This window comes from Dreissena polymorpha, chromosome 1, assembly GCF_020536995.1.
Source record: "Dreissena polymorpha isolate Duluth1 chromosome 1, UMN_Dpol_1.0, whole genome shotgun sequence".
Taxonomy (NCBI): Eukaryota; Metazoa; Mollusca; class Bivalvia; order Myida; family Dreissenidae; genus Dreissena; species Dreissena polymorpha.
In genome coordinates this window covers 122,293,260-122,365,348 of record NC_068355.1, presented here as the reverse complement: position 1 = coordinate 122,365,348, position 72,089 = coordinate 122,293,260, and the positions used below count along the sequence as shown (strand labels likewise).

The window sequence follows — 72,089 nt, the reverse complement described above, 5'->3', positions numbered from 1 at the left end:
ATCCCACCCCTTCCTCCTGCGTCGTTATGATTTTCAGTGTATTTTTTACTGTCATTTTACTGTGTTGTTATTTCAATGTACATTTATTACTTGGACTTTGTTGTTCGTCCAACTTTATGGGACAATTTTGCCCATTTTTGATGGTTTATTTCCATTATTGCTTTATTATATAACAATCAATAAATGCCGGTTGGCGTTTCTGGGCCAGCCCTTTTCAATCCACTCATTTGTTGTAGTGTTCTTATGTCCCACAAATGAACAAGGAATTTTGGAGAGCGAAAATATAAAAATTGCTATCAAATGAATAAATTTTGATACCAGAGCTCAGTGAACCATGAAGCAATAAGTCCGAGTCAATGGACAGGGACGGAATGATACTTATTGACTGGTTCATGCACGTGAAAAACGCCGTTTCAAAAGGACCAAATATAAAATGGGCCTTTTTGATAATCTGAGCCTAGCCGGCGACAAGTTAATTGACCTGCACCAGAAAATCCATGAACTCGTGGCAGTTTACCGAATCTTTGGTTATTGCATTAAGTACTGTAAACACGTTGTCACCAATATGTGTTCATTATTTCTGCAATTCATCAACGCGATCTTCATTACTGACGGATTTATATATGAACATTAAGATACTTCAAATATGTAGCCTATAGCATTAGTCCAACTAATTACGTTAAAAGTCCCCTTTCGCCTTTGATATTTACATCCAATATTCTGACATTTTTAATTTTTACTATTAATACTTTTAACAAGTGTTAAACTCATTTTACTGAGAAAAATAAAAATGTCAATCGACGAATAGGCTTCCCGTGCCAGAAAAGTGAGCCGATCGAGAGGCTTTCCGCGCCACAACGAAAGCGAAAGTAGACATTTTTTAAGTAAAATTGATGAACATTTGTATAGAGCGTACACTATGGTACATTGAACGTAAAGATTTGATCATAAAGATAATATCATGGACATAAGATATTTGACATATTACTGAAAAGCTATGTTAAAAAGTCATCAAAGTGGCATGTATGCACGATTGTTTAACCACCCATGTCATCATTCCATCTTCGATAGAGTTTGTGATAAGTGTTTGGACCTGCAAAATACTGTGAACCTGTAGCAGGATATATGCTTCAACTCATGGACCACCTCTTTTTATGCACAAATGTGTTTACGGGTTTTAATTTAAGATTTTCTTATCTTTTTTGTGAATTACGATCATCCATTTTTATCCCCAAGCTTTTTGAACAGCGTTGGGATATTGTGGTTATCTCCGCCGTCTGTCCGTCTGTCCGTCCGTCCGTCCTGGCCACTATCTCCCCCTACACTATAAGCACTAGAACCTTGAAACTTACACACGTGGTAGCTATGAGCATATGTGCGACCCTGCACTATTTGAAATTTTGATCTGACCCCTGGGTCAAAAGTTATGGGGGTTGGGGTGGGACCGGGTCAGAGATTTGCACTCATGTTTGAGGTTATTTTACATTAGCTTCTTCATTTCTACATCCGATTTAGTTCAAATCGATACTGAACCTCTCTTATGACAATACGATCAATCTCAACTATGCATGGCCCCATTACCAACCATGGGGCGCCCCGCCCACAAAGACCACACCCACCCAAAATTGCCTTTTACTTTAACTTCTTTATTTCTACACCGATTCACTTCAAATTGATACTGAACTTCTCTTTTGACAATACGGTCAATCTCAACTGTGCATGGCCCCATTACCAACCCTGGGGCGACCCGCCCACATAGGCCACACCCACCCAAAATTGCCTTTTACTATAACTTCTTCATTTCTACACCGATTAACTTCTAATTGATACTGAACTTCTCTTATGATAGTACGGTCAATCTCAACTGTGCATGGCCCCATTACCAACCCTGGGGCGACCCGCCCACATAGGCCACACCCACCAACAATTGCCTTTTACTATAATTTCTTCATTTCTACACCGATTCACTTCTTATTGATACTTAACTTCTCTTATGACAATACGGTCAATCTCAACTATGCATGGCCCCATTACCAGTCCTGGGGCGCCCCGCCCACATAGGTCACACCCACCCAAAATTGCCTTTTACTATAACTTCTTCATTTCTACACCGATTCACTTCTAATTGATACTGAACTTCTCTTATGACAGTACGGTCAATCTCAACTATGCATGGTCCCATTACCAACCCTGGGGCGCCCCGCCCACATAGGCCACACCCACCCAAAATTGCCTTTTACTATAACTTCTTCATTTCTACACCGATTCACTTCTAATTGATACTGAACTTCTCTTATGACAGTACGGTCAATCTCAACTATGCATGGTCCCATTACCAACCCTGGGGCGCCCCGCCCACATAGGCCACACCCACCCAAAATTGCCTTTTACTATAACTTCTTCATTTCTACACCGATAACAGAGACGCAGCGAAGAATGAACAGAGAGGCAGCATTTTGACAGAAAGGCCAACGATATGTATCTACGCCGTGATATAACATATACTGTAGTAACCGTCGTTAGAATTGTCGAGAAGTTTGTAGTTGATTGCTTAAACTTGAATAGACCAGCTTGCAGCGATATACTAGTACCTGCGAATATACTACTACTACTGCAAATTCATTCGGAAACATATTTCACTTCCATAGGGGTTACATGGTACTAGACCTAGGGTCCGGAGAAGTGCTATGGCGCGACCTTGTACTGAGGTTGCCGACACTTCCGCTCGTTGGCACCGACGGAAGTTTCTGGGGTACAGACGGGGGAAACCTCATGCTCTACAGTGCCGACGGCACACCACTGCTTCCGGAAATGCATCTCGATCCCAACATGCGACCTCTGTTCGGGTAGATGATTTGTTGTGCAGTTGTGGCCTTGTTATGTGTCTGGGTTCCTTTTAACTTAAGCAGTCAATTTCCTCTTATTTAATCTCTTAAAAGTACGATTGTGTGAAAGTTTGGGCATAAATAAAAATAATATTATGCAATTTATATAAATATAGTTGTAAATATTCAAAAAAAAAATACATATACATTTACATATACACTATTTTAGGAACATATTTAATTATGTATCAATTTTTCGGTTAATCCGGCATTGTTTGATAATCTTAGAGAGATTTGTACGCCAAGGATGTAGTTTTTATGAAACAGATAAATAAATGCGTGTAATATTGTCGATGCATGCAGGTACTATTTTAAAGTAAATATTCGAATTGATAGTCTAAATAACTTCTGTCGGATTTAGGATGCAGTTCGTTGATGTCGGGTATGGCGCCGTTTTATTAGTCTCACAACAGACCGGCGAACTGATCACCACTTTTACCGGTATGTCTTCTACGTAAGCGTTGTCATTGAAAACTAACTTGGGGAGTCCACTGTATTGAAATGTTATTATGAAATGTCTCACATTAATTAGGCTTCCTGAAACTGTATATACTATTTGTATGTTGCATATGCATGTTCTGTGAGGGTGTTCATGCGTTCGTATGTGTATATTACTATATTTATGAGGTCTATTCATTTCGCGCCTCATGCCTCATTATGTAATGACTTGTAGTTCGACCCAGCAATCCTACCAACTTTACTTTCAAGGTCTAGAATAACGAAAGTTTGCATTTTTTAAGTGTAGCTGCAATCTACTGAAAGACATTAAATTGGATATGCTCTAAAACTCTGGGAAATAAGCCGGACTACCCGAAGAAAGCCTCACCTGTCCGGTATATAGACCTCATACCAACCTTGTATGCCCCAGGACTCGGGATTGAACCCGGAGCGCCTATGTGAGAAGCGAGTGTACCAACTGCTGCGCTACAGGGCTACCTGCACTGTTGTCATTCAAATCGTTATATAGTTATATATATATTTCTTACGCGTAGATGGTTTACCCCTTGCCAACATGTTTCTGAACGACACCGTCCAGGGCGTGAGTGGCAAGTCTCCTGCCTGTCGCACCCGCGGTAACCAGTAAAAACCGGATTTATGTTCTGACCGAGTTCGCACCAGACGAAAAACAGGTCGTGGAGTTAATGATGTATTGTATCACATTGAAAAAAATGCTTACCTTACTAGTCTACCATTTTTAATCAGTGAGACTTTTCAGTGCTAACAGAAATGTACATGTACAAATTTTAATACCGTGGGTTTAACTATGCATATTCCTTATCTCATATTATTAAAATGTATATCGCAGGCGTTTTGTACCGTAAAGCACATGATTTATCGAACACATGTTAAATACATTAGATCTTGTTCAAAACGCTCTTTTAAAAAACACAATCAGTTATACGTATTACTCATACCATAACACTCAATAAAATGTCAATATAGATCTATCTGTCTACATTTTATAATTTCATAATTTCTCAGTAATTATTGTGCGTATGGTCCACTTATGCCTAACATACATGTTGTCAATGAAAAACTATCAACGTTTTGTGATTACAACATTATCGGTAAGTATGTTGAACATCTGCCTAAAGTAAGACCCTATATAATGCTGAATCGGTTACACAGAGCGTATTCGTTCTAATTGCATACTTGTTATAGTCCTGAGTATTATTCCTTTTACCGTCTGTCCTTTCAGAGAGACGACGTCAGTATTCTCGGCCTCCAGCGTCTTTACGCCATCGACACCTCCACGTCTGTCGGCGAGAGAATGAAAATTGTTTGGCACGCGAACTTCGAGAATGAATTACCGTCTTCCGGTGTGTTGGATGCCTCACTACGATTCGGTTCGGAATCATATGCGCGGAGACTAACATCAAAACTTCGCGACCCGTCCGTTCCAAAGCCGTCCATTCTTTGGAACGCTGGAAGGGAAACCATTTACGTGGCTTTGCCTCCTCCGATGCTACCGGGGTCAAGGTTACAGGGAGGAGATCGTTTGTTTGCGATTCAAGATACGGGGAAAGATGGGTCGATGGTGTTTCAAGCCCAAATAAACGTGAAAAATATGCTTATGTACGACGGAAGTGCCGATCGCAACCCGAGAAACGCAGTCCCACAGCTATGGGTCTCAGCTCCCGATGGTCGACTGCTAGCCATTGATAAAACTGGTGTCATAGCTCACGTACTAGATATGCCGGCGATTTTAAAGACAAACTTTACCAGTAACTTCTAAAATCACCACCGCTCGAGGGCGCGGAGTTGACGAAGATTTTCTGTTGTTCGGTATAAACGTTCAACAACCGACGGCAGCATTTGAAAGTCTTCTGTCCAGTTACGGCGTTGAAGTCTTTGGCGAAACTCCTGCTAATTACGTTATCGGTGTAGACACCCCGGAGAACATAAAGGGTATGCCCCTTGCCTGGATACTGCCTACACCTGAGGATACTGTAGTGTTTGGACAAATTATAGGAATTAAAGGAGACGGTAGTAGTATACCAGATCAGCTTATCGTTTACTCACAAATTGAACACAAGTTTGCAAAAATATTCTCAATTATTGCTCAGAAATAAACGTTTTGAAGATTATTATTTGCAGACCATAAATAATATAAGTTTTGATGGCAATGTCAAACAAGTGTAATGAAATGCAGAGAAAGCAAATCGCGACTAAATATATTGTGTTTTGAGTTTGCAATAATCTTGCAATACATACAGTATACGTTCCAAATAATTTAGATGGCATACAAATTAAAGTAATATGCATCAACTAAGTGGTGTTACTTCTGAATGCTAAGACGTGCGTCAAGAAAATATCAAAGCGCTGAAGGCACTGCAGTTTGTTCGCTTTTTTAGTATTTTGTAATCAGAGTCACAGAATTTCCGCATGTTGTTGTAAACCCAATATCTGTATCCAAAACCAAAGTGCGTTCGATTTTGCTCAACTCCAGAGTCCGATAAAGTATCGCATATATTTATAGAGAAACGAAACGCATCATCGTTATTCTCATAATTTGACATAATATTTATTCAAATCACCATCATCATTATTACTATCAGCATCACACACACCCTCGTCATGTCAAATCTTCATCATCGGCGTCATAACTAACATCAGCATAATCAGTGACAATTTTCTTTGCGAGCATAAAATGCTGACATTTTGATCGTATTTTCTCGCTTTTATCAATGTGTTGGCTTAGCGTCAATTCAATGCAAACTTCTGGGTTTTAGCTTATACGAGGGCTGTTCTACAATATAAAACACACATTACAAAGCTCACTTATGAGGTGCATACTTGTTACAAAATTGCAACTAACATATTAGTAAGCAGCTCATGTTGGTGGTAGCGATGTGATGTTTGAAAAACGTTCACTTTAATGTAAGCAGTCAATGCGGATATAATTGATCGGCGCTCGCAAAAATACTCTACACAATTCAGTATTGGTAAATATTACATAATATTGAAATAGCACTTACAACACCACATTCATGTACTCCTACTTTTTGAAAAAAAGAGTTTTTTTTGCAAAGGGCATGTGCAAATGTAGTTAATATTTCATACGGAAGCAGTCGATGCCAATACAGTTAAACTTGGTGCGTCCGCAGAATGGGCGGCACAGATAAACATCATTCAGTTCTGGTCGTTTCCAAAACGACGAACACCTAATATGTTAAAGTGATATTATGGGCATTTTTCACTGTTGAATTGAGCTGAAAAGAATTAACATGTCAAAAGAGTTAGCTAAAATGTGGTTACTGACCAATTATCTGCAACTCATCTTGCTACCAGTTGTTTATAAAAATATATTTTATATTCGATTTTTTACGTGACTCACCCAGTCATATAAGCCGAAATGATCCGTAAAACAAAATTGTGTCTTTGTGTCGTATGAACAAATCTGCAATAAAACTAAATTTGGGTTCACATCGTACATGCATGACAAGTTGTCCAACGAAAGTACGGATGATATTCAAATGCATTATTTTTCTCTTTCCGGGATATTGTTTAGTATGTTGATGCTACATTAACAAATATAAGTGTAAACACCAAAAATAAACAACGGTTGCGATAGACACCTATATACTGTTAGATGCCCATAATATCACTTTAATTGATTTAAATATTTAACGGTATAAACGAGTGCAAAGGGCACTTGGAAAATTGAATTAATAAATTTAAATAAGTATGAACTAATACAAACAGACTAAATTCCATATTTAGCGTTGATTATCATCGTCAAATGCTTATTCCTTTAATCGCTAGTGTTGTCTAACTATTGTCAGTTTAGACAAATAGAAGATACATGTTAAAAACAAACAACTTAATTCCAAGATTTTTAGTTCAAATTATGGATGCCACATGTTGATGATTTCAAATATAATGGGATTTTCTGACTGTCACGTAATACAAGTAAAAATAAATCAGACAGAAATCTTTAATATAGATCACGAGTATTATTATTGAATTGTGTAAAAATTATCTTTAAACAGGATTATTATGTATGATTTAATGAAAACTATAATCAGGCGTAAATTACGGTCATATCAGTTTGCTTATGTGCCTCCGCACCTCAGTGGATAAGGCGCTTGCGTTGAAATCCAGAGATCCCGCGTTCGATCCCGAGTCGGGGCACATACATGCCAGTTATGTTTCAGCGGAATGCTGACTGACAAATAAAGGCATAGACCGGCATTAGGACGTTAACAAAATAAAAATAAACGATCTATTAAAAGAAAAACACGGAAGAAAATTACTCGAGTTATGAATGGGTTATCAATATTAATTGACAGCTCACCTTTTGAAACAGAAAGTTTTACGCCTTAGTACTTACTTTGAAAATACTTTCCGAAACTTACATACATTTAACATTTTACGAAAAGTATGTTTAAATTGCGGTGCGTAGTATTTTACAATAATAATCTTTCCATGATTTAGTAATAACAACTGCTGTTTTATGAACATAATTTACGGAGGTGTGTCACGTAATAAAAGTAAAAATAAATCACACATAATCTGTAATATAGATCACGAGTATTATTGTTAAATTGTGTAAAAATTATCTTTAAACAGGATTATTATGTATGATTGAATGAAAACTATAATCAGGCGTAAATTAAATTATTTTTCTCATGAAAACCTTAGTTTCTTGGGATTATGCGTCGAACCGCTTGTCATAGTAAACAGTCCATATTTACCAAATAAAGTTACATTAATTATTTCTTATTATTTAAAACAGCACCTTAATGGGAAGTCCAACACCAGTAACCTATCCTCAAGAGCATGGATATATTTTGATTGCTGTCAACATATATACCTTTTAGAATACTTAATAAGAACAAAGACAGGTTAGTTGCATACCCAAGTTCCAATGCAAATAGCATATTGCATTATTGCATGTTATCAGTACTGTATGTTATTTATGAACAAGCGCGGTTTCTGTACGAGCAAAATACTAAACAGCTGTTTTCGAATTAAATACTATGAAATTATAAAAAAGAAATGAAAAGATTGTGATAAAAACATCAGGTCATTATAACCGAATGTAAAAATATACACTTAGGTGTGAACACCTCAACTTGGTAGACTTGTATTTCAAAAGAGTGCGGTGTCTTGCAAGAAATATCCAAACGATGTTCATGTTGTTGCTCATAACGCAGTATATGAAACGTGTGCAAGAAAATTAATACGGTTGCAATATCAGACCGATGTTATATTGCTTATTTAAAATTGGTATATTTGCAGATGCCCTGTGCGCAGTTATATTAAAAAAAACAATAATCATGGAAAATTTGTTATAGTTGTGCACAGATCAAACAGCATTGATCTAGTAATAATCTCAATAAGTAAAATGCCTGGCCAACCTATCTTCTATACGATAATGTGATTCACGGCTCATTGTTAAGATAATTGAAAGAAGATACATTACTAAGCTATGCTTGTTGAATGCAAAAGGCATTTAAAGTTCTCTCACCACTATAAACACACACATTTTGTGAATAATTATAGTTATTTATGAGCGACATTGCATACAATTTACCTTAAGCAATGATGAAAGACAATCATTAGTCTTGAATGTCTATGTAATAAATCAAAACTGATAGCCGCAGGTTAACATAAATTGTCCGCGATTGTGAAATGTGACCTTTATTTTATTGATTAGGGGAATTGCGATATCAATTATATTGATATATAACAGTTTTATAGCTGTATTGATATATAACAGTTTTATAGCTGTATTGATATATAACAGTTTTATAGCTGTATTGATATATAACAGTTTTATAGCTGTATTATATTGCTATATAACAGTTTTATAGCTGTATTATATTGCTATATAACAGTTTTATAGCTGTATTTTTCTCTATATTGTAGGCGTTCGTCTCGTTTCACTATAAAACACTGTTAAAGCATTGTGATATCAACATGTAAACTACATATACAGACGATGTTTTAAAAGTATGTGTAGGAAAAGAGTGCGTTTTAGTTTAAATGTTTCTCGACAATTGCATTAAAATAGTACATGCAACTCGGCCGTTATTCACGGGCGACACCTTTTTTGGCGATGCATTAGGAAATGGCGCTTAGAACCAGATGTTTTGAAATTTCAAGGATAATTCTGCAGGGTGTATACATTGTATATGTTTTAAACATATTTTGCATTACTTTAAACATCGAGCCATGTAGTGCGATTAAGCGAAGATAAATTCATCAACAAATGTAAAGAAACATCCAATCACAATCCATTTGGAAACACTAGGGCATTAATAAATTGTGCCATGGTGGAGTTGCCTGTGTTTTGTGTCATATTTCTTCTTCACGTGTCATTATATTATGTTTTTGATTGATAAAGCTATTTTCCTCTATTGAAAAATCGATTTATAGCGGTGGCGAGAAAAACAAAAAAATACGGAAGCCTGTTCCAGCCATAAAATCTTGTGTTATTTAACTTTCGCTAGAAAAAAATTGACAAAACTAACTCTAAATTATTATAATTAAAAGTGTGAGGGTTTTTGTATTATATGTATACACGTTTTGTCTCATTTCAGAATGTCCAGTGACAAGGAACTGTGAATAATTTGCAACATATGTATAGACGATGCAAAAAAGCAGCAAAGCTTACAGAGAAATTGTGCAGTTCGATAAACGGAGCAAGAAAAAACAAAGTAATATCATATTTGACAGACCCGGTCAGTTTGTTCATGTGGAATGTAGAAAATTGTATTGTAATCAAAATATAATTTCCGAGGATGAATATTAGAAGAACCAACAATCTGAATGTAGGGCATCAAGATCCAAACTTGATTCATTTTTTTTTTAAAGAACACTGCTTGTTTCGTTTTGCCGGCAAAATGTATTAAGAAAAAGAGCGGTCATGCTGTATTGGCTGTTCGGACTCTGGACTTTTAGAGGACATTTCAAGACATCTGTGAAACAAACAAAGGTGAATTGGCTGCTGCCTTTCATTCACGTTTGGAAATTGTATCTGACTTGCCAGCTGCAGATGCCGTGTACCGTCAAATGTGCAATATCAATTTCAGAACCAAAAAAGAGCAAGAGATCCTCAGGAAGACCAAGAGTCGCTGATGCAGGAGACGCACGAAAACAGTTGACTTTTTAAATGGAAATGGGGATAAACAAATAACTCTTAACCTTATAAAGAGAAAAATGAAACTTTTTGAAAGCAGCAGCAAAGCTTTTCAGTAATGATTTAAAAACTTCTTATACAGACAAAACTATTTTGTGTATCCAAATCCAGATGTGATTTAATCTGTTGGTATGAATACACAGTTTATGCAACAAAGAATTGTTCATTTTTTACAAGATTTATTTAGCGCAAAGGATTGTTAAAATATAAAAGTATGTTCACTAGGACACGCTATCATGCAGGCAGCCCGTCAAAGGTCGGTTCTTTGCTCTTTGCATTTAGGACTAAGTGTTCAGTTGCTCTATCATTCTGCTTCAAATTATCTACCGGTAATTGATATTTTGAATAGTGAGTGCTTCTGTTTTCTTAATCAGAAGTTCGAAGCACATGCTGCAAATGCTAATAACACAGATATAAACAGTTTCCTAACGGACATGCATATACAGTATGTTGCAGACAATGTATATCATAGTCTTAGAACACTTGATGGTAATAATACCTTTCATGGTATGGGTCTGGTAGCATGCGTTACCCTGGGTAAACTATGGTTATACACCTATCAAACAGATCGCAGTCTCAACTGAGGAACATATTGCTGCCGGAAAATTTATGTTTATCCTACAGCTAAATGATTTTATAGAACAAATACGACTCATAAAGAAAAGATAAGGTTTTCTCCACGGTTATTTTAAGATCAGGTTTCTTCCACACTTATTTTAAGAACATTACGTAGGGACTAGTTTTTTTGGCCTTTCACCCTGATTGCGTCATTTAGGTCATTGGGTACGCAGTCGTTTAACGAGTTTACGAGTGTGTGTGTTTACGGTGGATTATTATAATATTATGAATGTGAAAAACACAGTGTTTGGATATAAAACTGGAATGAAACTGGTGAGACTGCATTTTCGATTTAGTTAAAATGTCGAGTGTACTCGAATAACGCGATGTTTTGTTGAACAATTGATGGATTAAATAGAAAAGTGTCAGTGAATTGTTCTTTAACTTTTCGAAGGAAATCGATGTCGAATTAAAATGGTAATTTCTTTGATGGTTTAGTCGTTCCTTTGTCAGTCGATCAAAGAATGTCTATCCACAAAGAATTGCGTGCTTACATCCAGTGCTTTAAAATAGAAAAGATGGATGGCGATGAAGAAATTTGTCTAGAATTTTAACTCGTCATGGAAGCAAATTAAACATTACGAAAATAAACATGGACGTGGTTATTATACAACTTCGGTGAGTATGTATAAAGTGTGTAAATAGAAGAGTTGTTTAAAGACTGAAATTAACAATATCGGCGGGAATTAATGCTGAATCATGCCTCACGTAGCCACGGTATGTGTCTACACATTTTGTAAATTTCAAAATGGCGGGAGCCATGTTTGTTTGTTTGTTTTTTTACAGTGGTGAAACAAGAATTGTAGTTTGAACACAACCGTCTGTATTCCAATTGAGTGTGTTACATTTGGCACGCTTATAAAATTTGAATCGAGGCGTATAGCGATATTTTGTCTCGTTACTTTTCTTTTGCGTGGAATTCTTTAGGACTATTTCGATTTCTGTAAACAGAAAAGATCACAATAAATATTACTCCGCAATGTAAGATTCAGTTAATTTAATATGTTTTTGCTTTTATTTTAGGAATAAATTAAATAAAATAATATTGTAGGATAAATAGAATACTATGTTAGTGTGATTGTGTACTTAAATTTATCTCACTCGTGTCAGAAATGCTTACAAGGCTCGGCAAGCCTCGCCAGGTAAACCTTACTTCACTCGTGGGATAAATTTAAGGACACAATCACACTAACATAGTATTCTCTATTTATTTTTACAGGTAAAAAACCACCTGTTACATGTACATTCGCAGATTTGACAACATTAAAGGTGACTGACACTGGTTCTAAGATTATGTTTCGTTCAAAAATACCGGTACTTGACCGCTGTTAGTAGCAGGTTTAATGCAAATGGTGAGAAAGGGAGATTTTCCTTAAACAATTTTCTGGTGTATTTTTACCAATGATAGACATGGACCCAGGTGATATGTTATGTATTTACACTACATTATCCTTTGTCAGCAAGCATGCATGCGAGAATGAACAACCTGCTATCGTTACCTTAGATCAGCGATTGAATTGAAAAGCGGTCCAACTAATATGCAATGAAACAAGTCTCCTCAAAGGTATTCTCGTGTGATTTGGTGGTTTTTATTGTATTATGACTGACCTTGGTTGTATCGGTAAGCTTATGTCAGGCTCAAATTGAAATTAGTTATTGGAGACAGTATTCTGCTTGTAATGAACTTGTTGATTTGTACGAGAAGCTTGTTTCTGGTCAAATTGACTTTAATCCGTCTACAGCAAAAGTTTTTTTTTACATGAAATGTACACATCCTTCCAAAAATATAAACTAGCAATTTAAAAAAATCCAAAAGCTGCACTTTGGCTAAAATATTTTGAAATGGTAAACCTTTTAAGAACACACATTTAGCACAGCAGATGTATGAGTGGATTCGTTAGGAATCAACACTTGACCCAGCATATTTGTGTTAGGCTAAAGTACAGGACAATCTCGTTCCTATTAAGACCGATATCCAGGTTGCTCCTGAAAACTTTTCAACATAACCTTGTGTGAATGTAAGCAGAATTATGACTCGAAAAGGTGCACATGTATGCAAACTGGACTCCAATGCTCCACTGCTTGCGGTGAATGTAAGGGTACAAGTTGTTCGAACAGCACACAATTCATAAACTCGGATTCGGAATAGTTTTCTTAACTACATAACTAAAGAATTGGTACTTTTTTTAAAACTCAGGATCAGTTTTGAAGAAAACATGCCAAAGAATTGGGTCATTTTCAAGAATGACCAAAAAGGCATTTACAATTTCTCCGACGACTTTCGTTTGGATCTATAGTGTTTAAAGTCTGTATTATATAATGGTTGACCAGATATTCTTGTTAACGCTTTTGTGCTGTGTTCTTGTAAATAATGTATTATGTGCATGTTGCAATGTGTTCTTGTATATATATTTGTCATTTAATATAGAGTTGTACACTTTAAAATAGTATGATACCTTTCAAACGGATAATACATCCAGGAATGTAACAATATTCCAAGTTAGACTGCATGAACTGCACTGACTTGTAAATTAAACGGACGGAGGTTTTATTTTGGGAAATTGGGTATCTCATTTCTATCCACCTCCAAATAAGTTAAACTTGAAAACAAATGATCTTAAATTACAAAGTCTTGTTTTTATTACATTTTTTACAAATATTTTTGTCACTGGATTTATCGTATATGTCCCTGAAAACAATAATGACTTAAAGCAGACAATCAAAGTGTTGTTATAAAATGAGAAATTACTTACAATAAGTCAATAATCCTTTTGTAACAATGTTTTCGGATGCTATATGGACAAAAGAATTAAAGTTCATGCCCACACAAGGCAGATATTTGCTTTTTTGTAATTGAATAAATCGTCTGCCAAAATTTGCAGCAGGTTATAATGAGTTAAAGCAATGATTTAATATATATTTATACAAGTAGTTTCTCCCCAAAAAAACGTGGCCTTGACCGTGATCTTTGACCTAGTGACCTGAAAATCAATAGGGGTCATCAGCCAGTCATGTTCAATGTACCTATGAAGTTTCATGATCCTAGGCCTAAGCGTTCTTGAGTTATCATCCGGAAACCATTTGGTGGACGGACCGACAGACGGATCGACATGTGCAAAACAATATACCCCCTTTTCTTCGAAGGGGGGCATAATAAGCAAAATATAGTAAAAACATACGATTACTTGTCAACACCATAGAGATTCATTTGGAAAAATAAAACTTATTTAATAAAAAAAAGACATTGCTGTTTACGTTCACCGGGCATTGTCTTATTTGTAGATACTGAAATACCCCACCCACTTTTTAACTATTTTTTGGTCATTAACTAATAATTTGACAATTTTAAGTTTGCTTAATAAACTTAAAAATACATAATTATTGTTTAGTTTATTAATGCAAAACATAGGACACCTACAATTCCAGATTTGAAAAACAAAAAAACAAACAGACCAAGCACAATCATCAACAATGTGATAGAGTATATATTTTTTTTTCTCCCATACAGACACTTACTACAACTGATTTGTTTTTTAGTTTTCCCCGCATTAGATTCTTCTAGACTTTTGATATGTTTTAGAGTGAGGGTTGAAGTATCAAAATCAGTCATCATACTTTCTGCTGCAATTTGTTGGAGGTTAAGCCTATTTTTTGGCTAGATTGACTGGACTAAAATGCCAGAAATCGATTGCGCTCAACATAAACTTGTTGCTACATGCATAAACACATTGGCCTTTTGCGGATCTAATAGACAATTTTGCATTTTTCCAAAAGAGATGGAGCCAGTACCAAGGAGATGGCGCTAAGGGCAAGAGGTTGCGCCAATGCACAAGTTCAGCTGTTTTATTGTTCGTTTAAACGGCCATGTGTAAGCGATAATTAAATTTTACACTAATGTGACGTATTTTCCATATATTGATTTTTATGTTACTGTTTCATAAAACCGAATAATATATATAAAAAATGTAAGTACAAACAATATTTGCAAATATCGTTGATATCAAAATCAGTAAATTTCATATATCATCGAACACATGTGATTGCCGTCACTTAACTACAAATTGCTTATAGATCGACCGCCGGTGATTGGGTTAGCAAACAGTCGTTCTGATTTATTATTCAAAAGCAATCGTATTGGTTGCCCGACGATGTGAACATTCAACCAATGAATTCCCGTGATATTAAAATAGTAACTAGGCGATGTTAGCCTTTATTTAAATTACCATCATTTAGTCATCGTAATAAAAATTATATTTTTAGATATAATGCATACCTTTCGGCGATGTTTTTGTTTTCACGAGGGCGATAGCACGAGTTTTTTTATAGCACACATTCGAACGACAAACGATTGGTAAGTGTCAACAACCAACTTTATGCCTTACATTATGTCGATTATACCAAGAATTTAATAAATTTGTCTTTACGATTAAGAACTGTAATAATCTAAAATTTGCCCTTGGTTCGCGAAAATCACATGCGTATAAAATGATCCATTGAGACGCTTGCTTCATAAATATCGAATGAAAAAGCGAAATGACTTTATAGGTATTATTTACCTAAGTAAAACTATTTTAATCAAACGTAAACATTATTTGTACACTCAAATATAACAACTGCACATCCAATGCGGTTTTCCCGCCTTGAATAATAAACAAAATAGTTAATGTTATAACGCGCATTTAATTAAACGCATTTCTGTGAACAATTCCTTGGAATTTAAGGAGCTACTTGCATTTCATTAAGCTCCTCTTATGGTTTGTTACAGAATCTCAATCCCCAACTAATTTAACTTCTTTGTCTATAGAAAACAAACCGCGGGTCTTGGTAGAATCAAAGAAATATAAAAAGCGATATACCTTTACTATTAAATGCGCGACCTCAACAATATTCATGAAATCGAATTTGTTGGAATCGAACATGCTGTAAGCGCCGCAAAAACGGACTATATCTCTGTACTTAATTAGTCAGGTCAATATACACTTTGACCCCCAAATAATTGCTACAAAAGGCATTTTCACTGATCTTGGTAGGGTAGCACGTACTTTATAATATTAAGAGACTGTATCACATAAATGGTTGCATAGGTTCCTCTTAGAAGCCGGGACACATTTCATTTAGTTTATCATTATGTACATGAGGGGACATACTTTTCAATTTTAGATTTTCCTTTTTATTAATATATGGAATCCGTATATTCTTTTCATTAACGTTGTGCATTCTGGGCACTCATACACAACTGACTGATTAAAGTGCTGAACAAATTCACTATCACAGTGCTCATCATCATCGGTGTACCTAGAAGTAAATCCAGATTTAAATCCTCGTCATCCTATAACACAAAATCCGTCGAAGACATAGTGAAGAAACACAGAAAAGTGACTAAATAACTTGATCGATATGCTAAAAATCGGAGAATGGCACAGTATACGGGTCTGATGGTAATGTTATTTATAATTGGTAAAATTGTGCATTGAATTTAGCGGTAATTAAAGAGATCAAAGACCATATACAGCCGATTATATACAGATCATATACAGACCGAGATTAGATTCTCTCAATAAGAAAGAAAAATTCAGAGCTTTATTCAAATTATACTACAGGTAAATGGCATTCCGATTAATCAAATTTAAACACTGCAATAAAAATGAAAAAAAAATCTAATTAAAACAACCTATTATTAGTTTTTTTGTTGTAAGATTCTGATCGCTCCTTTATCTTATTACAAAGGCCATCTTTATATACCGGAAATCTTTTTTTTTCAAACTGGAGCCGGATAAAATCGCTTAATAAAACAATGCGGCATGTGATTACTTGTTCCCTACCAGTGAAACCGGAGGGGACTTTTTGTTTGCGCTCTGTCCGTCAGTCAGTCTGTCACACATGTCATGCGATAACTTTGAAAGTTCTTCATATTTTTTCATGAAACTTGAAACATGGATAGATGGTAAAAGGGAGATTATGCACGTCATTTCATTTTGTTCCTTAAGAATTGTGATTGCTATGGCAACGAATAAAAAATAAAAATTGACAATGGTGGAGTTTCACCGGTAGGGGACCATATTGCTTGGCAATCTCTTGTTTTAATTGACACATTACAATTGAGTGATAATACTGCATACTTTCTCATTTCAATAATACATGACAGTATATTTGTTTCATATAAAAAACTGGAATGCAAAAGCGTGTTTTAGAAATGTTGATAAGTATGTTAACTACCGTTGCAACCAACAAACAGTTGCGCGCTTAGACTTGTCTCGCGAAAACCACTCGACATGCGAGAGTTTGCCGATATTTGGCAAGCTGCCTATCTCTGTTATTTGTCTCTGATAAAACTAATTACTGCTGTTTTTTTCATCCTTTCCATTTGTCTTTTATGTACGTCCGTCTAATAAAGTGCATATTAAGGGATTACCTATGTCATGTTGAGGGTCAGGTAGCTTCCGGTCTTTGTCCGGACTATAACTCTTTAACTATAACACCTATTCACATGAAACTCCATATATAAATAGATCTCATTGCTGAGAAGTTTAGTGTACAAGAATTATAGCTATAGCCCCTGAATTACTATATTTATCTCGCTTTTTTATTGTCCGGGTCATAACGTTATTACATTAAGGCCTTATGACATCAAACTTCGAACAATTATAGACTGTGGTGTTAAGAAGTGCAGCGCAAAACAATCATGACTCGATAACTCTGGCTTGCATATTTCACAATTATACGCATTTGTTGGTTTCACCTTTTTTTTGGTTTCCTGTTTTCTTGAAATTAAAAGTTCATGATTGAAATTAAGTTTTTCTTTTATTTAGAAAGAAAATCATGCTGCTGATAAGGTTATATCAAACATGTTTCAGTTTTGTTTGGTATTTTGTATTTTATACACAATAATGAAAATTGATCAAAGTCCTTGAGGTAAAATGTCTTTTTGTTTACAGAAAATAAAACAGCACAGGCACTAACGTCTGGGATATCATATCCTCATCAAAAACCCCACCCCAGTAAATAACTGAAACTGCAAATATAACTCAAATGTATTTCAACATCATCGATTCTATTGGAGAAGTGGTATTGTGTCCCATAATTGAAAATGCTTGTATTGGTTATGTTGTAAAGTACTGTAGCCATTACAGTATATTTCAACAAGACTCCCTCATTTCTCTGATAATAACGCCACAAGTGCACGGTGTTGTTAAAGATAAAAAACGAACAACTACAGTAACAAAACAATGAACCTAACACACTGCCCTATTCAGGCATTTTGTGTAAAAACTTGTGGAATGTAACCGGTACACTAAGGTACGACATTGCACCGAACATGGTTCCAAGCAAAGTTTCGAGCAAAATACTTCCAAAACTGTTACACGGGAATAAACAACAAAAGAAATACAAGTCCGAATGACAATAAGTATGTTTCCAATGTTATTGTCTTTCTGAATTGTATTTATCATCACAGTAATGGATAAAATCAACGTTTGAATTATCAAAAGGTAAATGTAATATATTTTCGAGACAAGTCACTTTATACGGTGAGTCTTTCAAAATGACTGAACGTTTTAAATTCATATTTACAGAAATATCGATATGTGGGTCTAATCTCTTACCAAAAAGATATTTTATTTAACATAAAGTTTGGTACTGATTTAATAAAATTCAATAATTATAAATTGATTTTGAAACCTTAAAAAGAAAACATAAATTATTTAATTAAGTTTGGTGTCTTTATACAATGGAATATATTGCAATGGGTATTAAATGTTCATTGAAGTCTGATATCCCCCACCCCATCATTCTCCCACGGGAGTTCTTTGTAAATGGACCGGGTGCCCCCGTCAAACTCCTATTGGATTTCATTGAAAATGGGAGTTTGACGGGGTCCCTCTCCAAACCTCCTACGGGGGACCCGTCAAACCTCCCACGGGTGTTTTATGGAAATGGGAGTTTGGCGGGAGCCCCTGTCAAAATCCCACGGGAAAGAAAATATACAAAAAATTTATTTTCTTATTTAAGTTCAAATTTCTTACAATTATGACTAAAGCATGTGTATTTGTAAACATTGAAACAGTAAACAAAGCATAATGTTTAAATTATATTTTTTGTAAACTATAGGAATAATTCTCCCGTCTAAAAAAAACACCCGTGGGAATAATTGCAATTCTTAACGGGAGAGCCAAAACACCGTTGGGATCCCACGGGGGATGGCAACTTTATGATTATCATCAAAAAACTCTAATTTCCAAAACATTTTAACTCTTTTTTTCAATTATATGTATGTACTCAATTCCCCCTACAAATATGCAAAATTTCATTACAATTGTTCAATAAATAAAAAAATAAGTTTGCAAATAATCTGGATTTGCAAACTTAATCTGGATACTGTTTATTGCTGACATTCTTGAAAAATTATTTGTGTAATATCAATGAAAAAAGGGCATTTCTTATCAAGTATTTTTAGGTTGTCGGTTTTTTTGAAATTTCAATCAGATATAAAAAGGAACAAGCAAATTCGTTGAATTGATATCCCCCGCCAAATAATTTTTATTCTATCATGGGTGCAGAACTAAAAAAGGTGTATGCGAAGCGTTGTGCCTTTTCTCAATTATGTTTTTAATTCATTTGTAGCTGTGATGAGTTTGCAGCAGAACATAAAATGCCTATACCATTTTTTTCATGAATCAATTAACATTAAAACGATTGTGACAAAAGTAGAAATTGCTTGTTATGACATAGAGAAATATTACGTTTTTCTGAGATATAACCCGGAAACGGTACAACATACAAATATAACAAACGGAAAAAACTCTTAACTAAGTTTAAGGAGGGTTTTGGTTCTTAAGCATTGTATTTCTCCTCATTCAGATCTATACACCCATGAAGTTTCATAAAGAAATATTAAATAGTTTCCAAGATATAGCCCTCAAAACATAAAACATAACAATATTACGAAGGACAATAACTCTAAAATAAGAAAGAGAAGGGTTGTGGTTCTTTAAGATTGCACAAATCCTCATTAAGATCTGTAAGATCATGAAGTATTATAATGAAATCTAATACAGTCTCTTAGATTTCGCCCTGAACAGTTTGTGACAGGAGGACAGGAAAAAAATTACAAAGGGCAATAACTCTAAATTTAGAAGGAGGAGAGTTGGGATTCATGCACATTTCACTTCTCCTTATTGATATATATCAACCCACCAAGTTTCATGTTGAAATCTTATATAGTTTCTGAAATTTGCCCTAAAAAGTTACAACATTAAAAAACAAACAAGGACAATCACTCTTAATAAAGGAAGAGAAGGGTTGTGGTTCTTATGCAGTGCACTTTGCCTCATTGAGATCTAAACACCTATCAAGTTTCAAGTTAACCCATTACCAAACAATAGCGAGATTTTACGGGTTGTTGCAGACGAATCTAGAAATAATTTTGATAAAATGAGAAATTGCTCGTGATTAGCAATTTCTCTGTTTATCACAATAATTTCTACCCTATCGCACCAATTTCTTAATATTCCATTTCAATTGTAATTGTCTCCTGCTATCTCTGTCAATTTGGGATGGTCTAAAATGTGTCGTTTGGTAAAGAGTTAATATCTTATATAGTTTCTGAGGTATAGCCGTGAGAAGTTTGTGACAGACGGACAAGAAAAAATAACAAAGAGCAATAACTCTTAACTAAGAATCAGGAGAGTTGTGGTTCTTGCACATTTCACTTTTCCTTAATGAGATCTAATAACCGACCAAGTTTCATGTTGAAATCTTATATAGTTTCTGAGATAAAGCCCTAATAACTTACATTAAAAATTACAAAGGGCAATAACTCTAAATAAAGGTAGAGAAGGGTCGTGGTTCTTGTGTTGTGTACTTCACCTCATTGAGATCTAAACACCTATCAAGTTTCAAGTTAATATCTTATAGTTTCTGAGTTATAGCTGTAAAAGTTTTGTCACAGACGGACAAGAAAAATTAACAAAGGGCAATAACTCTTAAATAAGAAACTGGAGAGTTGTGGTTCTTGCACATTTCACTTCTCCTCATTTAGATCTATTTACCCACCAAGTTTCATGTTGATATCTTATATAGTCTCTGAGATATAGCCCTAAAAAGTCACGACACTTAAACACAACAAAGGTCAATAACTCTTCATACAAGTAGAGAAGGGTTGTGGTTCTTGTGTAGTGCACTTCTCCTAATTAAGATCTAAACACCTATCAAGTTTCAAGTTAATATATTATATAGTTTTTGAGTTATAGCCCTTAATAGTTTGTGACACACGGACGGACAATGCCAATTCTATATCCCTCCACCTCTGGCGGGGGATAAAAAGGAATATTTATCCAATTTACTATCCTTGATATATACTTACATCTTTAAAAGTGTGTTGTGTTTCTTTTGCTGCACACTTCTAACACACAAAACTGTCACTAGAGCCACTATCTGTATAAAACTAAAGTGGAGTCACTCTTATATCCTATTCCACTTATCACTGTTTGATTTGTTTTCACGATCACAATTACTCTAATCACATATAATCACGATTACATTCCACTCCTATAATGTTTATTTCAGAATCACAATTATGTGTAATTTGAAATCACTAGATACATATGTCACTGTTTATATGCCACTTCTGTTTTGTTATAATAATTACCTGTAAGCAAAACAAAATGTGTTATGATAGAAATATAAGGGGCATAAATGTCCCAAAACCAAGTTTTCAAAAGCAGTTTGAAAAATAATTTGATCAAGCAATCACAACCATGACCCTAGTAGCCAAGTGTAGTGGTCAATTTTCTTGCATACCAAATATCTAAGACATTGGTCAGTATATAAAGGCTCTTTGAAGAAAAGTAGAAATATCTATGTGATAAATCTTAAGCCATACTTACCTTGATCTTGATTTAATTAGAAATCCCATGCAATCTGGGCTTAGGTAGTTGATGTCAATGATTTTTAAAAAATTCCATCAAAATCTTTTAAGAAATAAAGGAGGAGTTGAGCCTGGAAGAAATTATTCAAAATCAATTGATTTCAGCCTCAGTAATCTTGAGGAGTTGCGCTATGAGGAAATTGTTCAATCCCACCAATCTGCCACCACCTACCGCCAAAATTCACTTATCTAATTACCAGAGCTTTCCTTCAGAAAACTTGGTTTAAAATGTTTCAATGGATTGTTATACAACAATGCATATGTACAAAACAATAATATATATATGTAATCAGCACGGTTTGTTCCCGTTGGAGACCCTATCACGAAAGTATGATGAAGTAAATAATGCACCAATTACATTATATTTAACAAGATGTAATATATCTCTGGTATTCGCATCATCACAATAGCAAATACCTATCATAAGTTTAAGCCAAATCATAAGAAGGGCTGTTTGTAAAACATGCATGTCCCCAATATGGGCTGTCAGTTGTAGTGGCAGCCATTGTGTGAATACGTTTTTGTCACTGTGACATTGACCTATTGACCTGAAAATCAATAGGGGTAATTTGCCAGTCATGATGAATGTACCTATGAAGTTTCATGATCCTTGGCCTAATTATTATTGAGTTATCATCAGGAAACCATTTTACTGCTTCGAGTCACTGAGACCTTGACCTTTTACCTAGTTACCTGAAAATTAATAGGGGTCATCTGCCAGTCATGATCAATGTACCTATGAAGTTTCATAATCCTAGGTGTAAGCATTCTTGAGTTATCATCCGGAAACCATTTTACTATTTTGAGTCACTGTGACCTTGACCTTTGACCTAGTGACGTGAAAATCAATAGGGGCATTTGCCAGTCATGATCAATATACCTATGAAGTTTCATGATCCTAGACCTAAACGTTCTTGAGTTATCATCCGGAAACCATCTCGTGGACGGACGGACGGACGGACCGACGGACGGACGGACCGACCGACATGTGCAAAACAATATTTCCCCTCTTCTTCGAAGGGGGGCATTATTATGGATGAAAAAAGAAGCATATTATAGATATAATTCAAACTTACATTTCTGGCTACCCGTTTTCTTAATTGATCTTCCAATCGCTTTTGACTGCTTGATTTTTTCTTTAAAAAAGGCACGCTCTGTCACTGTGATTTACCTGGAATTTATTAAATTCCAATTTTTTTATTAGCAATCAATAAAGTACAAATGTAAAAAGATATTGTCTTATTAATAATGGTGGCATTATAAGGACATTAAAATATATATGTAGTGTGTGTGCAGAGGTTAACATTACATGTCCTCAAAGTAGCCATGTCATATACATGTACATGTGTATACTGTGTGTGCATACGCTGCCAAGACAAGCACATACTTTCTTATGAATGTGAGTAACAGAATTTAGGTTGAATATATTAACAAATGACATAAAATAACTTTACATCATCAAAATATGATCATCTTATAAGTATTACTAAACATAGTTCAAATTGAAGATTGTAAGCAATGACATAACTAAAAACAAAATGCCATGCATTATCAAACTATGATAATGCTTAACAATAGAAAGTATGTGATAAGCAATAAAAGTCCCCTTCCAGATAAGGGCTTTTGAGCTGCATAATGAGATATTTGGCCTTCGGATGGTATATAATGACTATATAATGATGTCATCAACAGACGTCTAAACAGTGTTAAACATGAACAGGTAAGTACCCTGAATTGCTGTATCACCACGCTGAATTGCTGTATCCATGGAACTTGTAAATGTTATTTAAAAAGAAAAAAGTACATGTTTTTTGACAAACATTATATTTTATAAATATGTTAAAATCTCAAAATGCCCAAATTTTGTTGAAAAGCAAGAAATCACATATTTTGGATCATATGACATTGAACCATTGAATTTTGAGGATAATCTCTATAATGTCAACTGTCATTAGTATAAGTTTCAAGAAAGAAAAGTATGTGCTTTAAAGTTATCCAAAGATTAAGGTAAAAGTGTAACACAATCAACTGACGCAGGACAAACTATAAGTCACCTCCGGTACAACTGGTAGGGGACTAATCATTTATTATCAAAGACATTAAGCTACTGCTTCTTTACAGTTAATAACACAAATGCAAACGATTTTTAGTAAATATATGATGATTGTTCTTCTACATGATGTTGTCAATAGTCATTATTGGAAGTATATAATTATTTATTTGTATCGTCCTCTTCGTTATCGTCAACATCAGATGGATCACTAGCTGTAGTAGTATCTACAATCTTAGCCTTCTTTGGAACTGCAATCTTGACCTTCTTTGGCACTGGCTCTGCTGCAGCTCTGTTCTCGCCCTCCTTTGTAAGCTCTTTCTCAGTTGACTTCTTTACGGCAGCCTTCATTTTTATCTTTAATGGGTGTTTGCCATTTGGTGTAGACGAGGCTGTTAGTTCTTCTTCTTGGAAGAGGTCATCACCAAACATTTCATCCACAGTCCTTTTACTTGTATTCAGCTCGTTTTTCGTCTCTTCGAGCTGTAGCTCCATCATTTGCATACTTTGCTGGGCTATAAGGACTTCTTGTTTGACGCCTGGAGATCTATGCGTAACCCTCTTATCTTGCAGTGGCAGTCCTCTAAGCTCTGACTGATCTTCCCAGCCTCAGTTACAATGTTACTTGTCTTTATCGTAATATCGTCATTTAATGTGTTCAACATTTGAATCTTATCATTCGTCATGCCACTGACAGATATTGTCGTCATGAGACCAGTCATTTGCAGACCAATATTCCTAAGATTTAACAATCCTGCTTTATGTTATTCATGATCTGAAAATAAATGGCAACCCATACTATAGGAAATCATGCAACAGAGTAGGTTTTAGCCAATGTGCCTTCCTAAGATCTTGACAATCCTGCTTTATCTTATTCATGATCTGAAAAAAAATGGCAACCCATACTATAGGAAATCATGCAACATAGTAGGTTTTAGCCAATTTGCCCACAGGTTCTGTGGATATGTGCATTAGTCTTTGAAAGCAAGAGGAGAAAGAAAAGGAATTAATATGACTAAAGTTGATACTACACAAAGGGAAGGAATTAATATGACTCACATTGATACTACACAAAAACTAAATAGAAACTTTACCACAGACTCCATTCACAAAGTTAATGCAATTTAAGATAAGCATGACATTCAGCCACTGCAGAAAATGCACACTCTATACTGTTGTAAAAACATGAAGAAAAAGTCCAAATACATGTAAAGCACTATGATGGTCATATATATATATGAATGTTCAAAAATTGAAAAGAAATATGTAGATAATGGATGCATATACCAAACCTTTAAGAAAATTATACAATTCATTAGTGTTAGAGATTGTTATAAGAGGTATGCCATGATACAATCCAGCTTTCAGCAACAAATTACCCTTGCAGAGTTGGAGTCAACAGCCGGCAGCTATACAAGTAAAAAAAACACCATTATGAAAAACATAAGCTTTGTTAAAATATTGCTGCTGGCTGTTAGCTTCTGTGATTGAAGCCCGGGTGTACATTGTCCAGGGTAATCATGGAACTTAGGCTGGAATGGAGATCCCTGGAATTTGAAACAGTTTCCAGGGTTTTCCAGGGTTTTGTTCTTGAAATGTCCATGAAATGTGGACTTTTTTCCAGCATTTGCCAGCTTTGGATGGAAAAGCATAAACAAAGGAATGGAAATCGCTGGATTTAGGCTGGCTAACCATGGGCAATATTTCCAGATAACATGGAAAGTGGAACATAGAATTTTTTAAGCATGGAAAATACTTTAACATTTTCAGCTGACCCTGGAAAAAACTTAGACTTTTTAAGAGGAGAAAATAACTTATACAAATGCACATTTTATTCAAAGGTAATCACAGTTTAACAATTTGCACAACATATGAATAAAACATAAAACAATTTGCATAAGTTATTACCTTAAAAAATTATAAATAATACACGGAAAGCAATATTTAAAAAATATCATTCAAAATAATGCTGCTAAGTTCTTTCTTATATTCTAAAAAATACCTTGAAATACATGTAAAGTTTTATTATGAACTAAAATTTGCTTAAAATCTGATCACACAATTGCAATATTAGACTTAACCTTACTGTGTACCAAATGTCATTTTATTACAATAAGATCCCTTTGTTATGATAGTTTACCTTACAACACTTAAAGTACATGTAAATCTACTACATGTATGTATTTAACATAATTATCTTTGAATTTTGGGTCTTAGAGTAAACTTGATCAATTAAGGGCTGTATGCATGTTGAAAATTGTCCAGTAAATGTAAACCTGTTTATCAGTAGTGTTTTGTTGTAAGATTTCAATTTGGTCCCTCTAATCTTTGTTTTCCCCCAGTAATAAACAAAGAATTCATGGGTAATTTGATGCTACAAACACTGATAGGACCGACTCTGGTTCAGAGTGAGTCAGAAATTTTGAAAATAATCGCGGTGTTTGCCAGACTTGTTACTGACTGGCTTGAAAATTTGAAATGTAGTCTTAAAGCAATGTTTGGATTTTTTCATTTGAAGTTTTGATAATATGATGAAATAACGTACTTTGATGAACATTCTGAATAATTTGGTAAACTGTAGAAATCAACATTCTGTGTGTAAACAAGCTGAAAAGAGTGATTCAGTGAGTTATGATGGACCTTTTTTCAATGCTCCGAACTACTGAACATGTTTGTGTCTTTATTTACTGTATTGTTCTCTTATAATGCTGTGTTTATTATAATAATATTGTTGTACAGTAATATCTGTTTTGGCAGGTGGTTAACATTTAAAATGAATGCTCAAGCCAGTTTGCTTTGCAGTATTTTCACATTACATAAAATACATAATGCAGTCAAAGTTGTATGTGTGTATCTTACAAAACAAACATGGCTGTAATGATTAATTGCTTAAAAATACAGCGACCTAATAAAATGGCAATATGACAATACTTAAATTAATTTATTGATAACAAAAACTCTGCCACTTAATGTTAAGCATTTTTCAGATATAAGATAGCTATGGCAGATTCTCTTATGTTATATTGCAATTTTAAGGGAAAAACACAATTTGAAACACAAATACATAAACATACAAATGAAAAAGTGTAAATGTTGTGTACAGTGAATTATAATGGCTGGGTTTTATGGTTATTGTCATCTCAATTTTTTTTAGCTATTTCTGGTCATGATACTAAACAGATTGCTTTCCTTCATATTTAATGAGTACTTTTATATTTTAATTTTGAGGGTTGAACTCTTGCCCCAAGGCAAAATTTACGTTGAACAGAAGATCCTAAGGAATGTGTGCACATCAAATGCCAAAAATGGAGCAAAAGGGAGATGTTACCTCATGATGTATGGACTTTTAGACAAGGTACCCTGCACAAGTTAGCCAGCTCAAGGGGAACAGGAGTGGGAAAACCGCACCCTGGTGATGAGCAAATACCTGTCCTTGGCCGACAATCTGGATTTGTTGAGAGGTAAATGTATACAGGGTATTGCATTAATTGAGTATATGTTTTAAAAGTATTACCAGAAAATGCGTAGTCAAGGTGATTGTTAAAAATAGTTTGAAATGGAAAAGTTCAAAATAGAAATGTTTCTCACTTTTTCGAACCTATTGTGTAGTAAATATGCATACACTTTAAGTATATATGGTATTTAAAAGAAGGTTTGTAACTATAAAAAATAATTTTTATGCACCTGAAGGAGGGCATATAGTATTCGGACTGTCCGTTCGTCTGTCTTTCTGTCACACTTTGCATTTAGGTGTCGCGTTTAGGTTTCGAAAAATGCTCATTACTTCTATATCACTTCAGATAGCAACTTGATATTTGGCATGCATTTGTATCTTATGGAGCTGCACATTCTGACAAACACATATCTTGTTATTTTTTATTCCGCTCACTTTCCAGCCATATTAAGGAAAATAGTTACTGGCTTTTATTTCATACTAATATTCTCTCTATAATCTCACCTTTACTTGGTGCGAAATTTCTAAGCGGGATGACCTTATAATTAGGGCTACATTAAGAAAATTTGCGGAGAATAAAGTCGAGATATAAAGCGAATTTAAATACAAAATAAATGCTAATCACCTTTTAACTGATTATTGCTGGAAAGTAAGCGTCATTTAAAATATAAACAAAAGTAATAAAAGGTATAAAACGGCGAAAAAAATAACGGTCTCGGTATGCACATCGCCATATTGACTATCACGTTATTACCCCATCTGGTTACTGAATCAAAGTGGATACTGAGTTATTGTTACAGTCGTGATTAGATCTTTTAGATAGTAATATGATTTTTTTTCTGAATAGTTTTTTTCTTTTTGGAAGTAGATCAAAAAGCCACTTGTAAACTTTCAGAGTAATAAATTTCAGTTTATGCCAACAAACTACTTGTTTAATACTTTAAATCATAAATGTTAACTGAAATGAACAACTTTCAAGTAGACAAAATTTGAATAGATTATATACTGCTTTGTGTAGTGATCAATAAGAAATATCTTAAGTAGACTTTATAATGAATGAGAGTTATTATAAAGAAATTCCATCTCATGATTGCTGCGCAGTGACTTTAAAAGATGAATGTTAAAACTATTATGCTTTTTCTTTCAGAGATCATGCAGAAGCAGCGCAAGGTCAAATCTGTGCAAGTGCGAGAGAAGATCCGCGGCCTACTGAAACCCAGCAAATTAAATAAACAGTTTTAATAAATGATGGGAGTTCTATACTAAAAACAGTACCCTGGTGCTCATATGTACATATTGTGACATAATAGCTTAAAATAACTTCTGTGTCAAAACATATTTTAAGAATTTCCATTTATCATTGTTTCTTTTGTTTCTTGGCATATAGTTTTTAGCTCGGTTGTTTTCGGAGATAACCCGAGGTATTGTCATAGCCAGCACAACGTGTCGTGTCGTCCGCTGTAGGCGTCCTGCTAAAACCTTAACATTGGATCTAAAATCAAAGTGCTTCCAGGTCAAAGGTCAAGGTCACTGTGACCTCTAAAAAATATTCTGACAAGCTTTCATTTATTCTCAAAACTGCACCCGCAGCCGAGCTTTGGCACCCGTTATGCAGTGCTCTTGTTACAAGGTTTGTGACTGTACATTATTTGTATTTTTATGGCTTTGAATACACTTTTTTAGGGCACTATACTGTTATTTTGCTTCTTTGTATTGTTTAACTAAAGACAGGCGTGTTCTTCTATGTAATGGCAAGTTTTTTTAAATAATGGACCTAGAAGATTTGTATGCATGTATTCATTTTTGTAGACCAGGAATTTATTTTTCCTTTCCAGTGACCATGGTATAAGCTGATCAATTTTCCATGTTATACCTGGCAACCATGGAATATTAAACATGGAAAACCCTTGAATATTTTCCAGGGTTTTCCAGCCAGCATGGAAAAAATACCGTCCGAATACTCCATGTAATCTGGAAAACCATGGATTTTTTTTCCAGGGTTTTCCAGATTACATGCTGCCTGGAAAACCCTGGAAAAAATCCATGGTTTTCCAGATTACATGGAGTATTTGGACGTTATTTTTTTCAATGCTAGCTGGAATACCCATTGAAAATGTTCCAGGGTTTTAACTTGCAGGCTGGAAATTGTTCCAGGCTATTTCCGCTTACCATGGACAATTGTCCACCGTTTCTTTTTAAATATTGACGCTGAAAAAGGCTGGAAACTTAGTCCGAATACTCCAGCCTCATATTTTCCATGGATTTCCATGGAAAAGCCTGGACAATGTACGCCCGGGAAACCTGTGAAAGCTACAATGTCTTGAAAGATAACTGCATGAAAAAGGATTTTGAAACTGATAAATGTTAAAAATAGGGCAAAATTGTATAAGTCACATCCATAAAGAGTATAACCCAATCCCCCAGCCACCCCCCCCCCCCTAAAAAAAAAAGCTTAATGTAAGGTGAAAGAAACCAGAATATCACAAGTACTGAATGTTAAATAAATGTTTATGTCATTAAATTGTACACAGTATTTAAAAAAATAATCATCTGAAAGTGCCAATGCCGTTATCTTTCACAGTATCCATGTAGTTATAGAAGCATATGCATGCATGAATATGAGTATATTTGTACAAGTATTGACACGATTAGAACTTACCTGCGACTAAAAAGTAGTGCAGACGTCAAATATCCAAAGTCTTTAAGATGAATGGCAATATCTACAGCATGTATTATTCAAAGAAAATACCCGTAAATAAAATGCCGACTGTAAATTTCCACAAAATTTTGCAAACTTTAAATTTGCAAAGTAGTCAAGATGAATGGCAATAAATACGTTATGTATTATGCAAATAAAATATCCGGAAATAAAATGCCGACTGTAAATTTCCTAAATAACTAAATAAAGTACCTGGAAATAAAATGCAGACTGTAAATTTCCTCGCATCATTTCGGTGAAGATGAAAAATATTTGAATTAGATAACGGACACTAAGCTGAATGTTAAAACATACTAAGTGTCCCCATGACCTAGTTTTTGACCCGACAAGGCCCATGTTCGAACTTGGCCATAAGATCATGTAGATAAAACTTGTGACCAAGTTTGGTGAAGATCGGATGAAAAGTATTTGAATTAGAGAGCGGAAACCATATTCAATGTTTAAAACGCACTAAGTAACCCCGTGACCTAGTTTTTGACCCTAAGCTGAATGTTAAAACATACTAAGTGCCCCCATGACCTAGTTTTTGACCCGACAAGGCCCATGTTCGAACTTGGCCTTAAGATCATCTAGATAAAACTTGTGACAAAGTTTTGTGAAGATCGAATGAAAAGTATTTGAATTAGAGAGCGGAAACCATTCTCAATGTTTAAAACGCACTAAGTGACCCCCTGACCTAGTTTTTGACCCGGCAAGGCCCATGTTCTAACTTGACCTTAAGATCATCTAGATAAAACTTGTGACCAAGTTTGGTGAAGATCAAAAGCAAACTACTTCAATTAGAGAGCGGAAATCATTCTGAATGTTTAAAACGCACTAAGTGACCCCGTGACCTAGTTTTTGACCCAGCAAGGTCCATGTTCAAACTCGGCCTTAAGATCATCTAGATAAAACTTCTGACCAAGTTTGGTGAAGAACGGATGAAAACTACTTGAATTAGAGAGCGGACACCATGCTGAATGTTAAAAAACGCACTAAGTTACCCAATGACCTAGTTTTTGACCCGGCATGACCCATATTCAAACTAGACCTAGACCTCATCTAGATACAACTTCTGACTAAGTTTGGTAAAGATCGGATGAAAAAAACTTTAAATAGAGAGCGGACAATATAACAAGCTTGTTCCGCCCGCCTTCCCGCCAGCCAGCCCGCCCGCATTCGCAAATCTAATAACCAGTTTTTTCCTTCGGAAAACCTGGTTAAAAACCTTTGATCTCCCACATAACTTTACTGCAATGCTAAGAATCACATGCAAATGGCCTAATTAATTGTCCAATCAACTCAATTCTCAATAAAGTTAATGTCCTTGATAATATAACAGATGCATGATTTTTTTTAATGATTTGAAAAACTCTATTTTGTAAATAAGGAAAAACTGCTCAAAAACTGCTCCTTTAGAGTAAGATTTTCAAAATTTTCCAAATCATGGACTTTATCACACACAAAAATGATGAATTTTCATTTTTTTCTCAAACTCAAGGGGAGATAATTCTGGACATATAACTCCGATATTGCTTATTTTCAATAGGGTTTGACTAATGATTTGGATAAAGATACTGTGCAAGTTGGGAAAAGATTGGATGAAAACTGTGGACTTTATTGCGTAAACAAGCCTTATTTCACAATTTTCTCAAATTCAAGGAGAGATAATTATGGACTTTTTACTCTGATGTAACCCATTTTCAATAGGGTTCGAGTCCTCATTAATATAAAGACATTGAACAAGTTTGAAAAGAATCGGATGAAAACTGTGGACTTTATCGCGTAAACAAGAAAAAGTCTATCGCACGCACGCACGCACGGACGGACGACGGAAACCAGGCCATGCCATAAGCTCTTCAAGCCTTCGGCTAGCAGAGCTTATAACAAAAATAATAGTCAATAGTTATGCACTTGCGGTCATTGTATTAGCGGTTATTTAAAGACCATGTTGGATTTCTCTGTTACGTAATATACTTACATAATTTGTTATTAGCTTAATGTGTTATTTGTCCCCCAAAACCTAAGTTTAGACACCTAAATCATGATATTTGAGTGGATACTCACATACTTATTATCATTAATAGGTTTTAGAGGCCATCTTGGGCGCCATCTTGAAAAAAACCCACACTTTTCTGGTGGTCTGATATTGGTAAACGTTTGATAGGTTATAAAGGACATTCTACCCTACCAGGATCAGTTAAAATACCTTTTGTAGCAATTATTTGGGGGTTGAGTGGTATATTTTTATATATTGACCCGACTAAATATGAACGGCCGCGTTTAAACGTCAAACAGACGTAAACAGTAACCATGAAGAAACAGTAGTCAGTGAGAAATGTTACGTACTATTGATATTAAAAATGTAGTATGTATAGTATATTGGGTTCATAAACCCGTTCTTTTAAAGGATTGAGCGACTTTTCATGTGACGTACATGTTTGACTATCAAATCGCGAAATCATTAGATACTAACATATTCTAGATTTGATATATAGCAACCAATGCCACTCCAGAAACTCTATAAGGAGAGCTAGTCGTGTTCTAACAGGTAACCAGCTATAACATCTCAGTAAACGTATTTGTTAGTGTTACTGACCCCTCAATATACCATAATGTAATACCCTGTATTACTGTTTATCCACATAATATACATATCCGAAATATATACACTTAAGACTGCCTTACCTGTTTAACTTTAATAATGCAAATTTGTATTGTTGTTATCTAGTTTAACAAACCTTATCATATGTTTGTTAAATCCAGTTAATGCTTTCTCCGTTATTGAATCACCATTACTTGTAATTTGAATCTACAGCTTTGAATTGAACGCGGGTTGAATGTTACAATACGTCCGCCATTTGCAATGTCGATGGTTATGACGTAGCAATTTAATTCTACTCGGATAATTTATATCTAATCGAGGAAATGTGTTTACTCAATGTTTATGTGTAGTATTATGACTTGTTAACTGTTTTATTGTTACAATGTTACTTATACAGCTAGTAGTCCTTTCAGATATTAAAGTAACATTACTACTCAAAATTAACGAAAATTTCGTACACTATTTCGTAAAATAAACTTAATCAATTAAAAATCAGTGTTCCTTATGGCAATTGCCGAAATTTCAACGCCAGATGTGGTCTGGTAAAATAGACTATTCTAGATACAAAATGCTCGTTGTTTTTCCATTTTAATTTCCCGCACCGATATCTATTCATACGACACATGAACACTAACATGGTGTTCGTGTGTCATATGAATATATATATTCGCAGGAAATAAAAGTGATATTATGGGCATCTAGCAGTTTATAGAAGTCTATCACAACCGTTGTTTATTTTTGGTGTTTTCACTTCATATACACTTATTTTTGTTAATGCAGCATAAACATACTAAAACAATATCCCGGAAAGAGAAAAATAATGCATTTGAATATAAACCGTACTTTCGTTTGACAACTGATCATGCATGTACGATTTGAACCTAACTTTAGTTTTAGTGCAGATTCCTGCATACGACACAAAGACACAATTTTTTAACGGATCATTTCGGCTTAGAGGACTGGGTGAGTCACGTAAGAATATCGAATATAAAACACATTTTAATAAACAACTGGTAGCAAGGTGAGTTGCAGATATTTGGTCAGTAACCACTTTTTAACTTACTCTTTTGACCTATTAATTCGTTTCAGCTCAATTCAACCGTGAAAAATGCACATAATATCACTTTAAAATGGAATTAATTGTGTCACAAATATATAAAAACGAGCATTTTGTATCTACACAAATCTACGTAATCACACCACATCTAGCGTTGAAATTGTGGCTATCGCTATAAGGAACACTGAGTTTTAGCTGTTAATTTTATTTTACGAAATACTTTACAAAATTGTCTTTGATTTAGAGCGTTTTGGAGACTTTAATGCTGGTTGGGAACTACCTAAAGTATTTTCGCGCAATGCTTTCGCATTACTTTCACTGTGTTTAAGACGAAATATTATCATTATGCTTGAGAAATGTTGCAAAAGAATTGTATAGTGATTATATTTTCTGATCTTTTAATTGATGTGATGCGTCCTTGGATTACTTGCAATGCTATTTATGCAAATGTTGTTAATGATGATAAAACCATTTTACGCAGTTTAATACATTAATGAAAGTCATTCGTTACTTGTCTCGTCACTTGAGTCACAAGAACCGTTTTTAAAGATGTCGAAAGGCAACAACGAAGTTATAAACTAAAATATACGACTCACTTATGCTATCCTATGTTAAATAAGTCTACATATGTACTTCATAGAACTTATGTTGTGAATCTTCATTGAATTAAACTGTTAACTAAAGAGTGACGACTGGTTACATCGCCTTATTCCATCTTAACTGCTGTCCAAGTAGTAAAATATCATACTTGTTGTGCAACTAACTACACATAGTGCTGTTTATATGAATCTGCCCTAATGAATAAATACAGCTACAGAAACCATCCTGACTTCTTTTTTTTAATGCGTTGAGTTGAACAAAGTTCTGAATACGCGCAGGTCATAAAATGCAACGTCATCGGTGCCGCTCGGCGTACAATAATCAACGTAACAGTTATATTATGTAGATCATATTTTATCGATTATAAACATTTCAAATCTTAAACAAATTATGTTTCTTTACTCTTGTTTTGTATCCCCAATTCAGTGGCTAGTATATGACGGTTCTACATCTCTACATTCTAAAATAATAGTACAATTTAATCAAAACTGATTTTAGTTTAAATTTATTGTCTCTATAACGCTCAAAATCAACGAAAATTGCGTTAAGTATTTCGTAAAATAAAGTTAACACCTTAACAATCAGTGTTTTTATAGCAATAACCAAAATTTCAACGCTATTGTGGTATGATTACATAGATTTTTGTAGATACAAAATGCTCGTTTTTATTTATTTATGGCCACAATTAATTCCCGCGAATATATATATTCATACGACACACGAACACCATTTTAAGTGTTCATGTGTCGAATCAATAGATATGCAAAACAATAATAAAAAACGAGCATTTTGTATCTACAAACATCAATTTTACCAGACCACATCTGACGTTGAAATTTCGGCAATTGCCATAAGGAACACTGTTTTTTAATTTTATTTTACGAACAATTGTACGAAATTTTCGTTGATTTTGAATAGTTATGTTACTTTAATATTCCTTCATACACATAATTGTATTTAGAGGTATTAAAATTGGTTTTCTTTTACATTTTGACCAATTATATCAAAATCAACTTCTCATATAACTTGTGAAAATGATAAAGAAACATATGGTATATCCAAAATGAATACAAACTACTCACGTTCGAACCGATCTGTCGTATTTTATAGGTATTGTATATTAATGATTTAAACACCTGATTTACCTTAAGCAATAATGCAACATTAATATACATGTCTGTCTTTACAAATAACCCACGTTCTAAAACCATGATCCTTCATTTTACTAAGTTGCATCGTTTGTTAGGTTTTGTTTTCTTTAGATCTGATGACTCTTAATTGTACATTAAAATCAATCCGTTTGATAGTTATATGGATTGATTACCATGCGAACATGTGCATACAAGTAGCAGAAGTTTGTTTGGCATGCGTATGAGTGCAAACAAATGCATTTGCGTGTATATCCGTAATTATAATTCCGGCTTCCACAAAATTACTGGCGGATCCTAGGAAGAATGAACCACTTAAACTTTCGGGCTGTAAATAAACGGACATATAAAAGTGACACAACCTATGTTAACACTTTGTTAAGCTCGCGTATTTATCACTGAAATAAGATATACACAACTTTGATCGCACCTTCCCACCCGTGCCAGCTCTAACGTATAGTTCTAGTGTCAAAGTTACCCAATCCTCTGATATACTCGTAAATACATTCGTTGTGTATGGTTTTTTTTTGCAACCGATATTTTATTCTTGGATATGTCTAAAATATATAAAGATAAATAACCTTTGCACAAAGAACAATATTATATTTAATTTTATTTACTTTGTACAATCAATCTCAACAATAATGAATTTTAACAAATATGTCTTAATTATTACTTTAGATTCAACATTTTGTAATAAATAAAACGTTTTGTTATATGTTCCCGCAGGCGTTCAAGTAAATGTTTTCCAGGTGAGAAAAGCATTTGTATTGTGAAGCTGTGGAGAGATTTGTATATTGTTGTCTTTGATTTCTCATACAAATAAACTTACTCGAATATACAATGCGACTCGCCCCTTGATCCGATGTTATAAAACCGTCGCTCAATAAATGCTTGATCTCTTTGTACATTGGACTGTAGGACATATATTTTATTCCTTTTTTGCAACATAACGTGTTAACACACAATCAAAAAGACAGAAAACTAATTTTTTAAGATATAATGAATACTTCTTATGTACATTTTAATCTTATAAAATATAAAACTAAGAAAATGTTATCGATTTATATTGCAACATGTTGGGTGCCTAGTGTTACATGCATTGTCTGGAGTTATAAAAACTTAAGGCAGATTTAACACAATATATTTGTTTAATTGTGTGACACGTGTCCAATCGTCATTTGACACAGATACCACATTAATAGTAACCCGTAATTAACGATGGTAATAAGTTCATCTTTAAATAGTATTGTCGAATGTTGAATGTTGATTGCAAAACATTGTGTTCTTATGGTTTATATACAAGAATTTGACAAAAAAGTACAAACATGAAACACAAATGAGGATGATGAAAATAATGAAACAAAGATGAGTTAAATTTAACAAAAAAGGAGAAAAGTATAATAAAAAATGAAAACAAGCAAAAACAACTGTTTGGCTTTTTATATATCTTTAAAGTTTTTTAAATTCATTGTTTTTTTAATTAATACATATTTTTTTGTCATTTATTTTTTATAGATTGGCAGTATATATATATATATAGGTTACTGACAAAAAATTACAAACATGAAAAAATATATGGATGATAAAACAAACATGAAACAAAGATGAACATTAACAAAGATACATGAAGATGATCAAACATGTTTTTTTTTTTATTTTAGCGATTTTTTTTCCCAATTTGTGCAAACTATATTTTTGGTTTACATTTAAATGTGTTTTTTTTTTAATAAATAAATTCCATATTCATTTCAAATTTGTGTCAAACTGAAAAAGTTATTAATTGTAGATTTGATGCTAATAAAATTTCTGTGAAATTTAAAGTCGAAGTTGTTGTTCGCGCGGCCTTGTATTACGTTCAAAGTTTAATCTTTCAAAACGGAACATATAAAGCATAACACATTTCCATTTGGTTATATGAATGCGTCGAATACGTTCTCCTTCAATGAGGAAGATACAACACGTAAGGTATTGTTGAATGATAAAGCTGTAAAATATAAACTCATATGATTAAATATCGTACATAAAACGAATAATTATGCAACCAAATTAAAACCATTGAGCACGTATAATGAGGCTCCAAAAGGCACAAAAACAGAAAGTGCCCAGTCATTGAATATGTTGGCAGTGTTTTTGTACATCCATTCGTGTCCTATGTCCTCATAACAAACTCGGATTATGTAATTTCCGTCGCTATTTTGCAGTCGCCGAAATTTGCCGTTCCCGAGTGTTATATTTACATTTTTCAAATAAACGTGATACTCGAAATACACGTATTCCCCGTCGAAGAAATCAACCTGATTGCAGAAATATGACTTAGTAATGATCAGAGATGGTGATCGTATCGTATGTACTTCAGACAAAATTATCATCTTTTCAACAAACATGTAGTTTTTCACTTCCTCTTGATAAAGCACAGAGAAATAGGTCGTATTGTTGTACGACCCACTGACAGTGATGAAGTCATTAAATGATGGTGTTAGGTTAACGAATACATTACCAACCTTTAACTGCCAGATATTGTCTAGAGCTTGTCGTACGGAGGCAAGTATATGTTCAATGTATTCCTCATGTGTATTTTTGTACAAACGTGCGACGAAATACTTGATCTCGATTGAGCTTGCATTGTTCACTACTTTGAAAAATTCAAGTGTCCATTCGTTTAATCCGTGTCGCAAAAGTTCGTGTCCCTTTACACGATCCAATAACCCAATCATATCCTTAGATATTTCGAGGTTAGTTGGTTCCAGTTTAATTAAAACTGAACATGTATCTCCGAAGAAAATAGGAGGAAAATGACATTTGTTGTTCATACTAAGCTGACCTTCGGGGCACACAAGTGGGCGACAGACATCCTGTAAAAAGTCGTCTTTCAAGATTAAATAATGATTTACCGGTTAAAACAATTTGAAAATCAATACACTTTCGTGCACGATATTGCTCAGAATATAAATACTATTAATTTGATTTTATTATTAAATACCAAACTATGGCTCAACAAAATAATTGATTTTGCCATCTTCATAACATATTCATAATTTAAAACGTGCATTTAATATAAGAAAAGCATGAGTTTATATTGAAATGAAAACAATGGCATTACTTAATCGCTTTGGTCAAGCGTTTCTGAGAAAGGGGAAAACGCTTATTTCTTACCTTTCGGATTCTGTCACATACCATTTCTTCCCCCTCATCTTCAGTCACTGAATAATCTGGGACGTATGATAGAAGAATTGTCTCGAGATTTCCCGGATTAACGCGGCCGCCAACTTCGTTATTATGGGAAATGCATAAATCAGTTATGTTGGTGGTTTTGTAGATGAGTCCATTGTTACAAAGGAAACAGTAAACGTTTCGAAAAACAGAGCGGAACTGGAAAGAATAAGGGGCGAATGTTGCATTAAAGCGACGACACTGTTCCTCAAGATTTTGAAAGGTATCAATATCCGTTGAAGTATATAATTTCGTGCATTCTTGAATTATTTCCGAGCTGCAAAATTCAGATGACAAATCAATGCCTTCAGGTGCTTGAAAATAAAGAATACAATAGCTGTTTCGACCTGCAAGAAGTTTCTCAATTTCTAATGGTTTAGTATCCGCACGTACACGCGGGGGGCAATGAACAGCAAGTGCCCACGGAACGACGTGAAGTTCATGATGGCAGCGGGCACAAAATTGGTTATAATAGATAACACCCGTGTTGTAAGACAAATGTGGAAAGAGATTACCCCACCTGGCTGCCTTTATAATGCGACAAGTATCATTGGCTCCTGGACATTTGTCTATCATAAAATATCTCCCGATCTGTATATTTGTAGATTTTTCAATGTTGATAGGCGCAACACAAGATGTCTCACCCTTCTCTTCTATTCTGTAATGATCGTCCTCGTAGAAACAGCAATTCCTCTTTAGACCACAGTCCGAATCGCACGAGCATGACCGGCAACAAGGTTCAAGGCCTAGGGAAACGTTGATAGTCTTCTTGTTATGACCACAGAAAGAACTGTATGGACACAATTCAGTAAGGCTTGAGGGAAAATCATAGGATACAGTGACCCCAATGATACAGATACACTGTAATAGAGCTGATAATACTTTTATCTGCATGCTTCTAATAAATGATAAACACCCTGAAACAGTAAGGAATTTATATAAGTATATATATATATGTATATATAAATATATATTTGGAATGTTTTTTAACAAAACAACATCACCGTATAATGGTTCTCAACGACGCATAATCTGTCAACATATAAACATTGACAATCGCAAATGTTATGTTCTATAAGTCAGTGTCGGTCTGTTTAAATAAGGAATCTCTTAACATAATTCTTATTACCCAGTCTCACCAAAATCTAAGAATGGATTTTTTTTTAATTCAGAGCGATTTTAACTTTTCAAAAGTGTTTTTAATTTTATTATATAGTGTCCACAATAAAATGGCTGAATAGTTCAGCCCAATTCATAAGGATGGTTTAACCATCGCATATAACATGATTGCAATACTAGTGAAGGTCAAGATTTCGAAAAGCGCTCTGGAAACTTTGTATTACATGCTAGTTTTACCAGTTTAACAGGTTCCAGGTTCCTTTGACCCACAGGGTTTAGGAATATAAAGCAATATATAGCAAACCCTTTGCATATGTAACCCAATATATTGTCAATATGATTTACATAACAAAAGTAAATTGCTTATGATCTTACAAGGTTTCTATAACAAAATACAATTATTTCAGTTTTCATTAGAATGATCATCAATATTGTGCACTATATACAGTATTATAGTATTTATCACATGTTTAAAAAAACTAATACATTTAATACAATTCAAACTAGCCATCGAACTGGTTACCATATACTTTATGACATAATAAACTTTTAAGGCTTGGAAATAGTGGAAATGTATGAATACATAATGAATATAATATAGATAAATGTTTTGATTACCTCAAACCATAAACGTAATTGAATGTTATGTATTTAAAATTGACTTCATTGAGATTAAACAATATATAAAAAAACATCAATATACATGTTAAAAACAAAGTAATTCAATTGTATATAACATAAGAATAACACATAATTATTGTTTACCTGAAGTACTTGACTCCAATTAAACGTGAGTACCTATAACAGTCGGTGACGTTTTTGCAATATGAAGTATTTTTTGTGCATCGACAACGTCTTTGATACAAAAAATACATTTAATAATAGTATACAGCCAATAACAATAGATACAATTTTAAAATTGTTAAAGATAATAAGCCTCACATGTAGCTGACGTATTAAAGATTTGTTTTCATTACTTTCTTGAACAAATTAAATGGAACACTAATTATTATTTATGATCGTGTAGACTATACATTAAATGCTGTATTTCTTTTCTTTATGGCCTTTCAAACACATTAAGCAAACTCCTGTTGGTTTATAATCAATTAATTTGGTTTCATTTGGTAATTTGGTGTGGAAGGCCAGTGTTCATTTCCTTTTGCAGATTGACAATTAATAATTTCATAAAGCCTTTAAATAATTCAACCTGTGCGGAATTATTGAAACAACTTCACATTACTTTTTCGAATGCACTCAGTATGCGAATTTTTAAACACTTTATCCGTTTATTTCGTTCCCTGCATTGACACTATTCTATAAGGAGACAACACTCATGACTACTTACCCAATACTTAGATAACCGATGCAGTTCACAGTTGTATTATTAATTCTAATTGATTTCGATTCGATTCGTGATATGCTAGAGAAAGACTCTCAACCCGTTTTGCTCCTTTTGCACTTATAAAATATTTCAAAACTAATTTTATGTTTTCCGCATACGCTGTCACTCTCGCTCTCTCTCTCCCATTCACCTTTCAAATGGTTTGTAAACCCAGTACCTGTTTTTCGCATATGCAACTCCATACTTTCTCTTTTTTCCATCATTGAAAATCCTATTATGATCTTATGACATGCAATTGTATTTGTATAGGGAGGAGAACTTTATTAAACAATGTTTTTCGTTCTGATCCTATTCGATCATGTTTCACATCTGTTTAAAGTAAAGCCACCTGCTTTTTGCAATAGATTGGTTATAAAAGATAATAAAATTAATCAAGAATCCATACATCAAATGTTTATAAATGTAATTGAATAATACAAAATATGTTTGTGTTTGTTCAATTGTAATGGTAAAATAGTTCGCTTATATCTAATTGCAAACTGAACCCAATAATTGAAAAGTTTTCTTATATAACTACTGTTTATTTTGCACATTCCTTAAAATGTAAAATGTGTTGCTCTAAAATGATCTGCAAATGATTTAATAGTAACTTTTGATTTTTATGTCCAACATTTTTTGTTACGATCTAATCAATTTGATCAAAACTCAAATACTAACCCGATGCCTACAGAACGGAAAATATATGTTCAGAGAAAAGTCTCGTTGTTTTGTATAAAGTTATTTAATTTACATTTTTAAAACTTATGTATGTTCATATACATGTATTACACTTATATGTTTTAGGCTCAAATGACAACAATTAAACATACTTCGAGTTGCTGCCTTTGCACTCATAAACGTGCTAATTGTTCATCTGCAGCAATGTCGAGGTATGAACAGTGATATTTAAATATCATACAGAAAAACTAGCTTACTACCTTAATACACTACTCTGCGAAGAAAAGTTTGAAGTCTGAATGTATGCATTTGCAAATATTCAATGAATTACAGGAATCGAAACCAAATTGACAGCCCATTTCCTTAAAAAAATTATGCCGTGCATCAAATATAAAATAAACATTGCAACTAAGCTCAATTTTATAATCATGCGAACGTATGATATTGATAAATATGGTCTAATAATGTTGATTACTTGATAAAAAATAGATACGTTATTTTAATACGTTGTTAAACAAAACTTTTCCTATGGTTTGATACAGTTTTGGTATAAAGTATGTGATTTGTACACCCTTATGTACACATGTTTTTGTAGTTAAGTGTTTGGTTGTAAGTATTGCTTCATTAAGTTTTTTTTATAATACTCATTATGATACTTCGACTCTAAGACCATGAAGTTGTACTGAAACATTTTGCTTGAACAGCTTTTCCGTCCAGTAGGCTAACACTTGTTATAGCAAATACTGTAATGGCTGTTGTAATTTATATTTAAAATTCCTAAACAAATTGTTGGAATATATACATGGTTTTATGAAAGTCATATTAATAATTTCGTAAGTTTTAATGTGAAATAATATGGTATAAATTTACCATGGGGATGTACTATTAAAAACAATTACATTAATAGGAAAAAAATGATAATTTTGTGAAGACACGCTATTTGCCAACAACAGCAAAACTGGGGTAACTTTGTGTTCAAATTGAATAACAAAAGCAACACGGTCTATTTATCACAATAAAACAAAATAGTACTAAGCGACTACACAAAAAATGTTAATGTCAGGATATAAGAAAAAGAAACATTTTTTTTCGAATATTCTGTTTTAGAAAAAGCGACAATTTTCTAAAATTTCATACATTTAAAATCAACATATAATATTTCGATAACATCGTTGAAGTATTATAGTTGAACGGTTTATTTGGATTTTCGTTTGTCCATTCATAAAACGATCAGTTTATAAATGTATCATTTCGATAAGCGTCCTTTATAATCGTAATGATTAAATCATAATGCAGTTATAATTCAAGTTAAGCTGACCGGTTTGTGTTGCATGACAAAATGACGATATATTTTGCAAGTTTTCGGAGATCGATTGTTGCAATATTTATTTAATGAAACAAAATACTTTAAAAATCAAGGTCTGATGCATTGAGTAGTTTAACACATAGGCGTATTTTGTGCATATCAGGTTATTCTCAGTCGACTTCATATGATATCAACTATAAAAACAACAAATTCGTTGCTTTTTCTTTCATACAATATACTGCAAGCAGTGTTCTTTGGATGACACTATTATTTTCGTTTAGCAAAATCGCTTGTTTATAAGAAAGATATTACATCTGAATCTGACTAACTCTGGTATTATGAACTGTCTCAGATCTGTCAGCCATTTTAAAACGTGTTTTAAGAACCATATAAATATTGGATTTCGTTGTGGCAGGTGTGGGCATTGTTGAACTTGAAACTGAAAGCGGTCGCAGATGTTAAATGAGTCGCGTTATGAGAAAACTGGGCATAATTTTTTCTCAGAGCGCGGCTCAAATAAACGTTTTAAATGTTAAGGCCATTTGTTTAAAAATAACAATAATATTTTTTTTTTAAACAATATCGATTCCTCGCGATGTCGGTATCCACTTTATTTTAAGAGACGTTTTGTGCTCTATTACCGTGTAAAAGTAAGGTTTAATAGTAATTCTCGTCTCACCGTTGCGTTAACCAAATGAAAAAGATGACATCCGTCCCGCAAACTGGCTAACTTGTTTTGTGTATGTACATAATGTAGAGGTGAGCCAATCTAATACTGAAGCCTATAAGCACTTACATTGTTTCATATATGATAATAAATGTAAGTGTGTCGGTCATCGAAACATTAAACAGGGAACGAATGTACATAACGAACCGGAAACATTACGAAAAACAGGGGTTCTGAAATATTTTAAGAGTCTACTCGTCCACGGACAAGTTGGACCCACAATTTCACTTGTCCGTACCAAAGAAGTACTTGTCCGTACTTTTAAAATACGTAAAGGAAAAGATTATTACTAATTAACCAAACAATACAAACATACTCGTTTCTTTAACTTATATTTTAACTTATAAACATAGTTAATTAGAAAATTCACATAAACAAAAAATACAAGCATGATATACATATAATAAGAACATTTTAAGTCACACATGATAATATCTTGGATATTTAAAAATCTCAACATGCATAGAAAATTCACTTCACATGAAATAATCTCAGTAAATCATTAATGTGTGTGACTAGAATTTCTACGCTGGTCCTATAAACTTCACTGAAAACTGCACTGGTTTTTTGACATTTTTTCTTTGACCAATAGCCTCTGCTCTTCACTCAGTTTATTAAAAACGTCATGAGCAAGTTTTTCAGTGTCACTGATACTTGAACCCTGTGTAACTTGACTAGTAGATGGCTCACACACAGTTTCCTTAGGTTGTCTTGGTTTGTATGTTAAATTTCTGCTTCCTTGTCCACTTGAAAACCAATGAAGCACAGCAGAACTTGGATCAAAGTCCTTAATTTCAGGTCCACAAAGAACAATTCTCATCTGGTTGACAAGGTTTTCTTGCTTTAGTACACTTCTGGTTGGTGTTTTTACAATGTTCATGGTGGAAAAGGCCCTTTCGCAAGCAGCTGTAGATGGTGAAATGCACAACATCAACTCTATCAGGCGTGCAATGTTGGAAAACCTCTTAGAACTGTCCTGAAAAAAAAGTTGAAAAGAAGGTTAATGATTGAGCATTTACCAGCCAGATGTTAGTTATTGGCCCATGGGGGCATTTAAGTATACTAAGTTTAGTCCAAAATGATAAACTTTACAGTCAGTGATTTTAAGGGGTATGTTTTAACTTACAAAATGGGCCAATAATTTGGCATTTTTGTGTACCAACCTTAAGAATATCTATCAGGAACCCAAGAGGGTGTCCACCTCCTGTCATTGAATATCTCACTTTGAGATTCTGGAATTCACTGGGTATAGCAGCCCTCTCTTCTGCAGTCAACAGATAAGTGTAATAGTCACACAGTGCTTGAACTGACTCGTTGCCGTGGACAGCTAAAGGTTTTAACTGTGAAGGATAGGTTCTTGTATCAAATGCCTGTAAATAGAATGGAAACCAATTGAACATGATTGACAATTATTATTTATCTTATTTACATTTATAATTTGTTTCCTTTTGTTTAACTCTGGATGCAAATCTAGCAAAAATACGTAAGAAAATTTAATGGTATCCTAAGTACCATTGGCATACTTTTATTCTCAGTTTCTATTAGCTTGGAACCTTAGTAAATAAGAAGTATTGAACATCTGGTCAGTTTCACAGCTGAATTTGATTGCTATAAGGATCTACCTCAGCATGTTTTGGGTTAAGTGATAATAAATACCTTAAAGTGGCAGATAGGCGGTTCTGCAAGATTCTCAAATCGATGGAGGATGTCATCACCCATTTTACTGACAAACGTCTGGATATCACTGTCCTCATGAAAATCCTTCGGCAGTGGACCATTCAGTCGAACTCCCTTGTACATTCTGGAAGATGGATCGAATTCAGTGTAGAACTCTTGCAGATTTTGTCCGGGTTTAACAGTCAAAACATTCAATTGTGTGTAAAGTGTATTGATAGCCTCACTGCATTCTGTGGTCAGTAGATCGGCAATCTGAAACTGTTGACTGGTTGCAGTAACAAATGTTAGTATGTCCATCATCAAATGCATGTATTTAACGAATTTAATTTGGACCATTTCATGGTGTAATTTCTTTGCCTGGGCTTTTTCGTCAGTCTTTTTCGATGTTTCAAGAACTTGTTCCAGATGAGTAATTGTTGCCTGATAGTCCTTAAGTGCAGCCTTCACAGCCCTACTCTTACTTGCAATCCACCGAATTGACTTAATGTCTGAGTATGCCATACAATCAAGCTCAAGAACTTCAGCTAAGTTGCGCAAGTTGGCTCTTCTCTTCGGGCTAAAGGAGTAAAATTTATATAATCTTTTCAATGTTGATTCAAAAGTTTCGAGATAAGGGCACGTTTTTGCAGCATCTAAAACGCCCAGCTCGAGTCTGTGAGCAACGCAATGAGTGACTACTACTGGGTGATTAACACAATTTGACAACTGCTTTGCCACGCCAGTTTTTGATCGCAAATTAACACTAGCCCCGTCCATGTTCACGCAAACAAGACCTGAATTGGCATTTAAATCTACACCAATTACTTTTAGTCCGGATTTAATAGCAGCAGTAATACCATCAGCATTTGGGGTTTCAAGGCTCTGGATGCTTGCAAGTTCAGTGGTAGGTTCATTTGTGTCTGGATCAACAAATCTTACCAAAATACATTCCTGGTCTGTGGTAGAACAGTCAGTGCTAGAATCCGACAATACAGAGAAATATCTTGCTCTAGATAGTCGTTCATTTATATCATTCAACATGACGCTTGATATGCTGTTAACAAATGAAGTGCATGCAACATTGTTAATGTGGTCATTACCTAGGGGGACACCATTTGCTTTCTGCACTTCACACACATATTCAAAATCAGTAAAAGGTTTGTTCTTTTTCATGACAGAATATGCAGTGACAAAAATCTTCTTATATCGGTCAATTTGCGAATGGTGATACTTTTTGAAGGCTTTATCAAGTTCACCTACTTTTATTTCATTTTTCTGTTTACGAAGTTCATCATCATGTTTTATTTTGCATTGAATGTGGCAACTGCTTTTCTCGTGAGATGTCAAAGTTTCGCTCCTGCACACAGACTGACCATTAAATAAACCACTATTTTTATCTGCTAATAAAGGAAACTCCTTGCAAAGTTTACATGTGCATACACCGGCAATGTTTTCTAGCCAAGGGAAATCAACGAGCCAGGAGTCAACAAACTCACGTTTGCGCTTTGCGTCGTAGGCTTTATCATATTCTTGTTTAGATTTTCTCTTTTTATTCGACGCCGAACTATTTTGATCATCTGTCCGATTCGCGTCATTGCTTGAAGTTGACGGAGTTTTAGTAAAAAACCCATCTAATGTTCGCTGCATATCTGCATCGGCTGCATTCGGCCCTTTGTTTACAATGTACGAAAAAGGTTATCGCGTGATTGGCTGTTGCTGTATACGCGTGGACTGGTTTACTACATTAAATAGTTATTATCGGAAAATTACCTACCATGCAGTTGAAAACGAGTGCCAGTCCGCAGATTATCGGACTGGTTTACTACATTAAATACTTATTATCGGAAAAGTACCTACCTTGCAGTTGAAAACGTGTGCCAGTCCGCAGATTAATCATTAGCTATTTATATAAACTTTCGTTTTCGATTTTCGGAAAATGGAGTAGTTACGTTCTCAAAAAATGTTTACCACGGAAATTTTACTTGTCCCCGGACGAGCCAACTTTGAAAAACTGCTTGTCCGGAAGGGCAAATTGACGACTCGGACAACTCGGACGCCTTATTTCAGAACCCCTGCGAAAAACGTCCAACGCTTACGGAAATATAAAATGATCACTTTCAAAAACCATTTCGCCTCTTACTAAAGCACAATTGCGGTAACATTAATTGTTTGACTCACCGAATATACTACAAATAAAATGATAAAATACAATAATGTTGAACTTGAAAACATCAGAACCTATTCCATAATGTTTGTGTTGAAAGACAATTTAAATAACATCAACAATATTTGCCAAAACTAGCTGTAATAAATAAACCATTTATTTGAAAAAAAATAGTAGAATGGTTTCCGTAATTTTTTAACAACATGGTGCATCAGGTGTTAAAAACAGGTGTTTTTGTAGTTGTTATATTTGTTTTAACCTATCTGAAACACTTTCCTTTATATTAAACGTAGCCAGTTTTCTTGGTAACAGTTTTGACACTATTCAATTGGTATTCAATTTGTGTGGCTTTTCCTAAGGACGATTATATTATTCACGGGTAAGGGTTTACGAATGCAAGACAGAAATGACCATACCATTAGCCGTCTTCGTCGTCATCTATATATTAATATAAACCGTCTGCCTGTGAATATGTGAGTTAAATAAGTTTCTTAATAAAATACTACTTAAAAGTATCGATGCCATTACGTTGTCCAGGTCTGCTTTAAGTACTTTGGATGCGAGGATGTACAAAAGCAACACATATTGTTCCATCGTAACCGCATTGAATAATTGGGCGTTCGGTTTCATTTTGACAAGTGCAGATTCAATCTATTGATTAAAATGATCAGAAACTATTATTTCAGCTCCCCATCCGACAATGGTTGCACGTGAAGATATGTTAACTCAACTTGTATATCTGAAGCTTCTCTTATACAAATTAATCACACATATATTACATACCGTGCTATATAACATCATTTATGCATTATTTATGAGTTCGATTCATTGCGAAAAGTCGGAAAGTTAATAAGCATGCCCTAAATATTTCCACATAAAATAGTGTCAACAAGGTTTAATGAACGAGACATACACATCAAAATATTACAGATTATGCTATAATCATGCCATACCATTTATAAGTATAGACATGGATAAGCTAAATGCATGATTGTGTGCCAACTACTTTCGGCATGCTCAAAAATAGAAACCGCAAACAAATCAAACTTTCGGACATACAGGTTTTGTGAGCACAAGTATTCAGACCGCCGTTTATTAATCGATTCAAATGTGTTTTGTAACAGCGCGGTGTTCGCGTATTCATCTGGTACAATATCTCAATTAAATATTTTTTAAAAAGGCTGCTTATTACCTAAATGTTTTAGTGACAGACATATAAATAAGGTTCAGACTTCGATACAATTCTCGAACAATTTAATAATCAAAAGTGTGGGAGATGGTGAGAGCTCTAACAATGTCACCACTTGAACACGTTATTTGTCATCAGTCAACGGTATCGGAATGATGAATACGCTGTTCGTTGTCATAAAAACCGGTGTCCGATGTTGACAAAAACCAATCAGTCAATCTATAGACGTAAAAATAGGCGTGATAGGACTAAATAAAGTTATTATACAAAATCACATTTCAAAGAAATTGGTTCTTCACTTGATACAACTTTTTATAATACCTAACTTCCGTTTCAAAGGTATACATCAATTACCTCGGGTGACAATATATACGGCACCCCTCATCTGCCTATCATATTAATTTTTTATTGGAATATGTATCTTTAACAAAACTCTCTTTGTCGGAAATTAGCAGTATAACACCGGGGTAGATGAAAAGAGGCATTAACCAGTTAACATACCGGTTTCGGAAATTAACTTCAAAATAATGTATAGTTTCTCCTCAGAAATATCATATTAATTACTTCAACGTCTGTATGAAAGGAAATATGTGATTTAATCACCCAGCATCGGAGCAGCATATCAACAACATTAACTTATTATTGATATATGAACATCATGTTGAGGTACGTTATTATTTGCGTACAAATTATTGGGAATGAGTAGCAAACGGATAATTTCCCTAAGTAATCTAACTACCTGTAGTGTTATAACGAGATATATTTTAATAAAATGCATGCTATATGTCTATATATATGACATAGTAAGAAAACTATAACTTAGCCCTTATGTTAAAACATGTTTTATTTTTCCAACCCAACAAAGCAGACATAATGAAAAGTAAAAACACGGTTGGCAGTACCTTAATTGTAACATGGTCCTTGTTGTGGGATATAAGGTATGCAATCAAATAAATGGTACTTCTTCGAATGAAAACATTAAGTCTCCATACTAGTTTTCATAAAATAAATGTTAAACAAAATATGTTTGCAAAGGTATGTTATTTAAAGTAACGTTTTGCAATATGTTCGTAATTTTAATAAAAATATTAACACGAATTTACTTACAAATATACTGTGTGAACTATTTTAGAATAATTTCACTTGAAAGGAAATAATGTCATTTGTTTTGCCTTCACCGGTATAAGAAGTAAAACGTAAACTGCTGTCACTGCGATAATCAGAATTAAGAAATAAAACGATATTGTAATAAAACACGTATTTCCGAAGTATCGATGAACAATGTTACACATTATGTTGTCCACATCGATTTATGAGTTTTCATTACAGAAACGGTATTTGCTTTTTAATTGCCAGGAATGTTATTTCGTTGGTATAAAAATATATAATGAACCATGTTCAGGGATACTTGACTTTGTGGGATTCCCAATTGATGTAAACACGCTGTTAAGTGGTGCTTTTTTTAAATATTTTTTATAAAACAATTTTTCTTAAGAGTTTCAACTAGTGAATACAAGGCAGATTTTTTTCTGCTTATAGCAATATGAAATACATCACAATTACTGTATTTAATAAGCCTGTGTTCTTATTCAAAACGTAAATTTGTACTGCACGGTTATGCTTCACGCAACGTGACATTGTTTCAACAATTGCAGACGTATTCAAGGATTTATTCGTATTCCATCGGCACAAACTGCAAGAAAAACTGTCTTTTATGCACTTAAGATTTTTGGAAATGTATTTCAATAACTTGAGATATTTGCAAAAAATATTCTTAAAGGGGCCTTTTCACAGATTTTGGCATGTATTGAAGTTTGTCATTAAATGCTTTATATTGATAAATCTAAACATTGGATCTAAAAAGGTTCAGTAAAAACAACAACAAGAATACAATTTAAAAAAAGAAAAAAGGTAACCCTCAACTGGACTCGAACCGCTGACCCTGGAGTCCTAGAGTAAAAGTCTACCGCTTAGACAACTAGGCCATCCGTTCTCATACAATGAGGGGTGTATTTATACTTTATATGAGCAATCCTTGTTGTTTCAACAAATAACGACAACAGCAGAACTCTCCAAATTATTCAATCGTTTCGCGTTGCAACGCTTTATAATTTTCAGGTTTTCAAATCGTCAACAGATGCATATAATGGATATTTTAGAGCATGGTAAATGTTCAGTATTAATGTTTCCTCACAAATATCGTAACTAAAATGAAACTTTGAGAATCTGAAACAACTATTTCTCTTTCAATTTACCAAAACGTGAAAAGGCCCCTTTAACGGTGTGTTTACATTATGTCCAGCCCGTGTGAAATCCCCCGAAAATCCCATTGATTCTGCACCCTGATGTTTGATTCTATTACATTAAAACAAACATTATTGTGTTAATCTGGGGAATGTACATGCATTTTTTACGATTGATTTTGATAATGATATATGATAATATTATTTGGCCGTCCGAGTTTGGTCGGATATTTATACCAATTAATTTTTTGCACCGGTGTTCTACCAGTGTTCGAAGAATAAATAAAGAACCGAGCGCGAAGGAGTTGGGGCTGCTGGGTCTGTGGCCGCGGCAACTATGGGTTAGAGAGCTTATTTACTTTTTCAAAAATGACTATTAACTTTAAAGAGACAATTTTCTATGATCTTCGACTGTGAATGTTTAAAAATGCACCAGGATGAAGTTACATTTCGGGCGCAAGTAAGGAAATATCGGTCGCTTACATGATACGATATTGATACTATTATTCGGATATCAAAAACATTAATTTTTATTTATTTTAGTGAACGGTCTGCCAAAATACCTATTTAAACAATTTGAGCTAAGTATAAAGCTTAACCAAGTTTACTCGATAAATTGCCATTTTTTTAAATCATGTATGTCGTTAATGTTTTATTATATGATTCATTACATATTATTTTCAAAACAACTTCGAAAGTGTTTTATTCCTGAGAAATCGTATGCAATAAAAAAACATGTGTTTAAAACTTTAAATTTCCATTTTATAAAGATATCTGACCTTTAAATATAAAAATAAATTATCAAACTTTGTATCTCGAATCACCACTTTAAGTATAAAAAGGTAAGAGTTACCATGTTTTACACCAACAGTTAAACAATAAATTGTCGGGATGGAATACACGACACAATAGCTATGATAACGTTGTTGGGTTTTTGTAGTAAATCATTTGTGTTCGAATTGATAAAACGTTTGTTTATATATACCGTTTAAGCATCAATATGTAAATACTGTTATAAGATTTCCATTGATGGGATGCTGCAAAGGAGTAAACCATGCCATAATTGGCAATAGTCAGTGGTTCTAGGCTAATATAGTAGGCCAATTTGTAATTTGCGAAGTAAATATCTGCAAACAGTCCGTGATTCATTGAAACTGCTGAAAAATGGTGTCACAGCTGCATCCTTTACAACATACATCCGTTGCTTCATTATATTTTTGTATTTTATTAATTGAGCTATTTAGACGAGACAGTCATTAAACTTCGCACACTAGTGGTGCACTTGTTATCACGTAAATATTGCAAACCATACTGTCGAGAAACTCTTTTGTGGTCTTGTGTGTAGCATTCTCCTGCATACAGAAGATAAAACGTTAAGTAATATAAGTTAAAAAATGATATTGGTACCTGATTAATCAATATCCATATTAATACATAAAACATTATAACAAAGAATTAAAAATGTATAAGTGACGTTCAAATTACATTACTTTTAAACAGAAAAAAACATGTCTTTGAAGTCTTCTCAAGTATAATGAAAACGGACAAATCTCTCGACGAAAAGTTTGGGTACGCAGGCTTAAAGCATAAGTCAATAAAATAATAAAAATACTGCAATATTTTTGACCCGATACCTGAAATATCATAAGATTTGACAAAGGTGTACATATTCATCGTTTTTTTTTGTTTCAAAATAAAATAAATAAAATATTAATCGTTCAATTTTTGTTTGAAAAACCGATATATAAAACAGATTATATCAAAGATTGATTCACGAATGTATTCCATCTACATATCCATGTACGATAACGTGGATAATTACATGTATGTATCTTATTTAGAAAGACGCTCACATAAATAGCACGATTGTAGTAATTTCAGCTGCGCCGTCCGACGTGTGCAGGACAGAAATTGTAAATGGTATTGTAAATTTATAATCCCGCTCATTTCAATCTCAAAATCAAACAAACAATAAATTAGAAAATTACACAATAATTTCATAGGTATTATTATCAAGTTCACAGAACATTCATCAATGTTGTGCTATATACAATACTCAATTATCCTTCTCGGCAAAGATCCTAATTTACAATTGAATGTTGCCAAACAAATGAGCCGCGTTCTGGAAAAATAAGGTATAGAAAACTATTCATTTCATGTTTTCCGATGATTTTTAACGAAATATCAGTGAATTAAAACTGCTATTTCATTGTTTCAGTTTATAAATATTAAATGTCTGACAGGGTGACAGTAAACAGTAAATTTGTCAACTTGAGGAAATAATGTCAACCGAGGCGAAGCCAAGGTTGACAGTATTTTTCCGAAAGTTGACAAATTTACTGTCACCCTGTCAGACATGTAATATTTATTTATTATACCGAACAAACTATTCAAACATGAACAATTTATATGAACCATGAACAATTTTAATATTCAATTATTGAATTTAATTTCAGCAATGAACAACCATTAATATGTTGAGTGGTTCAGATTTTCGGGCCGAGCAAAATGAACTTCGCTTTATTCGGAACCGACCTAGTATCGTTTTATACCATCAATTTTCTTAGTCGTCAATTACTTCTTAACACATATATTACCAAACCAGCTTTCCGTATTTTATTTTCATCACTTAATTACCCAATTTATGACGTACTCGTGTGACCTCATTTCGGTGACGAAACATTTTGGGACAACAATATTGAAGTGGTGGTTTTTTAACAGTAAAATACTTGTTTAAAGCATCGAACGAATCCAAAACGTATGTCGGATTTTGTCATGCATAACACCTTAAGAACAGACACTGGATGTGTATATCGTTGTAACTTTAATGTTATTAGCCTTGGATTAAAGTTGCCATTGAGGTCAGCGTGTCGTTTATACTAATTTAATTTTGTTATGACTCCTGTGACTGTCAAAGCTTAAATAATGGCATAAATCTATTCTACAGCACAGTTTCAGCTGCAATCGATATTTTAATTATCCAAATACAACGGAAATGCAAAACTGCGTACTGCGCGAATTGGACAGTATAATTTTTTACTAATCCGCACGTGATTGCTAAGGTAGCGGGCGACAGTATTTTTTGGACAGTATTTTTTTTTCCCGCTGGGTCTGACAGTATTTCTATGTCACGATGGCCTATGGGATTTTAGCATTGTGAATAAAAGTGAGGTATAATAATGAAAAATAACAGTGAAAATTATCGATAATTTTCATTGTTTTATCCGAACTATTTTTTAGATATATTGGTTTCCCCATTGCGACCAATTCAATGCAATTTGACAAGGATGACTCCTCTGCATTGATGATTTTAAAAACATACGGATGAGCTTTCTTTTGAAATACATGGGGCGCCTAACGGGGAAGTTTTTTAGTACGGAATAGCAAAAGTACACAAATAATCATTTGTTAGCATAATATAAAAAGAAAATTTGTTGGATTTGGCGGAATATCGATTTTAATTCACTCGTTATCACACATTTATTTTCATTTTTTATGATCACTCGTGAATTAAAATCGATATTCCACCAAATCTAACAAGTATCATGTATCTTATGTGCTCATAAATTGCCTGCGGCTCGATTTATTTTAATTAATGAATGCGTCGATTGCAAGAAAAGAATAAATATAACCATACGAAATATACGTGTTTTTTTCCCAGTAGATTGCTGTAATATATAGAGAATACGTGGTTGTTGCCGAAATGGAGAAAGTTTATCCGGTGAGGCTTAGAAAAAAGGAAATAAGGCGAGCTTGAGCGAGCCCTATTTTTCTTTTTCGGGCCGAACCGGATAAACTTTCTCCACATCTACATCTACATCTACATGGTACTGCTATACAATCGTTGAACGATTATCAGAAGCAGGCGCGTTGTCAGAAAATAGCTGTTAATGATATGTTAAGTGCAATTTACTAGGTACAGATAAAAAGATAAAAGAAGCTACAAGACTAAGATAAAAAGTTAAAAACACAATAGATTTAGAACTGGTGGAAAGGATGCAGCTGCCCAGTAAAGATGTCTAAACTGGGACTAGCTTGTAAGGACACAGGCAGGCCATTCCACAGACGAATACTACGTGGGAAAAATGAATTCGAGTGATACTGTGTCCTTGAGTATGGTACCAGGTAGTTCAGGTTTCTGGTGGGTGTCAGGTGGTGATGGTCAACCCACGCAAGATTATTTTGGATTTTGTATAATAATGTGACATTACTGATGTTACGACGCTGTTCTAGGGTTTGCCATTTGAGATCATTTAGCATTTGGGTAATACTACTGGTATAGTTGTAGTCATTACAAACATACCTTGCAGCTGATCTTTGGACTTGTTCAATTTTGTAGATGAGATATTTTTTCCAAGGATGCCAAACAGTTTAACAGTATTCTAACTGGGGCCTAACATACGTTTTGTAGGCAGTCTCTGTAACCTTTTTATTTGAAGTTTTGATATTTCTTTTAATGAATCTGAGTGAATTACTGGCCTTTGATGTTATGTTGTTTATGTGATTGGTTCAAGACAGGTCTTTACTTATGGTGTCGCCTAGGTATTTTGCAGTCTCTGTGGCTTTTAGTTCTATACCATGGAGTTTGTAGGGAAAAAGGAAATGATGTTTTTTCTAAGGATTTCACATTTGTCGGGGTTGAATTCCATTGACCAATCGGATTCCCAGTTTTCAAGATTTAAGAGATCATTTTGGAGGGTTTGTGCATCTTGGGTAGATTTAACTGTTAAATAGACAATAGTATCATCTGCGAAAAGCCTAACCTTGCTCTTAACACTGTCAGGGAGGTCATTAATGTATGAGAGAAACAGGCAAGGTCCGAGGACCGAGCCTTGGGAGACGCCAGATAGGACTGGAAGGTTGTCAGAGTTATGGCCCTCGACGGCAACCTGCTGGGTGCGACCGTATAGGAATGACCTTATCCAACAAATGGTCTCGGGGTGTATCCCTAGTCTATGAAGTTTCATGAGGAGTTTGTGATGGTCGACTTTGTCAAAGGCTTTGCTGAAGTCCATGACTATAATATCAGTTTGTTGACCTTGTTCTAGGTTGTCATAGACTTCCCGAGAAAAACTAATGAGCTGGGTTTCACAGCTATGTTTTGATCTGAATCCGTGTTGAAATTGACTTAAGATATTATGTTCGTCATTAAAATACATGATATTGGAGACCAGTATATGCTCCATAAGCTTAGAGGCAATACAGGTTGGTGAGATGGGTCTATAGTTACTGGGATTGCATTTAGAGCCTTTCTTGAACACTGGAGCAATGACTGCGTGCTTCCAGTCATTCGGGACAATACCTGATTTCAAAGAAATTTGGTAGATATGGGTCAGGACAGGGGCTATTTCATGGTGAAGTTCCTTTAGTAACCTTGGGAAGATCTGGTCGGGTCCTGAGGCTTTGCTGGGATTTAAACCTTTAAGGAGTTTCCGTACTCCATCCTCGGTGATAGTGACATTTTGCATCTTTGGGTGGTTTTGTGGGGTGAGTATCTGTTTACAGGACTGAGAGAGACTCAGTGGCTGTGGGCGAGAGAAGACTGATTCAAATTGTTTGTTTAATATGTTTGCCTTGGTTGTTAGGTTGGTAAAGGTTTGACCATCATTTTTGAGGGGGGCTACTCCACAATTTTCTGTTTTGTTTGACTTGACGAAATAATAAAATTTCTTATTCGCCCCTGGTTGTGAGTCATTTGAGAATATGACCTGGTCGAAATACAACCAGTAAGAGTTTCTAATTTGCTTTTGGATCTGACCTCTGAGCTTCTTAAATTTCTGTAACAGGTCAGGTGAGTGAGTGGTTGACTTCTTAAGTTTGGAGTAAAGTCGATTGCGTTTCCTAATTTGGCATATGATGGAGGGATTTATCCATCTCGGCACCAACCATGTATACTATTTATCCTGCTTCAATGTTGAAACATTTTATTAAAGACAAATAATAAATTGGCCTAACAATATAATTATTCTTGTCGAGCCTCCTACATGTACACACCATTCCAGACGACCGAATAACTACCGATTGTGTCACAAAAAAAAGAGTTCCATTTTAAACTGTTCCTTTTAATACTTTCCTATTGAAAATATGAGAAGAAATAAAAAAAACGGATCGAGAATGTGATATTTTTCTTGGCAAAAAAAAATGCAGCAGCAAAACAAAAACTAAATTGTATTTACCTTTATCACTCTTTAATCCATTACTTATAACCATAAATTTAAAACGATATACACATCCATTTTCTGTTCTTCCATCCCTTTGTCGAAATCCATGTTCTGTGTTTCCTTCCCTTTTATCGAAATGTATTTTAAGCCACACCATTTTTTGATATCGAATGCTAACCACTCTGACCCAAAACCCGATTTACGAAATCGTTATCCTGCTGTAGCGAATTATTTTATTCCTATCGAAGTTAACAATTTTGAATGACAAATACACAATCCGAAATACGTTTATGATTCGTTCGATGCTTTAAAAATATTAAAAAAAAACTGTTAAAACCACCATGTCAAAATTGTTGTCCCTAAAATACTGAGAGAAACTAGATAGTATGTTTGGTCTGAGAACTGACGTCACACTAGATACGTCATAAATTGCGTAATCAAGTAAATGAAAATGATTTATACGGAAAGCTGGTTTGGTATTATATTTTAAAGAAGAAAAAAGACTGATTTAACGATAACATTCATGATGCGTCCCAATAAATTTCAAAGGTCAAATATTAGAACATGTTCATCGTCACAGCGAGCGTAGGAATACACTACTTGATGTTGACCGGAGATAGGAAAATGTATTTGACCCCGCTTATTTGGTCAATGTTTGCAACAGAGGCAGGATTAATTGCCTGCTCGGTCCTAAAACATATTCATGGCGCAAATATTACAGTCCGCGTTTAATGTATGTTGTTATTATTAGAGGTGGTATTTTGTATTCTGTGCGCAAATTACAGCCACTTTATTAGACGAAGGCTGACTCAGCCTGACTGAGATAACGTTAAGCAAAACCTTTAGTTAAGAATTTTTGAAGCAACTTCATTTAACGTCTCTCGGGATTGTGATATATTATAATACACTGGCTTAATTGAGTATTTGACATATCTGCAGAAAATACTTAAGAAAGGAACACGATTTAAGAATTAGACATATAGTTCTTTATTGTCCAAATTTTATAATTATACGTATATGCTTGCTCCCAAAACTAGGTGACTTTCTTTAAGCATATCACGACTGATGATCCTTATTCAATCCTTGTGATTTGGTGCTGATTTAAGGAGGTATTCATGGATATTTGTTATAATATACTCATTAAAAAGTATTCTTATTGTTAAACATGTATTGAAAAGTACGCTTCAACATAGTTTAAGATGATGTTATCAGTTAATTTGCAAAATCAGATATCATCATTACATTATTTTTGTACATTTAAATAATTAATAACACATGCTTTACGCGATTTGAAATATGCTAGGATGTTCTATGTTTGTGTGCTGTGCGCTTTGAAAAATTAGATATAGATGTAAAAGGTAATATTTACACAATATGAGTACATCAAAGCTAAGCAAATGTATGAGAACCACACTTGCTTTGTTTCGTGAATTAGTATGTACGACGTAGATTTAACATGTTTGGTTTTAGTAAACATCCACCCTTGTGGTCAGGGTCAGTCTATATCTTTATTAATTTTTATTACCCAAATATGTTAAGAACAAACATTATTTACATACGCATGCATGCATATCTGATTGCAAAATCTAGTACAGTTACTCTTTAGGAAAACTGTTTAAATAAAAAAAACATTTTAATTTGAAATAAAACATGAGTTTGAAAATGGTAATTGACATGCATAATTACCTACTAGACAGTTCATGTAGTAATACATGAGGTAATAATGATCATCTTAAGTGTGGCATAAATTCGGCGCAGAGATTGTAGTCGCTGGCACTATCGTACAATTTACAAGGAACTACAATGACACGAACCAGAAGCAATCCTGTATCCATGTTAATGTGCAAAATTAAATGGTGTATGCACAGATGTATTACCGGCTAAAGTCACATAGGCAGATATCGCATCCAATCGTATTTATCACAGACTTCGGAGGACTTTCAAAGTCGACTAGGTGCCAAAGGAGAAGCGACAGTAGTTTTTTTTCTGCTGTTCTGAGGGTGGATATTGTCATCTGTGTAAAAAATTGTATCGGCATCATTGTCGTTTGTGTTGTTGTTCTGGTTTACCTGGTTTACGACTGACTTGTTGACTTTTTGTAGTAACTGTGCAGTTATTGGTAACTTTGATTTCTTAGCCATTGGTGTAGGAATGGTTGGTCTTTTTTGTTGTTGTCGGCATTTTTGTTGATTAAGTAGTTTTTAATTGTTTTGTTGATGGAATTTTCAATAGTGTAGTTTTTGAAACGGCTACAATAAAGAAAACTTTGACAGATTTAATGATAAATATAAATTTTAACAATTTATTTTATGTCAAATAATGTCTTGTTTAACACAAAAACGATTACATACTATGAATACAATATATGTTTTCTTTTATACCTAATGATAAAATATGACATTTCTGCAGTGAAATAACAGCAGTGAAAATAAACAAATTGTTATTTTCACCGGTGAAAAAAAACTAATTTTCGGAACTCCTTGTTCTATTTTTAGATTATCATAAATAATTATATATATATTTTTTCTATGATTACGAGTGAATTAAAATCGACAATCCACCGAATCCGACAATTTTTTTATATTTTATGCTTTTTTTTCACCGTTTATTTACATTGTAAAAGAGTTCAACTGGATAATTTCGCTGGCATAATGACGTCATTTCGTCACACTAATAACGTCATTTTGTGTGTTGAAATATATTGAGGCACGCCAAGGGATAAAGGGTAACTTCTCAGCGAAAAGGAAATAGCTGTTAATTATTTTCTTTTAAAAGGGGCATACAAGAAACAGAAAATGTGTTAATGAAAGTGTAAGATCGTTTGTTATTTCACTCGTGATAATAGAAAAACAATGTATTTTCTATGATCACACGCGAAATAACAAACGTTCTGACACTGGTCAACATGAACAAATATCCGCTATATCTTATTAATTTCCTCTCTAAAAGGACGATTTAGTTTCATTTGTCAAGTTTTGGATGACACATGGAATGACGTTTTTTCAGCAAGATTATTCAATTCGTCCTCTGGACGACTTCTGATATTCCCCGTTCAAATACCTCCGAAAGTGGTTAACGTACTTAATCCCTGTAAAATCAAGCATCTTTGCCGATCTATGTGGCAATCTGTTTTAGACGTGTTCACGATGGACAGCCGTTCGGAAGGGAAATCGTTTAGTTGGGGTCTCCTATAAAGAATGGATTATTGTACACAAAATGATATAAGACTGTCTTGTTTCCATGATAGTGAATTGTATGCATCCTATATTTACTGTATATCAACAATATATGCTTAAACAATAATATGTATGTGTTTTTACTATCTTGAACAATATTTTTGTCTGAAACTGCCCAGTTATAGCCAGTTAATCGCAATTGACGTCGCACCATGTGGTTTGGAGTAATATGGCAATCACGAGCTTCAATTGAACAATATTGATAATTCTTCTGCATGCATAACGAGTAAAATAAATATATACCACATATGCATATACTCTAACTGATTAATCGGCCAGTACACAAAAAATTAATGTATTATTAAACTATTTTTTGCTCGACTATTTTATATGAAATATATATAGTGGAGCTATCCTACTCACCTCGGCGTCGGCTTTTCCGTTTCCGTTTCCGTTAGCGTTAGCGTGCAAATGTTAAAGTTTTCGTACTACCCCAATTATTTTCATTGCCACTTGACATATTGCTTTCATATTTTGCATACTTGTTTACCAACATGACCCTAACCTATAAACAAGAGCAAACAACTCTATCAAGCATTTTTTATATAATTATGGCCCCTTTTCCACTTAGAATATGCAGCAAATGTTAAAGTTTGCGTACTACCCCGAATATTTTCAATGTCCCTTGACATATTGTTTTCATATTTTGCATACTTGTTTACCATCATGACCCCAACCTATAAACAAGAGCAGACAACTGTATCAAGCATTTTGACAGAATTATTGCCCCCTATATACTTAGAATATGCATATTATTGATAAATCTATGTTATAGCTTGCGTACTACCTCAAAAATTTCCTATATCCTTTGACATATTGCTTTTATATTTTGCATACTTGTTTACCAACATGACCCCAACCTATAAACAAGAGCACACCACTGTATCAAGCATTTTGACAGAATTATGGCCCTTTTTATACTTAGAATATGCATATTATTGATAAATATATGTTAAAGTTTGACAAAACCACACTAACCTTACATACCACAATACACTCCACCAAAACCATCCCCCACGCCCCCCCCCCAGAAACCCCCCACCCCCCCCCCCAATTTTTTTCCTTATTTTTGAAAGATCATCTATTAAATGATCACACACCCACATTATACCCCCTCTTCCCCCACCCACCCCCCAAACCCCCCCCCCCAAAAAAAAAACACAAAAATTTTGGTTTTCTTATTTTTGAAAGATCATCTATTAAATTATCACACACCCACATTATACCCCCCCCCTCTATGATGGCTTACGTTATACTTTCAAGCACTCGAATAGTCGAGCATGCTGTCCTTCTGACAGCTCTTGTTTTATCAAGTTCGTACTCATTGTAGAGTATTCATATGTATTCATATGAGCAAAACCGTAATCTTTAAAACCCATACGTGGTCAACCTACCTGCGTAAGAGCATACACGACATGACGCCTGGACGATGATCGCTCCGCCCACTTAATCACGTGGCTCAGCGGGGAGCAAACCTAGACAAGCTAACACCAAAATGGCTTCTTTGCCTATAGACTGCATTTAGTTTTACGCAATATTCCGGATGCTTTATATGGACTTTTTCACACCATTTAACACTTGTACAAGGGGTTTGTGTCATGTATTTATTGTGCAAATGCAAAAAATATACGTTTATAGAGAACATCAGCTATTTATAACGGATTGTTTGGTACATGAAACACGCTCTCATACGCTTGCGCGCTTACCGAAATCGAACCTGTTACTACCTGTAATGGTGGTATTAGCAATACATTAACACTTCTTCACCGGTATTTACCCATGTTAGTTACGAAAATATTAACGAAACATCCCCCCCGTGTATTTGAAATAGCGCTTTAAAACTGGGATTTCTGTGAAGTTGTACGCGCTTTCTGACACCGAGTGGGTACCAAAATCCCACATGTTTTACGTATAAAAGTGATATTAATAATATAAAACATTGCTTATGGGACATTTATCAATCACTATAATTGAAAGTGCAAAACAAAACAATCAGTTTGGTCATTGTCTGATATAAAGTAGCCTTGTATGAAGGGAAATTCAATAAAGCTACCAGTATCAAACGCTCGTGCAGGTACCGACTTCCCACAAGTTAACGCATTTATTGGTTATATCAGTAATAATAACTCTTATACAATGGCATTTATCGAAACGTTTTTATTTAAATAGAAACATAAAATCGTTTTCACTTGTTTCTGACACACAAACAACTCGATTTATAACGGGGATTTCGTTAAGTTACGCAAAGTGGGTATCAATATTCTCTATTATTCTACATGCACACGTGATATAATTCATACTTAATAATGCGTAGTTATTGCTTACATGACATGTCCAGATTTTGAAATAAATTAAAGTAATATAAGGGTAATCTCGGTAATTCTACACATTGAAGCTTCCACTTGCTCTTGTCAAGACCGCATTTCCGCGTTGGAAATGGTATATATTTAATTGATATAACTTATCTTTCTGGAGCTACATTAACCCTATTTACATCGTTTTCGCCATATTTCATTTCCGTTTTTTTTTCAAACAAAATAAACCAAACTCGTTGAAAAAAGAGAATTAGGCGTTCGATCTCCAATTGTGGATTAAAAGCGTTCATTGGTGACACCACGTGTCTGCACATATGTAGATACCGTTATTAAGATAAGATATCACGTGTCACATTCTAATAACATGTATAATGGCAATAAAGTGCATTACGATCAGAGTAATAAAACACAGCATGAATTAGGTTTCATGCTGGGTTTTATTTCTCTTAAAGTAATGCAGATGAACATTGCTTCTATTAATCACCCAGTAACTAATAAAACTATTTAAAAAAAAAACATAACTATTATGTGATGATCAGATCGATAACATAAACTATTTAAATCTGCTAGTTTATTCGATAAAAAGATATTGTAATTGTCTTTGACAGTGTTGACGTTCAGTTGTTCGTGGGGACGACCGCATGCATTTATACATCTCTTAAACTTCTCAAGATCTCTTTTCGGCTTTGGAAACGATATAAATACAATTCCACCAACTACCAGTAATCTTTCAGGATATCGATTGTCCGAGTTACATAAACCCCATTGAAACCGTCTAACCATTTTAAATCTGCGTTTTTTTAAGAGGAAAACAAAAGAAACTCGTTGAAATAAAAGTGAACCTAGACATTGCTCGTCTAGGAAAATGGCGGACAGTTCGTTGCTAACTAACGCGCCCGATTAATCGATTGCTGATTGGTAGATCAATTCTTAGATAGGGATTTGATTGACAGGCGGCGACATGTCAATGATTGGCATCTTATGTTATCTTCGTGGCATCTGGACAGAATGTAATTGGGGACATACTGCCAAGACAATTTTTACCTTTATTGCTGAAAAACTAATACATAATGATGTATTCCATACTTTAAGGTAAAGTTCACTCAAAGAAATAAAAACCTTTTCGTGAAAACGAGTTCTTCGCAAATGCATTTTATTCATTCAATTTTGCATGTGATTTCTAATTAAAAGGTTAAAGCATTATAATGCATTATTTTACATTACATTAAACACGCACACTTAAAGTAATAATGCATATACCAACGTTGTTAAGTCCGCTGTTAGATTTGCTCAGTATAAGGTTTCATTAAAAATGTAATCGACGCCGATTGTTTTTTGAAGCATTTCACATTTAAGTCTCTGTACTCATTTGAAATAGATACTGATTTCTTGTTTATTGCTTCCATGTGCGTATCTCTATTTTTTCCCCAGAAAACACACTTAACTGCGCGTTAACCAAAGCACGCACGGTTGATGAAGACAATAAGAACCGAAAAGCAATTTATTATCGTTGAAATAACCAAGGAAATTGGTTCTTTATAGATGTTGCTTTATAACAATGTAACATATATTAAAGGTTTGTTAAATGGATAATTACTTGACAAAGATTTCAATTGTAATTGTTCGATTTAATGTTTCGAGCCCTTGGCATATTAGAGAATGACCATTTGTCCTACAAATGGCAGGTTGCTTGTTTTTTACCTAGGTAATCTGGTACACTATAATCGATTTTAGGTATAACGTTCTTAAGACAATACCATGCGAAAACGAACTGGTCTACGGACTGATTGGTTGGGGGAGGAATGCACATATACTACATGTATATCGGATAGCAAATGACTCAACGCGTATAATAGCTCATACATATATCAATGTAGCAGAATGGTCTTGGACTAAAATTACAGTAACAATGATCTTGTATAAGGTCATTTTACATAGAAAAGTGGATGGTCTTCGCTAAGTGAGTGGCTCAAATATAAGGGAATGTAATGAATCTAAGAAAATGATGACAGCAATAAGTATATTATTACATAAGATTATATCATAATTTTAAAATAATGCGGTTATGGTCAATTTTAATTTGTCAATCGAGAATCCTTTTCAAAAGCTAAGAGATGTTTTCGTATGCTTAGGAATTACTCCTACATGGATGTAAACGGTTTGCTTTTCACGGTCATATTATGAACAGTCAGTCTTTTTTTTCAGTCCATCACTGATTTATCACTATTAACTTATAATATGACCCGACCGCATATCTTACACGTTTTCGAGGTATAACCCCCACTGCCGGTCATAAAGAAATATATAAACAATAACAAAACAAATATTGATAATAAAAAGATATAGATTATAAACTATTCCGCTACACATAAGTTACATCGTTCGGGTTGAACACATTGTTTGCATGGAAAGTAAGAAAAAAGACGTTTACTAAAATTGTAAGATTCCATTTATCAAAATAAATAAAATCAAACCAAATAAATTCTCATTTCTATTATCATATGTTGACCTCTATGAATCTGCTACGCATCAAGGTACTTTTGACGTTTTGCCAGCTATATCACTTACAATAAAGTATTATAAAGTAGAATTTTAATATTATTGTCCCAACTCTTTGCTACTCAAAGAGTGCCACTGAATGCAACAATGTGGGTTGTGCGAGGATAGAGTTGGACAGAGGAATTTAGAATACAGTAGTCATATGCAAAGCTAGGACCTCGATCGCTCAATTATGAACAATAATATTTGATCATAACCAGTTTTATCAATATAAATAGTCCGAATCACCACAACAAAAAACATATCCAATCCGCAACTCAACACATTTCTGACAAATTTATTCAGCCAATAATCTTGAAATCAAAATGATAACTGATGCTACTGTATGTGAATTGGAGAGGGTTTTACAAATTCAGTTTTGTTGGTACCGACTTTTGAGTGTTTTTTTTTCAAATCTCTAGCTTATAACGGGTTTACATATGCAAGTACATGAATTGACAATTCTTTTTATAAAACATTGCGTTGCCAAGTGTGTGATGTATAAACAATAATAAACTGAACACACTTTCATCGGGCAACTAGACTACATATGTTTAAAGAAATCTCAACGATAATGTATACTTCATTATACGAACGAGATGCGAGCAAAATTTCAAAGCACTCTATTTTCAGACTGTTGTTTAAGCTTAAATTGAAACTGTTTATCAACACATATACCTATATACAGTTATGTTGCTTTTAATTTAATATAATGTGGAATCGTAGTTATCTTTACATGCTTTGCCACATATACATATGACACAGATTGCAATGTGCTTTTGCAGCTTACCATATATAGAAACAAGCAGTTCTCGCAGCTCTATTTGTGTTCTACTAATCGAGTAAGAATAGTATGTTTTATAGACGAAAACACAATCCGTTTTTAGAGGCAATACATTAGCGCTGTTCTGCATTTTATCAGACGCTCTCTGGGGTTGACATCAAGCTTTAATCAGCGTTTATGTTTAATGTGTTCAATTTATTTCCCTGTTTTGGTGATTTATTAGTTGCTGTTACTAAAAGACTTGTCGATCGAATTTCTTTATTCCTATATTTTTCATCGGTTTACAACACGTTTACCTAGTTATTTTTTCCTTATGTAGAGACGGTGGCAATATTATGCACATTATTCCGAGAATTAGTTTGGTCTTGAAAAATTAATGGAATATAAAAATATGGCTTGCCGTTCGACTTCACCAAACTCAAACCGGACGGCGTTCAGGTGTCGCTCCATCGGTGCACGACAAAGTAAACACTTCGTGTATGTACGCGCTAGCAAAGTTGTGAGGGCGCCGTGCAATGCCTACAACGCGAGATCGCGGCGAATATTTTCAAAAACATCGCCGCTTCTCCTTGTTTGCACCGCGTATTTTACACGCCGTAGAAACTCAATATAAACTTGCATTACGCCGTGGATTCGCCGTGACGACACTGTCCAAAGGCTGTAGAAATAAGCCTCAAGCTTTTGCGTCTCTTTGAGCTGAGTAATAGCTTTTGAACCAAAGAAGTTAAGTTTGTGACTGGTCAGAAACAGGCTTCGGTTCATCCTCCTGGATTACATGTGATTGGCTTGAGTCCATCGCCGAATGATGTAGACGCATCGAATGTTACAAGCAAATGACGATATTAAGATATTGCCATTAATCATACCGCTGCATTGATATGTGCCATAATTGTACTACGTTGCATGATATGTTTTTATATCAGTATTTCTGTTGACCTTGCATTTAAGGATAACCCATGAAAGTGCAAGCACTTATTTCCAATTGGGTCATTTGGTTTTTGCTGAAGAGACAGCGAGCAGAAGAGACAGTATTGGGATACAAGGAATCCGGGTGCGATACCCTAGCTCTTTGCGAACAGATTCCTTAGTTCTTTCACGTGCTCAGTGTATAGCACCGATACACCCGAGAATTACCTTGATTTCATACCAGTACATCTCTAGTTGGGTGGGAAACACTTGAAATGGCCAGTGCCCCGACCGGGAATCGAACCGGGGACTTCTGGAATGGTATACCAGAGTGTTACCACTCGACTACCGCACCTCCTATAAAGTCAACTATATTTAACTATAAAGTAATAAGTATTAATAACATCGAATCAGATTCAACAAAACAGACGATTTGATACCAAGATGTTATATAGTTTAAACACAAAATGTAACTTAAACAGCAAAAAATACACCGTGTGTTACGATATTAAGCGCAGGTGCTCATGACGTCATTGTATTAACACGTCAAACGACAAAATTATATATTTGCCCGCTAACAATGCAGCTTTTTAGTGATTTCTTTCACTATTTCTTAAAAATAGGGGACGTAGAGGTATGATAAACAGAAAAAACAGGTTACTGCCTGATCTTTTTGTAATATATCTGGCTCGGCGCGAATAAAATATCGGCTCGGCAAGCCTATTATTCTAAGCCTTGCCTGTTATCTTACACAACGATCAGGCATTAAACTGTTATTCTCTATATATTAATACGTGGTTCTTGCGCTTCAAAAAATACTTGGGAAATATAAGAAAACATATATAATCACAACACGTTATCTTTCATTTTTTCATCAATATATAACAATCGTAAATTGACACAGTATTGCAATATGCTGAAAGATAAACATTGAAACAAAATAAATATCTGCAATGAAAATTACTCTTACCCGATCACGAAAACCAATCGAAATCTGTTGTACACACACATTATTTGCAATCACAATAATTAGTTCATTTAAATACAGTAAGTCGTGAATTCTTAAAATTTGCATAGTCTTCAAAAATCAAGCCTGACTTGTGTTGTAGCAATAAAACTTTGCGCATTTTTGTGTCCAACACATGTACAGTAGATGTACTGTAATATTATTTTTTACAAAAATTATATATAACATTGGCATTGGCTGAACAACCGATTTGTGTTGATACCAAACAATGTTTTATTACTCTGCCTGATTCATTCTATGTAAATGACTAGTGCAAGACTTTCTTGTATTAATTGTCATTCTTACTTTATTATAAAGTGCCTATAATACAACAATTCTAAACAATAACATTATATCAATATTGCGAGCCTTGGTTAAATACGTATCTTTAAAAGACGATTGTTCAGTAAATAAGAATGAACTAGAATGTAAGAAAGCTTTTACATAGATATTAACTTCAATCAACGTCGCAATATCCTGTCGAGATTCAAGTGTTGTTTTACACTATGCTCTCTGGTGGCTTTTTAGTAAATGCATCTATATCTCTTAATTTTCTTCAGTTCAGAGATTTATAATTGCAAAAAAATATGTTCAGCGCTGGGATGGCTTAACTTTAGTGTTTACTCTACGTATAAAACGGCATGTCCATAATTAATTATTTTTGTTCCACGCCAAAAGTTTGGTGAGCTTTTTCAGATGTTTTGTGTGAATATTTACCAGAACCATTGCTCGACATCTCTTTTAGTATTTTCACACGTGTTACCAACATAGTGTTTACATGACACAATCACATTTTTTGTTGAATAAAAATATTTAGATTTGCAACAAAACTAACAGATAATAAATACAATAAGATATGTGCTGATTTTGACATGCGTTTTTTACTTTAATAGAAATTTCGAACGATGCGTGGAAAAACCTGCTGAATAACCAAATAGTTCTCGTAAATTTCCTCGATTAATGAGATTTATTAAATGCAGTGACATACCGATAATTATTTAAACCATCAAGCCATCTATCCTGGTCTCCTTATGGAGCATGGTATGCGATATCTGTTAAGGATAGGCTAACGAATGATTTCAAGGCCTATTATACAAGTAATTGTCTGTTCACTGTCCGCCCACCAACGGCAAATGTATTTGATGCATGGCATGTAGAGTATTCTGCTTGCCTCATGTATCGCCCTCAGCCAGGCGTAATTGATAACTGCATTAAGTACAGATAATGCCTGCAACACAAAAACGGATTGATGTTCATTATATTTCTTGAGAACAGAGCAGTATGAATCGCTTATCCTAAGATATTTTATTTAATCTGGCCTACTCCCTTATCTGTCATGTAATTCACTGTCCCTAGATTCCCAAAATATTTTAGTTAAATAATATATAATTGTGAAGAAAACAATATTTGGTACACATTGAAATAGAAAAACGATATAACTATTTAAATTATTTTTCTTTACAAGCTTCTTTCCAGATGTTATTTTGATATTATTTAACCACGCTAGTTTAAACATATTGAAGTTCACGAACATATATAATATACATGTTAAATATACTAGTTCTAACTAAGTCACGTTGTTTCAAAACATGATAAGAACGAACGATACATATCTAATAGGTTTCTTCTTCATACGTAGTAATTGCTTGCAAGTGTGTAACATTTCTCAATGTAGCAGGCATGCATTTTTTTATACCATTATATATCATCAATAGTGATGAAACAGAGATGAAGATATATCAAACAGAAAACAGTAAAAGCATAACTGTTGAACAAAATAAGACAAGAAATGTGTTTGCCGTGACAGATAGCTAGCTATAAAAACGTTTACTACAATGTATGTACACATACATGACATTCAATATACGCGTATTTTTCGCATCATCACCAAATAATAACATGTGAATGGTTGGAGATGTATAGGGTGAAATTGTGCTAAAAATAAATCCTCTTTGGTGTGTAAATCGTTGACATTCTAAGAAAAAATAAGGATTTTTATCGATTGCACCACAGGTGCACAAGTGTGAAAGTGCAATATTGAACGTAAATTACTGTTTATTAGGTGAACGCGACTTAGTATTGAGTCTCGAGTTAAGCATTTGTTGGGGCCTTTAACCATAATAATTTAATCATTCGGTTTCGTAATATGTATATTTATAAAATGCTTAAAATACGTTAACGAATCAACAGTATTAGTGTCTAGAGAAAGTTTGTTTCGTTCCGTAAAGGTTGATGGTACACATGAATACAATGAAGTAGGTGGTTGTGCTGGTCGTCAAATTTCTTATGTTCTCCCCGTTTCGTAATTTGAAGGAGTATTTAGTTCCGACTGTGTCCTAAAATCAAGGTTAACCGGTGTAAAAGTTGTTATTATATTATACATGAGAACAAGGTTTATGTTTTCGGAACCGAGTATCTAATGGGACCCGCCCGGCCTTTCTGTAAAGCTCAGTAATCGAGACAAGTTTGATACACCCCGATACAATTCGTGCTGCTTCTATTTGAATTTTTTCTAGGTCTTCCGTTACATAATGAAAGCCATAATAATAACAAACAATGTCGGAATATTCATTATTGTCTTAACAAAAAATCTAGATACTTTTTAATGCATTCCGATTGATAGCCTGTTTGAGGGGCATAAGATGCATTCCGGCTTTTTTCTTGATGTGTGATAAATGCTTTTGCTATAAGCAATAATTGGTTAAAACTATCCCTAAATATGTATGGACCTTGACTTTTGAAATGGGTGTGTTTAGCATACTAAAAATGTGATAGTTTGGTATAATTTGTTATTGGAAAATAATTAACAACTCCTTTGTGTGGTTTAAATTAGAATCATCAAAGGAATTTATTTTATCAGCTTGCAAATGGGCGATAATAACAGGAGAAGTGGCAATCGTGTACAATCTTTATCATATGTGAAGAGGTTAAAACGCAAATGTTTATGTGAAACAATGTAATTTATGTAAATTAGTAACATTACTAGACTGAGAATAAAACCTTGGGGGACTCCGGCCGATATATTAGCAAATTGTGATTTGGCGCTTTGAAGTACAACTTCCTGTTTTCTATTCTACAAGTAGTTACTTATCCAATTCAATAAGTTACCTGTGATACCAGCGCAGTGGAGCTTATATAGTAGTTCTTTATGACAGACGTTTTTCGAATTCCGTAAAAGAAAACGACTCACGCCTCGGGGCCTTTGTCCAGTGCTTTACAAAATATATCATGTTACCTGAGTTAGATGATTCACGGCTGAATCACCGTGGATAAAGTCAGACTTATCTTGTGGGAAAAACAAATTACCATGAAGAAAAAAATGTGTATATAGGATCCATTCGAAAACCTTTTCAAGAGTGTTCAGGAGATATATTGGTAGATTGTTGGATGCTAATGACGGGTTGCCATTTATAAATACCGCACACACATTTGCAGTTTTCCAAGCGTCAGGCATTTTACATTGAGTTAAACTTGCATAAAAGAGATCACGACTTTGGTAACTGTTGCGTAGATTCACATAAGATTCCATTGTCAATCCCATCAGGACCAGATGCTCTACCTAACGTCAACTACTTCCTCGGGAAAAGGCTGAATGATGTATCCACAAGAGTAATTGCTTTCCGCTACGTCTACAATGAGGTCGTCAATATCTGATTGCGTATCAAAATATGCATTCAGTTTGATTGCATTGTCAGTATCATCTGTGAAAAGATCAACAGTTCTGTCGTCACGTATGTTTTGTATTGATCTATGTTCTATAAGTGAAATTACATTACGCAA

The 72,089-nt window shown here is 34.2% G+C and overlaps 2 protein-coding genes across 2 annotated transcripts in view; one reads left to right on the top strand and one right to left on the bottom strand.

Annotated features, from left to right (window-relative positions):
• The window catches only part of LOC127848025 (uncharacterized), a 7,749-nt gene extending 3,016 nt beyond the window's left edge, over positions 1-4,733 (top strand). Inside the window, exons 3-6 of the mRNA XM_052380314.1 lie at positions 2,649-2,846; positions 3,247-3,326; positions 3,878-4,015; positions 4,585-4,733. Of these exons, the coding sequence (XP_052236274.1) occupies positions 2,649-2,846; positions 3,247-3,326; positions 3,878-3,969 (370 nt within the window). The 3' untranslated portion in view covers positions 3,970-4,015; positions 4,585-4,733. The remainder of the gene's footprint in view (positions 1-2,648; positions 2,847-3,246; positions 3,327-3,877; positions 4,016-4,584) is intronic.
• Positions 4,734-44,655: 39,922 nt separating this feature from the next.
• LOC127847927 (zinc finger protein 862-like) lies at positions 44,656-45,936 on the bottom strand. Its single transcript, XM_052380195.1, has 3 exons — positions 45,768-45,936; positions 45,275-45,481; positions 44,656-45,087 (listed from the first exon to the last, which is right to left on the bottom strand). Exons 1-3 carry the CDS (start codon positions 45,909-45,911, stop codon positions 44,656-44,658), a joined length of 783 nt encoding a protein of 260 aa, XP_052236155.1. The 5' UTR covers positions 45,912-45,936.
• Between the last annotated feature and the right edge of the window lie 26,153 nt (positions 45,937-72,089).

Excerpts from the sequence above, each read along its gene's own strand:
- LOC127847927 (XM_052380195.1), bottom strand. The coding sequence starts at position 45,911 with ATGTACAAGGGAGTTCGACTGAATGGTCCACTGCCGAAGGATTTTCAT. Across the intron at positions 45,482-45,767 it reads CGCCTATCTGCCACTTTAAG|GCATTTGATACAAGAACCTA; the intron begins GTATTTATTATC and ends TTCTATTTACAG. Across the intron at positions 45,088-45,274 it reads TCCTGATAGATATTCTTAAG|GACAGTTCTAAGAGGTTTTC; the intron begins GTTGGTACACAA and ends CTTTTTTTTCAG.